The following is a 69,962-nucleotide window of genomic DNA, read 5'->3' as shown; positions in this document are numbered from 1 at the left end:
ACCATCCCTGCTGCGGGGTAGGGGACACGTGGCACTGAGAGGTGAAGGGGCTCCCCAAGATCACACACAGCAGTAAGAGGTGTGGCTGGGATTTGAACCCAGGTCTGGCTGGGGCCTGCTCCTCTCCCCCTCTCCTACTCCCTGGGAACACAAGAGGATTTCAACAGGAAACGGGAGCAGAAGAACCAGCCCAGTCCAGGTGGATGCTCACCAGGCTTTGGGTTCAACCCCCTCTGCTTACATTTGCATATATTTGCATGCCATGGCTCCAGAGGCCTCAACTATAGACAATAAAATCAATTAATTTGTGCAACCGACCAGTGGGCGCTTAGCTGCAGGATGCCCTTAGACCACTGTAACACACAGAATTTATTTTGGACAAGATCCATCTCGTTCCCTCCTGAGTCAGCAGAGCCTTATCCTGAACTAGGCCTGACTCCCAGCAGTGGCCTCTCCTAGTCAAAAGTGAGACACTCAAGGAAAAAAGACTGTTTAATTTTCTGGAATAAAGAGTCTGCTATTTTGTGTTCCTACGCCATAATACACCTCCATAAAACTAGGGCTGTAAGTAACAAGATGGATGACAGCGGCTGTTTTCTGCAAATACATCAGAGGCAGAATTTTCTCCCAGCCCAGCACTCATGGATGCTCAGGCAGAGAGAAAGGGCTCCCTGGAACAAAGGGAGGGCAGGTGGTCTGGCCCAGACCTAACGGAAACCACACAGGGGCAACAGGCTCCCCTCCAGATGGCTGCTTGTACCAACCCTCCAGGGTCCACCCACTAATGGGTGGTTCCCAATTGAGCAGGGCACAAGAGAAGACCCAGGTGGCAATTTGGACCTCCAAAGGCCATGAGACCTAAATGAAGTCACACCCTAGATCCTTATAATTCCCAACCTTAAGTTACATGGAAGTGGTCACTGCATTTCTACCAGACCCACAAGCCACAAGCTGGAGAAACGCTGGCCAGCAGCAGGGTTCAGCATGCCAGTCTGCATGAATGAATGAATTAACGTAGTAAATAGTGGAGGAACAAGTGAACTGATGCCTAAATAGATGAATGAATGCAGGAAATAAGTGAGAGCAAGAATGAATGAATGCACCAAGCAAATGACAGTATGAATTATTGGATGGAAGGAAGCAAGCCTGCCTGAGCGAGCAAGGCTAGCGATCACACGGGATGTATTTCCATTATCCTTTCCTCATAGGAGAGAAAACTGAGGCACAGAGAAGTTAGCAACTTGCCCAAGGTCACACAACTATTGTGGGGCAGAGCTGGACTCCAACTAGGTAATCCGGCCACAGGACCTACACTTCCAGTCTGCCTTGGGCTAGTACCGTGGCCGAGGCTCATTAGAAGAACTGGGCCTTCCCATTGCACCCACCCCACTTCTACTTGACATTGAAAACAGCTTAGGCCCTGGCCGGTTGGCTCAGCGGTAGAGCGTCGGCCTGGAGTGTGGGGGACCCGGGTTCGATTCCCGGCCAGGGCACACAGGAGAAGCACCCATTTGCTTCTCCACCCCCCCCCCTCCTTCCTCTCTGTCTCTCTCTTCCCCTCCCGCAGCCGAGGCTCCATTGGAGCAAAGATGGCCCGGGCGCTGGGGATGGCTCCTTGGCCTCTGCCCCAGGCGCTAGAGTGGCTCTGGTCGCAACAGAGCGACGCCCCGGAGGGGCAGAGCGTCGCCCCCTGGTGGGCAGAGCGTCGCCCCTGGTGGGCGTGCCGGGTGGATCCCGGTTGGGCGCATGCGGGAGTCTGTCTGACTGTCTCTCCCCGTTTCCGGCTTCAGAAAAATACAAAAAAATTAAAAAATAAAAAAAAATAAAAACAGCTTAATAAAATCCAGCTCCCACAGTCTGAATGGTGCTTGGTTTCACCATGAAATCATTTTCGTTGTTAGCTGGGATTTTGCTGAAAGCAGAGCTTGCCTTTTCCGTGATTGTTTCCAGTGGTTGCCCGACTTTCCGCCCATGCAGAGCTGGAGAGGTAGCGTGAAGCCCAGGCAGGCTGCAGACAGATGGCTGACTCTGCCTCGGGCAGGGCTCCCAAGGAAGGGGTGAGTGACGATGCCAGGGGTTGTCATGGCTTATGCCTTCTGCAGCCCCATTGCCCTCATGTCATTGTTTTTATCCAGGAGATAGTTTAGTTTCTGTCTTAGTCTCTATGATATTTTTCTACCCATTCAGCTCTTCAAGGTGGAAAGGGAAAGACAGGGAGTGGGGCCAGGAAGAGAAGGGGGGGGTCACACAGAGACAGTTTTAGGCTCAGCATCAGCTGCCAAATCTACTCAACAGTAATGATAGGTTGCCCTGTCAGGTGATGAGCTCACTGTCCCCAGAAGTGTTCAAGTTATTGCAGGATAGCAAAGAGAGGGCTTCCTGTATTACAGGAAGAAGTTGGACTCAAGTCATTTCTTGTGCTAGTATTCAGATATCAAGATTTTTATTTTTACTCTAAGTTTCTATGAATAAGTCTATATTGTTTCAACTCTTTTGTAGATATTCCTACATCTGAAGATTCTGTGGCCCTGTGAGTCCATCCATGTACCTGTGATCCCATAATGCTGAGATTCTGTATAAAGACAAGATACTCAGATCCTGAAATTCAAAGATTCTATAAAACACTCTTGAAGTCTCTAAAAGATGCTCTAATTGCAAGACTCTGAGCCTCTCAGATGCTGTGAATGGTGCTGGTTCATTCAAAAATGCTCCAGCTGTGTGATGGAAGTGAAGGTTGGGAGACCCTGGGCTTCCTACCTTTCAGCATCTTCAGAAGGAAGTAAGTCAGCCGTTTATCCCCAGGGACCTCTGCGCATTAAAGAGTGGAGTTCCTGGGAGCTCCCATCCCATTCTCTCTCATCCTCACCTGGCTTACCATAGCCTCTTCCTTTAAGAATCCAGAGCCAGGCCCTGGCCGGCTGGCTCAGTGGTAGAGCGTCGGCCTGGTGTGCAGGAGTCCTGGGTTTGATTCCCAGCCAGGGCACACAGGAGAGGCGCCCATCTGCTTCTCCACCCCTCCTTCTCTCCTTCCTCTCTGTCTCTCTCTTCCCCTCCCACAGCCAAGGCTCCATTGGAGCAGAGTTGGCCCGGGCGCTGAGAATGGCTCTATGGCCTCTGCCTCAGGCACTAGTATGGCTCCGGTTGCAACAGAGCAACGCCCCGGATGGGCAGAGCATCACCCTCTGGTGGGTGTGCCGGGTAGATCCCAGTCAGGCGCATACGGGAGTCTGTCTGACAGCCTCCCCGTTTCCAACTTAAGAAAAAAAAAAAAAAGAAGAATCCAGAGCCAGGAGTGTTGACCAAAACATTCCAGAAACCTCTACCGCGCCACCTTCACTGGCACCTGGTTAATCTGCCAACAGAGATGGACTTTTTCTTGTCCTTGGCAATGGTCTACATTCTGTTTTCTCTTTTGTATTCTCCCAAACACAATTCCCCTGGGGACTATCCCCCAGCTTGGAGAAACAAGGCTGGGACACCACCATCATCTTCCCCAACCCCCACCCCACTCCTACCCCCTACCCCCTACCCCCTTCTTCTCTCTTCCTGCACCTCCCAGCCCCCAGACCCTAGGGCAGGGCAATGTGGACTGCGCCCCTGCTGCCTTCACATTGGGACCTTCTTGGTGAAGGTGGCTGTCATCAGTGGGAAGGTCATCACAACTCCTGTACCACACCAATGTCTTGAGTGGGTTAAATGGGTCTTGAAGCCCTAGGTAACAAAAAACATAGAAAAAGCCCTGGGGAGATGTGGTCCCAGCTGGACACTTGGGGAATTTTTTCTTTTAGTGTTAATCACGGCAATTGTAGAAACAATAGTGAAATTTTCTGGTGTGTCTCCCTTTGATTTAAGCAGCTTGGGGACAGTAAACCAAGAACCCACTTTTATTTCAGTCCTGTTTGTTTTTCCCAACCCATTGCCCTGCTCATCACGGAGGTCATCTCCAATACCCAGTTTGTAATTCAGTGGCTCTCAGTGGACTCTGAGCAGCGGCTGTCCTTAGGGTTCAGTGTGCTTTCTCTGGAAAGGAATTGGATCCTGGGAGGGCAGAAATGGAGACCAGGCAGGGAGGGGCTAGAACTCTGGAGGAGGCCAGGTCAGCAGGTTCCTCCAGGATGGCCCAAGGAAGCCCCTCCCCACCCATCCGGACCTCAGCAGGAAGGCTGGGGTCCCCAGTGCTTGCAGCAGAAAGGCAACCTAGAGCGCAGAGCCTGGCCAACTTAGCCCTGGAGGAGAGGAATGGGGACGAAAGGGGTTCAACCCTCAGCAGCCTGGAGCGGAGGCCTGTGTGTGAGAGGAGGGGCGTCGCTAGGGCCAGGAGGCCCAGGGTACTCACAAATCTGTTTCCTGTGGCCTCAGGCCCAGCTGGCTGGACCATCTCGCAGCTGCTGCCAGGATCCCCTGGCTGGATGTGAACAGAGGGAAGTCCACACCCACCCCGGGCCCAGGCAAGATGGGCCTTTGGCTCAAGAACCAGACAGTGGCTGGCTGCCTCTGTGTGGGAAGATGCCTTGTGAAGTCAGAGCCATCAGGGCACAGATCTGAGCTGTGCGCCCCATTACCCCGCTGGCCTGATTTCCACTTGGGCCCAGGAGCTGAGGTGGCTGCTATAGTAACCGCCCAGACAGATGAGGTCACACAGGCAGCTCCAGGGCAGGACCAGGGGAGAGAAACTAAGGCCTGAGGGCCTGAGGGCGGGGCTGGCCTGGGAGAGAAGCGGGGCAGGGAGGTTGTGCTTGGAGCCCCTTCCTCACCTGCCCCTGCAATAGTGCTTCCAACCTGTTGTCTCTGCAATTCTAACAGTCCTGGGAACCCCTGTTAATGTCTCCATCTTTCAGATGAGAAAACTGAGTGTCCCGGGTAATATGCATGCCCAAGTCACCCATCAGTAATGGGTCAGAATCCCCACCCAGGCCTGTCTGGCCCTAAAGTCTGTGATTTGTCTTGTACCCCAATCAACACAGACAGGAAATAACTAACAATGAAAGGGACCGTCAGGCACCGAGCTCTGCACTCGGGGACATAGCCCTGAGTTCCAGGAGGGCCCTGGACTGAGTGGGGAAACTGAGGCTCACCCATGGCGCCCTCACTTCCCCCACGTGTGGCCTTTGGCCTCTCTCACCTTCAGGTTCCTCATCTGAGGAGGAAGTGAAGACTTACGGAGGTGCAGTGACCTGCCCAGGTCCCTCAGCCACAGGCAGAGCCAGGCTGGACCCCGGGGGGACCTCACGTGGGGCTCACGGGCCTCATTGGTGTCCCCCCAGCTCGAGCTGTTCCTCTGGTCCTTCCCTGCTTCTTGCCTTCGCCACCCTCCTCCTGCACAAGGCAGACTCAACGCCTCCCTTTAAAGAGACTTGAAATGGGCTTCCTTTTTCAATTCGCCTCACCCGGAGCAAGAATACCCATGATAGCGAGGGTTCAACGCACTAACCGCTGTGGGGTTTTCTGATACCCATTAATATACATACACGGCTAGTAAAACAGAAAATATTAACATTTGTTTGCACACCGCCCGTAGTCACCTCTCTGACCCCCCAGTGAGCACATCCCACTCCCAAGAGGCTCAGGCCTGCTGCTGGGGAGGCTGGGAGGAGGGCGAGGAGGTGGCATCTGGCTAGTGGACATGGCCTGGCCCCTCCCAGCCCAGCCCAGGACAGTGGGGTTTCTCTTTCTCCTGGGGAGACCTTACCTCATCTGCTGCCCCCAGGCTGGGCTTCAGTAAAGGAAACACTGTCACAGCTGGAGGGGGCTGGGCTTGCCCCAGACCCTGTGAGCAAAGGCCCCGTGGGGAAAGGATCAGAGGGCTGCGATGGCCCCCATGGCCCCTGAGCATGGGGTCACATTGGAGGGCCCACCACGTGCACTCCCACCAGTCCTGGCTCCTGAGCGAAACCCCAGGCTTGGGACAGAGCTCCTGGCTCCGCACCACCCGCAGGAGAGAGGCTGGGAGGCGCCTGCTATCCTCCGGCCCCAGGGTTCCTGCCAGGAATGAAGGCAGGAGACTGCGAGGGAAAATCTGATACCAAGAAGAGGGAAAAATAGTTTCCTCAGCTGTGGCCACATGCCCAAGCAGCAGCCATGCCAACCATGGGCGGGAGGCAGAAAGGGAGGCCTCCAGACGGGAATGGAGGCTGAAGGCACCAGGCAAGGGGTCTGCACCGGTCCGCACTATGTAGAGGGATGTGGCCAAGCTGGAGGGGTCTAGAGGCAGGGCCAGGACCCTAACCTGTGAACCCCAAAGGGCAACAAGGCAACAAAGGGGTTTCTTCCCAAAGGAAGGAAAGCTCAGGGGTTATTGGGGCTGATAGGCCTGGGTGCAAGTCCTAGAGCCTCCACTTGCCTCTTCAAGTTATTTCTGCTGAGCCTCACTTTGCCAGACCTCTAAAATGGGGATAGTCTTTTCTCCCAAAGTGAGTGTGAAGAATGAATGAGGTTAGTTAGCACTATTGGGACAATATTATACTCCTAGTAAGTACTGATATATATTAGCTATTCATAGATATATATTTATAAATTACTACTTACAGTTTATAATATACTATAAATATATAATATAACAATATATTTATATTTTATACTTATTATTTATATGGTTATATTATTTTTTATTTATATATTATAAGTATTACATGTAAGTAACATACTATGTATACTGTAGATACTATAAATCACTATTCATGAGTTATGTATTCATACTACCACTGAACAGCTACGGGACACAGACAGAGCAGATATGTTCTGTGTGGCCTCAATGTTTTTATTCTTTCACAGATTCATTCAATCCATATACAGGTGTGGCAAAAGTGGTTTTACGGTTGTGAGTATGTGGAACAGAGTTTAGTCTTGTATTATTACTTATTAACCATGGTATTATTTTCCATACAAACAACTGTAAACTTACCTGAGTGTATCAAGACCGTGGGAAGCGGAGCTCATTCTGAGGCAGAATTGAGCAGTCACACCCCGTCGGGGCGGCCACCTCAGGAAAGACGGCAGGAGGGGCTGTAGCTATAAGGGTGCTCGGATTTCAAGGTCAGCTCACATGGATAAAGTACCTACTGTGTGCCTGGCACAGCCTGAGGTGCTGTCAATGAAAGGAGACTCAGAGAGGTGAAAACTTGCCAAGATCACACCGGGCCTGAGTGTGCAGCCATGTCTGGGCCCTGGGCACCACTCCCTGCAGCCCCCAGACTTCTCCTCATGGTCACCGAGTAGGGAAGCTGTTTGTGCTTTATAAGAAGCCACTGGCCCTGGCCGTTTGGCTCAGTGGTAGAGCGTCGGCCTGGCGTGCAGAAGTCCCGGGTTCAATTCTCGGCCAGGGCACACAGGAGAAGCACCCATCTGCTTCTCCACCCCTCCCCCTCTCCTTCCTCTCTGTCTCTCTCTTCCCCTCCCGCAGTGAGGCTCCATTGGAGCAAAGATGGCCCGGGCGCTGGGGATGGCTCCTTGGCCTCTGCCCCAGGCGCTGGAGTGGCTCTGGTCGCAGCAGAGCGACGCCCAGGATGGGCAGAGCATCGCCCCCTGGTGGGCAGAGCTTCGCCCCTGGTGGGCGTGCTGGGTGGATCCCGGTCGGGCGCATGCGGGAGTCTGTCGGACTGTCTCTCCCCGTTTCCAGCTTCAGAAAAATACAAAAAAAAAAAAAAAAAAGAAGAAGCCACTGAAGGCCCTGCGAACATCAGGGGACAATGGGAGGGGACACGTGCTGACCTGTTCATAGGTTTCCATGAGGGAGGAAAGGGCAGTCAGTTCTCCATCTGGGGGAGCTGCTGCCTCCATCTGGAAACCCTGGGGGGTGGCCTGTGACTGAGGTGGCACCTGGCACAAACCTCGCAATGATGCTGTTCCCGCCATGAGCACCGGCGGCACTCGCCCTGCGCTGGGCACTTACACAGTCTCACTGCGGTCCCCACGCTGCTGCGAGGAGGGGATGTTCTCCCCATCTCCTAGGTGAGCAAACTGAGACCCAGAGGGGCAGTCCTGTGCCCACAGTCACACAGCACACCAGGGACAGGGCTGGGACTCACCCCAGCTCTTCGGATTGTGGAGTTTGTGTTCTCTCCAGAGTGCCTGCAGGGCCTTTCTAGGTCCCCCCCCACACACACACACACACCCTGTCATCTCTACTACAGAGTCCCCAGTACTTCTCTTCCAGCACCAGGCTGTATTTATCTTGGCTCCGAAATAATTATATTCTAATTTGGAGACAAAGGACTCAGACATTTGCCCGTAGAAACAAAAGAGGAAGGGGACCGTAAGATACTTCCTGGGGACACTCCTACTTAGCTGCCCACCCCATCCCCAACATTCAGGTCTGAGCTGCCACTCCCTGGCCCAGCAAAGCCACTGGACAGGGCCTGGGAGACTAGAGAAGCATTCAGCCAGGGCCCCTCCTAGGGCACTGCAGAGTGAGCGACAGGAAAGTGTCCTGCTGGTGAGGGGAGACAGCAACCCTCTCTGCGGAGACCCACGCCCGTGGCCTGCCCCTGGAGGGAAGTCACTGCCCCGCTTCGTGTGAAGGAGACAGTTTAAAGGGATTATGTTAGGTGCTACAAGTGACAGAAACTAGCACAGTTCAGTGACAATAGCTGAACCCCATCCCCCAGCTGGGCCCGACCACCTTATTCCTGGGCTAATGGTGCCATCCTGTGGCCATATTTCTTCATAGCAGCCCAGGCCTGTGATTTTGGCCCCACTAAGATCACTGGACTCCAAGGTACAGTGTTAAGGGATCCTTTCACAAAGTTTAGGGAAACTAGGTCACGTAGGTAGCAGCAAAGGGTGAATGGGAAGAGTAGGAAATTTTGAATTCAACAGGCTGGGCAACAGCCAGACCATACAGTTCTCACCCAGGTTGTTCAACTAAGTTTGAGTTTTACCTTAGAGACAATAGGGAGCCAGAGAAGGTTCTTGAGCAGGGGTGTGACCTGATCAGAGATTCACTGTAGGGCCATCACTCTAGTGTCAATGCGTATAATACTGTAAAGAACAAGGCAGGAAGGCCAATATCCTGCTATAGTCCCAACCTGTGGAGAAAGGACTAGAACTCCCCATCAACATAATGAGTCTGAACCTCAGAAAGGCAATGTTCTGGAAAGAGCCCTGACTTTGAAGTCAGGATTCCACGGTTCAAATCCCAGCCCTGCCATTTACTAGCTGTGTGACACTTTATAACTAGCTGCCTTGGTTTCCTTTTTTGTGAAACAAATTTATTAAATAAATCACTGAGAAGTCTGAATTAGAAATAGTATATGTCTATCCATAGGTACTCAACTCATGGACCTGGGTTTTAAAGAGCATTTTATGAATTTGACTCCAATGGCAAGAGAAGTGAAGGCAAATATTAATGAATGGGACTACATCAGACTAAGAAGTTTTTGCTCAGCAAGAGAAACTGATAACAAAATAAACAGAAAGCCAACTAAATGGGAAATGATATTTTCAAACAACAGCTCAGATAAGGGCCTAATATCCAAAATATACAAAGAACTCATAAAACTCAACAACAAACAAACAAACAATCCAATTAAAAAATGGGAAGAGGATATGAATAGACACTTCTCCCAGGAAGAAATACAAATGGCCAACAGATATATGAAAAGATGCTCATCTTCTTTAGCTATTAGAGAAATGCAAATCAAAATGGCAATGAGATACCACCTCACACCTGTTCGATTAGCTGTTATTAGCAAGACAGGTAATAGCAAATGTTGGAGAGGCTGTGGAGAAAAAGGAACCCTCATACACTGTTGGTGGGAATGTAAAGTAGTACAACCATTATGGAAGAAAGTATGGTGGTTCCTCAAAAAACTGAAAATAGAACTATCTTATGACCCAGCAATCCCTCTACTGGGTATATATCCCAAAAACTCAGAAACATTGATACGTAAAGACACATGCAGCCCCATGTTTATTGCAGCATTGTTCACAGTGGCCAGGACATGGAAACAACCAAAAAACCCATCAATAGATGACTGGATAAAGAAGATGTGGCACATATACACTATGGAATACTACTCAGCCATAAGAAATGATGACATCGGAACATTTACAGCAAAATGGTGGGATCTTGATAACATGATACGAAGCGAAATAAGTAAATCAGAAAAAACCAGGAACTGTATTATTCCATACGTAGGTGGGACATAATAGTGAAACTAAGAGACATTGATAAGAGTGTGGTGGTTGGGGGGGGGAGGGGGAATGGGAGAGGAATAGGGGGTGGGGAGGAGCACAAAGAAAACAAGATAGAAGGTGACAGAGGACAATCTGACTTTGGGTGGTGGGTATGCAACATAATTGAACGACAAGATAACCTGGACTTGTTATCTTTGAATATATGTATCCTGATTTATTGATGCCACCCCATTAAAAAAATAAAATTATTAAAAAAAAAAAAAAGAAATAGTATATGTCTATCACTTAGCGTCTGAAGGATGATCACAAAATAGTGACGCAGTGAGTGACCCAAATCTGATTCTGACCCCAAATACTCAAAGGTTGCCATGTCCCTCTCCATGAGCAGACCTGTCCTGTCCCCATGTCAACATACGCAGATGCCAACTGAGCTCTGGTGGCTCAGCCTCCCAGCCCCATAGCAGCTCTGAGAGGAGGCAGGCTTGTCCCCAGGTAGCAGGAAGCCCCTGAGCAGCTCCCTCCCGACTCCTCCAGTAGCAATTGCATTTGCATCTGAAACAGATGGCATGCTGGGACTCCCCCTCCACCCATTTTTCACAGAGCATTGGTCCAGGAGAAAATCATGTAATTAAAAGAGGAGAAATGCAGAACAATCCCCTTAGCGGACTTTGCCGTCTTCCCTCCCTTGTTAATCCATTAATGAACTGTAATTGCAAAGACAAACCCCTTATTGAAACCTGGTAACCAATTCACTTGGGGGGGGGGTGGTTAAAGACTCCCATTGTCATCCAAGACCCAGGGAAAGAAAGAAAACAAAATCCTAATTAGTTTAATCCTGTTTATCTATATAAAAAAAAAAAAAAAATGTCTGTTCCAAAGCAATGTGCTGTCTGTCAATAAACTGGATGCCCTGGGGAGATGCTGGCTTCCCTTCTTTCTGGGATTTGCTTATTACCTCCTGTTAATCAAACTGGGAATGGCATGGAGAGGGCGGATTGGGGGGGGGGGGGGGAGCTGGGGAGCTGTGGGGAGAATTGTGATGAGTTAGCAGCAGGAGCCTGGGCCTGAAAAACCCCAAATGCTGCTCCACCTTCCTCAGAGCCTGGCAACAAGACCCTGTAAGAGCTAGCTCCCCACCCCAGATACAGGGACCAGCGAGCGAGATCCACAGGATCTAGTCCAGACAGGGCTTCTAGCCCGACCCTGACCCCTGACCCCACCCTTGGGTCCTGTCCACCCAACACCCAGGGGCTGGCATCTGATAACAACTCCTCTCTCTCCTGAAAGAAGCCCTGCTGAGGCTTCTCTGTCCTGAGGGGTCTTACGTCCCTGATTCCAGCCTGGCTCCAGGGACAGCAGAGCCGGCCCAGCCCGTCCCACAGAGCCTTGTGTGGCCGGGGCCACAGTGACTGTTCACGGACAGACGGGCACAGGACCCAAGCCGGGCCAGTGCAGCTGAATTCTGTGAACTCGGAGCCGGCAGGGTGTGAGTGTGGAGTGGTGGGCCCTCCAGAGGAAAGGGCCTGCCTGGGCGAGCGGTCGTCACGGTGGAGGCCGGCGTCAAGAGGTCTGGCGACATTGCTGAGCCAGCACCTTCAGTCGTGGGGTCCCATCAGCTCACTTCTTGTGCTCGAGCTGGCTGTGTGAACTTTGCCACTTTGGCCAGGAGCCCTCCCTCGCCCCGTTCTGGCCCGCGTGCTTGTGGTCCCGTCTCCAGACGGCTGCGTGCGTGTGCTGCTTCTCCTCCCAGCTGCGTCTTGCCCTGGCCCTCCTGCCACAGGATTCCTTGTCCTGGAGCAGGAGCACCAGAATCGGAACCGGGAAACAGCACTGCCCCCACATGATGACTGAGCCCTGGGCACAGGCCCTTGAGTTTGTTGTTTTCAGGGAAAATCCTGAGGCTCAGCCCCAAAGGCTCCGGATCCCCCAACCCAGCTCAGCTCAGCCTGGCGTGGGGACTGAGCGGGCCTGTCCAGGCCGGGGGGCATAATCGCAGCCTCAGGTCCACCAGTTCTAAACTTCTGGGCTGTGGCCTCCCCCCAGCCTATGCTCCATGGGCCCCTCCCTGGCCCTGGGCTCTGGTCAGTCTCTGTCCAACAGCTTCTCCAACCCCCAGCTTGCTTGGTGGGGCCCTCACTCCCTGACCGCCCCTGCCTGCCCCTCCTTCCGGGTCCAACCCTGTCGCCCCTGCCCTCAAGCACCTGGCTTCCAGGATCAAGTCCACCCTCTGCCAGACCGTGAGCCCACTGACTGCCTGGGAGAAAGGTGGGGAGGAGAGCAGCCCGGGGACCGCTGAGCACCCACTGGGTCCCCAGGGCTTGGCACTCACGGCCACAGGCAGCAAAGCTGGGTTCATGCTGCTGTTAAAAAGGCCTTCATGATCGGTACACCTAGGAATTCAGCTTTTCCGCTTACTCAGACAGGTCCCATCATTTGTAAAATGGGTGACACTACTGCTAACTCAAAGGGTCACTGAAAGGATTCATCATGGCCCTCAGTGCCGCCATCATGCACAGTTTCTCTCAACTCTCCCTGCGAGGAAGGATTTGAACCCAGACCAAGAACTCACTGCCTCACCCCAACTGCCGGTCAGCCATCTGCACAGGACCCAGCGGGGCCAGCCTCCAAGCCACTCGGCCTCCTCAGTGTGTGATGTGGGTGTCTGGTTCCTGCTCATCCCAGCTGAGGCCTCTGCACAGCCTGTCTCATACCCCATCCCAGGGTTTGTGGGAAAACATGAGTCCTATTTATAATTGGAAACTCTGGTCACATCACTTTCTTATTTAAAACTCTTTCGTGGCTGTCTTGGCCAGTTGCTCAGTTAGTGAGAGTGTTGTCCCGAAACACCAAGGTAAGAGGGTTTGATCCCTGGTCAGGGCACATATGGGGAGAGACCAATGAGTGCACAACTAAGTGGAACAACAAATGAATGCCTCTCTCTCTCTCCCTCTCTAATTAAAAACAAACAAACAAAAACACTTCAGTGGCTTTGTGCCACCTCCCAGATCAAACCCCTGCCCGATCTGGTCTTGAGCCTCCTCCCTGTTCCTCTCCACCTGGAGCTGTATTCAGGACCTGAGAGGGCCACATGCCTTCCTGCCTCAGGGCCTCTGTGTGTACTGCTTTTTCCACTTGACATGCTCTTCCCCATCACCTCCTTCCTCTTCCTAATTCCAAAACTACCTTCAGATACACACTGTGTCCACCTCTCTCAGGATGCCTCCCACCCCACTGCGCCTTGAGTGGACCTCTGCTGTACACACCTGCAGCACGCCCTGATTCCTCCATCTTGTTATCACAGTGCATTCCCCGTGCAACTTTCTGTTTAATGCCCGTCTGCCCCACTAGACTGTGAGTGCCATGAGGCCAGAGACCCTCGGCATTTTTTATTTTATCCCTAGTACCTAGTTTATGCCTTGGCTTTTAGCAATGCCTAATAGATGTGGAGGGGGTGGGGGGAGGAAGGAAGGCTGGAGCTGCCCCTGGAGCCCCACATTCTGATGTCACTGCTCCCCCACCTCCTTCCCAGACATATATGCCCCTTTCCAGCCCCTCTGCCTCCCCACACCCCTCACTTTCCAGCTTTCCCGTGCCAGCCCAGCCCGCAGCTCCCTACAAATCCACCTCTTCTGGCTCCTCCAGGGAGCCCTGGGGGCGGGCCACCCCCACGCCAAGCCCTCCGTCTGTCTGGGTGCCCTCAGCAGGACCACTTGTGAAGAGAGTGTGTTGCCCTGTTTACCACTGAGAAGCTGAGGTCAGAGGTTAAAGGAGTTTGTCCAAGGCAAGGAGGCCATGGGTGCTCATACTTGGGCCATGTGACTTCAAAGACAGGGCCACTAACCCTCTGCTATCACCTCCCCACAGGACATTTCCTGGAACTCGGCCTGGTGCTTGATCTCTGCCGGGCCAGACTGATGTCCTGGGCACTTTCTATCTTGTTTGACTTCGTAGAGGATGCACCGGCAGCTGTCAGTCTTTAAGCACATGCCACGCGCCCCCTTGGAAATTTCTCCTCCTTACTCTTGCTTCGGATCATCTCTCCATTTAGCAGGTGAAAGACTGAGGCCCACGGGGAGACGAGATGCCGTGTCCAGGCCCACACGGCCAGGAATAAAGCAAGGCTGGTGTGTCAGCCCAGGAACACAGGGTCTTCTATCTGCTTTTGTTCTCCATTCTACCCCTTGGTGCCTAGAGGAGGGCCTGGCTTAGGATGCAACATAATGTTTTGTCACGTCACTGAGCGATGGAGCCAGCCAGCTGCCCCCGGAAGCTTGCAGGCTTATACCACGCTCCACGCCTCACCTGCCTGAGCCTTCGCACACTCAGGCTGCCTTCGCTCTAAGCGCAGGCAAGGCCATCTGATCTCTGCCTCCTGGCGGAGAGGGAGGTTGGTACCCGCTAGCACGGTGCAGGCCCCCTGCTGAGGAGCAGAAGACTTGCCGAGAGCCATGTGCATGCTCGGGGTGGTCTCCCAGCAGGTAACTGGTCCTCCATGGGCACAGACTCCGGAAGTCAGGTGGCCACCACATCCTGAGGGACACCAGTGCCAGATGGGAGCAAGGGAGACATTGAGAAACTGACAGATGTGGTATGTCCCTGAGGCCCAAACACCACCCTCTGAATGGCAGCAGTGACACCAACTCCCCCTGGGTGCAGAGTGTGGGTGACGCAGTGCTGAGCACTCCCTGTACAGCATCTCCTTTGTGCCCTCCCCCAGCCCCCCCTCCCCCCCCCCCACTGCCACAGGGCGGTGCCGTCTATCCTTATCATGAAGAGGCAAAGGCCCTGCCCTGTCGCCAGGTAGCTGCCAGGTAGCTGAGGAGTGCTTCTGGAACCCAGGGTGGTCCAGTCACTTCCCAGAATTGAAGGACAAGAACCAGGACCCCAAGGCCACCCACGTGGGCGGAAGGAAATGGAGCTGAGAGGGCAGCTAAGTTAGAGCTGTTGCACCACAGGAAACAGAAACTGACTCAGCCGTGTCTAGCTTTGCTGAGAAAGTTCCCTGGGTGTCTTATGGGTGGCCAAGGCTGTGACCAGGTCCACTGAGGGGGATCAGTGAACAGCCCCATGGGTGGATTAAAAAGGGCCACAAATTCCTTACTACTTTCCCCCACAGAGAAGTGTAGTTTATCTCCCCACCCCGGGAATTTGGGCTGGCCTTGAACTTCTTTGACCAATAAAATGCAATAACAGTAATTCAGTGCCAATTTGGGGGTCCCAGATCTGAAAAGCTTTTGGAAGCTCTGAGATGTCATGTAAGAAGTCCAGTTCCCCTGCTAGAGAGACCCCATGGAGAAGGTAAGGCCCTGTGACTACACTGAAAAAAAAAAAGACAGAGAGAGAGAGAGAGAGAGACCCAGCCTTGCAGCCATCTCCATGAAGGCCGCAGTCACGTGAGTGGGCCATGCTGAGTGTCCCAGCTTGGCTGAGACCCCAAACTATTGCAAAATATGGGTGGGCACTGAGCCCAGTCAATCCACAGAATCACAACAACAATAGAGGATTGTTGGAGCCAACAGAGGGTAAGCTTTGGGGCTGTTTGTTACACAGCAATAGATAGCTAAAACACCTTGGACTGGAAAGCCATCGGCAACCCAGCAAATGTTGCTTTTTTCTTTCCTAAGGATGATGCCCTCCAATCTCTGCCTTTTAGTACACCTAGAAGAAGATATAGACCTCCTCCACCTCCAGGACCAGTGGCCAGGTAGCCACCTAGGGTCCCCATGTCCAAATTCCCAGAAGAGAGACACCAGTTGCCCAACTTGTCTACCCATTGACCAATCAGCTGAGTCCAAGAAGCGGGCCTTGTGGGGAGGGAAGATAATCTCAGAAGGGAAGTGTGGGCTGAGCAGTCGCCACAAGGGTGTGTGACAAGGAGCCTCCTCAAACGGCAGAAAAAACCCCAGCCCAGGGCCTGGAACAAAGAAAGGACTCAGTGAAAGATGTGCGTGGTGGTGGGCAGGTCCCGGTCCCGGGGTGGTTGTGTGACTACTCCGTTGCTCTTGTGAAGTTGTCTGTTGTATGATGTGGCCCCTGGGTGTTGCTGGTGGTATTATTCTGCCTCTGAGGAAGCTCTTCCAGGATGCTCTGAGCTTCTTGTAAAAGTCTTTTACATGCTCTTAAGTGGGAATCTAGTAGTAACACTAAAATGCTCCATTAAACAAGAATGAGTTCAGAAAACCACCCCACCTCCCCCTCTGGGAGGCAAGGGACTGAAGTTCCAAAGGGGCCTGGAGAGGCTGGCAGCCCCTCGGTGGGGTCACGGGGCCTGGGAGTCAGCCGTCTTCCCCTTATGCTGTCCCTGTGGGGGGGGGGGTGCTGCAGCTGTCTGTGTTGGAGGTGGGAATGAAGGGGGGGGGGGCTGCAGCTGTCTTGTTGGAGGTGGGGGTGAAGCTACCGAAACACAGGAAACCAACAGAGAGGGCTCCAACAGGGGCACCTGGACCAGCCCAGGCTCGGGCTGGGACCCTTCCCATCCCCTCTGTCTCTCTCACACACACTCACCTCATATACAGCCTAAAACCATTCTCTCTTCCTCCAGCTACATGAGGGTGACAGGGCACCTGGCTTAACTCTAAGTCCTTTAAGAGCAAGGACTACGTCTATGTCACAGGCCACCATCTCCCCGCTGTCTGACATGGAGTACATACTCTGAGTGTTTTTGTCTGAACGAATAAATGAATGGATAAATGAGTTTGATTGGAAGCCACTGCCCTTCTTCTCTGTGCCTTTTCCTTTTGATATCTGGGAGCCCTGGATGCAATGTCTCTCCAATGGACCCAGTGCTGAGCAAGTCGTTTCATCACTCGGACGCTCAGCTTTCCCACCTGTGAAACGGGCTGACCCGAGTCTGCTCTGGGTAGAGTCGCTGGGAGGATGAAACGAGATCATGGAAATGAATGCGTGGCTGAGAAGGCAGGACCAGCGTGAGCGGGTTCTGGGTTTTGGAGTCATCACTGTCCTCACTGTCACCACCACTGTCACCCTCCTGCCATCACCCTCACCACCAGCCACCCTCATCCATCCTCTCTTCTGCTCCCCAAATAACCACACTGCCTCTGGCCCACTCAGTGCTTAAGTTAAATCACATTTAATTGTTTTTCAAAAAGGAATAGAGAAATCAGAAGAGATTCACAGCACTCGTGGTCATGAAAGGTTAACTGAAAATAGGAATATATTAAGCTTTGGGTTAAAAAATGCAAACGCAGTCCCAGTGACACTCACCTCGAGTCCTTACTCTTGCACTGCTCCCAGACACGTGCTCACCCTCAGGCACACACACACACACACACACACACGCACACGCACTGCTCCCAGACACATGCTCACCCTCAGGCACACACACACACACACACACATATGCGCGCGCGCGCACACACACACTGTCCCACACACTCACGCACTCCCAGCACACATGCTCAGACACACTCCCCCGAGCAGGGCGCGAAGGCTGGTGGACAAGGGGGAGGCCTGGTACCATCCCAGGGGCCTGCCCCCCCGAAGTCCCCCTTCACAAAATAACAAAGCTAGACTAAACTCAGGGCTCCAGGGGACACACGCAGGACTCTGTGAGCTGTGCTTGGGGTGAGGGGTAAAGAAACCACGGCGGGGACAGGCGGCCTTAGATGATCCGGTTCTCCATGATGGCCAGCCGCTTACTCACAGCTTCCAGTGGACTCGGAGTTAAGGGAAGGCGCAGGTGGAGCAGAGCAGGGCAGTGACGGTGGGGCACCCGGACTCAGGACCCCCACTTCCGGTTTCCTGCAGCGTGCCCCCCTTCCAGGCCATCTTCAGTAGGAAGCAGGAAAGGAGGAGCCCACCCTGACCCCACCACATAAGAGGGCATGGCTCCCTCTCGTCTCCCCTCAGACCCTGGTCCCTGCCCTTGCCCCGGCCCCTGCCCCATCTCCTGCCCCCTGCCCCTCCCCTTCCCTGCATCGGCCTCTGGGAAAGGATATGTTTCCGGGTCAAGGCCTGCAGCAGCCCCTCCACTTTGGTCTGGAATTTCACAATGGATTCACAGTCACACGGATCTTCCTCTGGAGCAGACAGGAAGTACAGAAAGACAAGGGATGGTGAGCGGTTGCCAGGCAGGGAGGCAAGGCAGTCAATGCCCAGGGCCAGGGCTAGGGAGACTTGGGGCAGAGCTTTGTGGAATTCTTGAGACAGAGTTCCCAGCAGTGATGGAGGGAGAGCCCTGAATGTCTTCCTGATGCCCCCAAGCCCTGATAAAGAATGCCAAACACAGCATCGTTGCACTGAGCACCTAGTATGTGCAGGATACTGCTGTCGGAGCCTTTATATCATCTTGGTGACTCCTCACCCCAATCCTTTGGGTTTGAAGTCATTAATCCTATCATACAAATGAAAAACCCACAATGTGAACCAACTTGTTCATGGTCAACAGGGAGTTAGTTCAGAGCAGAAATGGAAGCACGGGCACATTTGGTTCTGGAGTCAGTACTCCACCACTGGGGACCAGCTGGCAAAGTCACCAGGCAGGATCGGGGAGATGGCAGATTCAAATCCCCGCTCCTTCAGTTATTAACAATTGTTCTACCCCTCTGGCCTTGGTTATTCTGTCTGTAAAGTGGTGATAAAAATATTCCTACCAAATAGAACTGAATGGTCTAATATCAGGAGTGCACTGAGGATGGTGTCATTCATGTAACAAGCATTCAATAAATATATGTTTACTAGTAAGAGTTAAACTGGTCAGTCCACCTCTTATTTCTGCCACCTCCTGGTGCCACCCAGCTCCTGCTTTCCCCACGCACGTCCAGCTCCAGGTTGGCTCCATGCCCCACCCCCCAAGCCCCACCTGCTCCTCCCATCCATGCCAACTCTGGCCTCACTCACCCACGCAGATCTTCTTCTGCAACTTCATGCCAATCTGGTTGATGGTCTTGAAGTCAGCCGTGTAGAAGTAGTGTTCTGCCACGGGCTCCGAGGCAATCTCCCTCAGCTCGTCCTCCACGGCGTTGCCCACACCGACGGCAAACATCTTAAAGCCTGCCAAGAGGGACAAAAACCAGTAAGCGTGGCAGTGGGGACAGGCAGCCACCGCTGAGCTTCTTGAAGGATGCCCAGGAAATCAACACCAGATACTTCCTGGTGGCAGCTTCTGGAATTGCAGGCACATTGCCTGGGGAAAAGATGGAAAAAATAAACTTTTATTGAGATTCTACTATTATATGTCAGACCTGTGCTGACTCCCTGTCCTGGGACCTTTGTAATCTCATTCAATTCTAATAAGCATCATCTAGTGACTATTATTATTTTCATTCACTAGGCAATAAAACTAAGGCTCGGGTTTGTCCCAAAGCGGGCTGCTTTGCAACAGTTGGTATGTTCTTGGGAATATTCAAATGGAAAAGTTCCAAGCCTCTCTTATGAAAGGACTATCAAAACAAGCCATTTACTTTTCTAGGGCCTCAGTTTTGTCAATCCTTCCTCATTCAAATTGAACCTGGGTCTAGGACACTAATCAGAAGAGATATTAAGATAAATTACGGTTGGGAGGTACCATGTACCCCTGGCCATCAGTGGTGTCCGGGGCCATCAGGAGGGAGCACCTACCAAGGTCCTTGGCCTTCTTGGCGGCATCATTGATGTAGTCCTGGCTCCGGCCGTCGGTGAAGACAATGCCCACCTTCTGGGCACCAGGCCTAGCCCCACTGGACACAGTAAAGGAATTGTCGATGAGGTACTTGAGGGCAGCCCCAGTCATGGTGCCTTTCTCCATGTAGGACATGTTTCGCACAGCTGCCTTGATGTCCTTCTTGGTGTGGAAGCGCCCCAGCGGGAACTCCTGGCGCACAGAGCTTGAGTACTGCACCAGCCCCACCTGGGCCAGCTTGTCTGACACGTCCAGCGTGTCCACGATCTGGTTGATGAACTTCTTCACCAGCTCGAAATTCTCCGGCCGCACACTCTTGGATCCATCGATGAGGAAGACCAGGTCAGTGGCCGAACTCCCACCACCACCACTGCAGACTGAGGAGTGTGAGAAGGCCAGGAGATGAGCTTACAGACAGTTATCTGTCTGACCACTGGCTGGGTACCCACCACACACCAAGCTCTGTATTCAGGGTCATTCCATCTTGTCCTCAGAACTCTCTCTGTAAAGCCAAAGTTTCTGGCCTGTTTTATAGCATTGAAAACTCACAGGGCTCAGAAGTAGTGGCACCAAGATTTGAACTCAAAACTATGTGACTCTTTTCACACTAAACCCCACCACCCATTGGGTTCTAAGAAGGAAATCAGAAGAGAATTTTTGGCCGCCGTCAAACTCTAGAAGGAATCTATCCCCTTTGCAAGTTGGTCCAGAGACAAAGTGTGGGAAGATTCAGACGGGCCGGGGAGTGGCCGAGGCCCCATCCCCTCCCTAGCCCACCTTCCTCAGGGCTGCCCGAGTCCAGCTCACTGACCATTGCAGGTCTTGCCGTCGCTGTTCAAGGTGAAGCCCTCGCGGCAGGCGCAGGTGTAGGAGCCCGGGGAGCTGATGCACACCTGCTCACAGTCATGGTCTCCCGTAGCACACAGGTCTGACACCACTGTGGGGACAAGAGGAGACTCAGAATCTCAGTCACAGGGCCTTGAATATCTCAGCTAGGATGGGCCCTCACACGCTCAGGGAAACTGAGGCCCCCAACTGGGCGGGGTCTAGGCCCCACATCCCCAGCCCAGCGCAGGAGTTACTGCACCAGGGCTGACATCCCTGAAGAAGGTGATAATACTGATGATAAAAAACTAAAACTTCCCGCCAAAAAGATAAAGACCCCACACGGGCAAGATCTTCTTTTGTTCTCTTTTGTTCACTGATGTATCCCAATTGTCTGGACAACACACGCAGCGAAGAACACAGCCTGCACAGAAGCTCAGCAAATATTTGTTCACCAGGTATTGAGAGCTATAACAGGCGGTATTTCATTGAATCCTCACAATAAGGTGCATGCTCTCCTTGGACCCATTTTACAAATGGGGAGAAGTCCTTACCTTGGCCCTGGCTCCGCCCCATCCTACTCGAGACCCGCTCACTCTGCTGGTCACATCCCAAAGACCGCCCACTGGCCAGCCTCGTCTCTTCCAAGGATTCTAAACCTTGTCCTGCTGAGTGCCCAAGCCTCTCGGACCCTCCCGCATCACAGAACACTTTGGCACTTAAAACCCTCGACATCCAAACACGCACAGCTTTTTTTTTAGTCCCTCTCTTCACGGATTCCAGCCCCTCCTTGGTCCCTACCAGGACCCTGCTACATAAAAGGGTTCTTGGCATCGCCTCTCCCCAACTTCCTTCAGCCGGGGCCAGGGACTCGCTCCCCTCCCGGGTCAGCCCGCGCCCCTAGTCCTGGTCCTTCCTCGCTCTGACCCACCCGGGTTCCATTTCCAACCTTTCCCCAAACACACTTATGCCCTGTCCCAGCTCCGGCCCCGCCCCCGCCTTGGCCCCGCCCCGTCCCGCCGCGCACAGCAGAAGGCCTCCTGGAACTTCTTGGACAGCTTCTCGATGACGTTGTAGCTCTCCACGTAGTCGACATGCTCCTCCTGCGGCTCGCTGGCGATCTGGCGCAACGTGGCTTTGTCCACGCGGCCCACGCCAATGGCGAAAAGCTCGATGCCGCTGGCCCGGGCCCGTGCAGATACGTCCCGCACGCTGTCCTGGGGCCTGCCATCTGTCACCACGATGACCACCTGCGATACACGGGGACACGTGTGAGGAGCGGCCCCTACTCACCGCGCAAGGCTGGACTGGGCGCTTGACCCTCCCGTAAACCCCAGGACCTAGGTAGTTGGTTGCAGGTGGATCCGATTCCCCACCAGGGTTCTGCCCCAGGAAAGAAAACAAGGCTAGAGGAAAAGACAGGTTTGGCACAAGGCTGAGGTGTTCTCCCTTCTGACTAGGGCTTCTGAGTGTCTCGGGCATCAGGCAGGCAGAGATCAGGACGTCTTCCCCCGCCCAGACTGGAGAAGCCAGTGTGGCCAACTTCGTGCAGTTTTACATTTTGGCCAGCAGAGGGCAACAGAGGGAAGGAGTCATTCCTACCTAGATGCCCAACAAACAAAAGAAGGATGCCACCTTTTCGCCCTGAGTTCCCAGATGCTACCTGTCCTTTCCACAGAGGAAAAGACTGTCTGCTGTCTTCTCATAAGCCTTCTCCGTTCTACAACCTGGAAACGGAGACAGAAGCGGACCCTAGCGCTGAGTCTGGCCCTCATCACCCCCTTCCTCTCTGAGCCTGTCCCAAAGCTGGGTCCTCACAGCTCTGCCAGAGTCTGGGGCTGGGCATCCAGCACCCTTGGCTGCTTCTCTGTTTCTGGTCTGGATCTACTTCTGATTCTTGGGTCCCCAGCCGTGGCCGGGTGCCCAACCCTGGTTTTGGGTCCTGGAGTACAGTGGTTCAGACAGGTCTGGGTTAGAAATGCAGCCCCACAAGTTACAGCTCACCTTCCAGCCTCCGTTTCATCGTCGGAGAGTGTGGTCATTCCAGGTGAAATGACTCAGAGTAAGAATCCAGAAAGGGGGTCTAGTATCGTTGCCCTAGGTCCCCTGGGGAGTGAACTTGCACAATGTCTTCCCTCCTCACTGCCACATGCATTCCTCGAAGGCCCGCTGTCTCCTTGAGTCCTTAGTTCCGCCCTTCAACCCAGTTGTGGGACTTCCTACGCACCTTATAGGATTCCCCACAGGTGAGTTCCAGGATGAACACCTAATACCTGACTCCGGCTCCCCAGACCTCTGTCTCTGTCTCAGGTAATAGGGGAACTCTCCTCACTTGCCCACCCCAGACCACTGGCCTGAGCTGGGGTGAAACGGTTAACTCTGGAGATGTGACAACTCCAGATGTCACCATCATCCCCTTCACCTCTCTCCATTTGGATTCCCTGGGGCCACCACATCCTCCCAGTCACCTTATGTTGGAACTTGTAAGTGGCCACCACACAATAAGACCAACAGGATATCCAGTGCATCATTTCTTTGAGGGCCGTAATGGCTGGGGTTCTGTGCTATTGTCTGTGAACACTTCTACCACTTAATAGCCAGGCAAGCTGCTCCAGCTCCCAGTGCCTCAGATTTCTCACCTATAAACCGGAGACACCAGCTCTGGGCAGGACTGTATTCACTCAACACCCATGTCTCAGTCCTGTGCTGCGTGCCAGAGAGCAGGGTGGAGAGGGGGTGAGAAAGAGTGCCTCCCTGGGCTGGGGCCCTGGGCAGGTAAATGGCGAGTCCCCAGTCCAACAAGGGTGGTGATGGGGAGGTGCAGGGGCCAGCACGAGGACCAGTGAGGGAAAGGACACCTGACTGGACCCACAGGCTCTGGGCTGATTCCTCAGAAATTACAGTGAGTACAAGGTCTGTGAAAACACAGCACTCTGCCTGGAGCCCTCGCTGACTGTGAGACCTGGGGAACGTTGCCTCGTTTTTATAAGCCCCTGCTCCCTAAGGCTTATTAAATGAAAAACTAGCTAACGCTTATGTGGGGCTCATTAGGTGCCAGGTGCTGTTCTGAGCCCTTTGCTCAGGAACTCATTTATTTAGTCCTCCTCAGAGCCCCTGGAGAAGGTGTTATGTTACTCCCATTATATAGGTGGGGAAACTGAGTCACATGAGATGAAGTAACTTGCTCAGCGGCTAGTATGGTGGAGCGGGGGGGGGGGGTTGAATCCAGTCAGGCTGGTAGCAGTGTCCACACCCTGAACCAGCATGTAAGCGTCTGAATTGTCTCATTCTGTCTTTGAGGAGCACAGACCAGCTGGGAAGCCAAGGTCAACTAAACTGAAATAAATACTCAAGTGCTCACCTGGGGTCAGAAGGGTGAGGACAGATGGGTGCGGCTGTGCCACTTCTCTTAGCTGGGTCTGCTTCCCAACTGTAAATGGCCACCTCGTGGTGTGTTGGGAGAATTCAAGTGTAGGCAGGCAAAGCTCTCAGCACCCAGTGGGAGCCTGCTAACAGCAGGACCCCAGCGGGGCAGGGGAGGGGGCACATACCTTGCTGATGTCGGGGGCCCTGGCACGACCGCCCTCGGCATCACTGAAGGCCTTGGTGATGGCGAACTGGATGGCCAGACCGGTCATGGTGCCCGTGGACAGCGGCCGGATGCGGCGCACGGCCTGCAGCAGCGCGGCCTTGGAGAGGTAGGCCCGCAGCGGGAACTCCTGCTTCACCGAGCTGGCGTAGTTGACCACGCCCACCCGGGTGGCATTGGGCCCCACATTTAGCGACTCGATGACCTGGGACAGGAACACCTTCACCTTCTCAAACTCCACGGGCCGAACGCTGCGTGAGCTATCGACGACAAACACCAGGTCTGTGGGCCGGGTCCGACAGAGGTGCCCTGGGGGAAGAAGTAGGGAGACAGCAAAGATCAGCGGAGGGAGGTCAGGAGGCTGGACCGAGAGCTCCAGGCAGAGGAGCAGCGCACCAGGGGCTGCTTACATCCAGACCGGAGGCCTCAGGCCTGGACTTGAGCCTTTGCTAGCATGTGGGCACTCAACCTAGCAACTTGCTAAAGGCCTCCCAGCTCAGCTCCTGGGAAAGAGAGGTTCAAATTCTGGCCTTGGGTAACATGTCACCTCACTGAGCCTCAGTTTCCTCGTCTGTACCACGAGCTGGTGATCCCTTCCTTACAGAATCCTTTGAGGACAAGCAAAGTGCACACAGGGTGCCAGCTCAGGGCTGGGCGTGCAGTGAGTGGTATTCAGGTTCAGCAAAGGCAAGGGCGGCCTGTAAAACCCACTTTCAGGGTTGAGTCCTGAGCGGCTCCACAAACAAGGGGCCGCTGTTTCTCCGAGCTGGGCAGCAGGGCACTGAAGGCGGACGCAGCCTTGCGGCCCAGCACAGTGCCTGTCAACATGCCCTCTTTCATCCGAACATCAAAATAAATCACTAAAGTGGACCCAGATTCCCTCAGCCGGTGAGGCCTGCTGTCTGGTGCCTAAGGGCAGGAAAAAGGGGCAGAAACTTCTCCTAACCACCTTGGCAGCCTGGCCAAGTGGTCCCCCAAGACACACCCCCAAGGAAAGGTGTCTTTCCAGACACCCTGGGAGGCGGCACCATGTGCCAGGAAGTGCTTGGAGCTGGAGTGAGGTAGACGAGGTTCAAATCGCAGCTCCGCCACTTGGTGGCCCTGGGCAGGTCATCGCATTTTTAGGAGCTGCCGTTTCATCTGTTCAGTGAGGAGAAAGGCGACTGCTTGATGAAGTCACTGGCCTGCACCGGCAGCCAGCAGGGCTCAGGGCACAGGCTGCGTCTGAGCTGAGTCTGAGCTGAGCACAGCCTCTCCCAAATAAGGATGCAGGAAGGTTTAGGAATGGGAGCATGTGCTTGGCTGTCCCAGCTCCCAGCCACTGTACCCTAAACCCAGGCATCAGAGCTCTTCAAGGGACCTTAAACATGGCCTTGCAGCTGCTCCCTAATCCCCGGTAGCTAAGGGCACAAAAAATGGGTAAACTGAGGTCCATAGAGGGAGAGAAAAATGGACAGAACAAAGCAGCAGATCAAAAGCCAGGAGGCTCTGGGCTCTCTCACTGTGTGGTCTTAAGTCCTCCCCTCTCCAGCCTCAGTTTCCCCACCTGTAGAGGAAGAGTTGGGCACCCAAGGCGGAAGCTCCGAGAGTGGCGCAGCGTGTAGGGAGCCCAACCCAGGATGTACTCAAAGGGCTGTGGACAGACATGGAGTCTGCCCCTCCCCCCACCCGGCCAGAGCGACACTCATCACAGAGTGGTGAGCTCAGCGCGAGGCTTGGTGCAGCTCCAGACCTCAGCAGCTCTCTGTGTAGTGTCTGCCCTCAGTGGCCCAAGAGACAGCGGTCCCTGCAGCATGCATGGTCCCCGAAGGCAGCCTGGGCGCTGAGAAACCCCAGGAAAGATACTGGGGCTCCAGAGAGAAGCTCATACACGTCCCCTGACAGAACGGACTGAGGGTCACCCCAGCCCTGGCCCTGATAAGCGTCACCATCTCTGTCTGCCCCTGGGCTAGCCTGCTGGCCACCCTGCCTCCCTGCCGCTCTCCTCATCTTGGATCCCATGTCATCTCTGCCCGTCTCGGTGCCCAGTTCCCCAACCTGTTGGTCAGGGGCCACTCGTCCAGTGTCCCCCCACTTCATTTAGGCCCCCTCACCTCTGGGCTGGGGGGCAAGGCCAAGTGTGCGTGGGGCCAGGAGCAGCAGCAGCGCACCGCAGAGCACGAGGCTGGCACCGGAGATGACCGTCATGGTCCTAGGAGCGCGGGCAGCGGCCGGCACCGTTGTGGAGGCCAGTAGGCTCCTGGTCTTATCAACCTTGCTGCCCAGCCTCCCAGCCAGGAGGCCCTGCCCTGCCCCTTGCCTCCTTGGGGGGTGGGGCCCAGCTAAATGGAGGTGTGTGTGTGTGTGTGTGTGTGTGTGTGTGTGTGTGTGTGTGTGTGTTCCCCCCTCCAGAGAGGGAAGGGAGGGAGCTGGGAAAGGGAGTAAGCTGCCCGGCCTGGGCTGGAGAGGCCCCTCCAACCACAAGGGCTCCTTTGCCTCCAGAAGCAACCAGAGCTGCAGCTGCAATTCAGGAAATCTCAGGTGGGTGGAGGGTGTCTCCTCCAGGAGCTGGAGCCCACACTGACCTGAAGCTATGAATCTACGGCCAGGGAAACCCTACGGCCAGGGAAACCCTACGGCCAGGGAAACCCTACGGCCAGGGAAACCCTACGGCCAGGGAAACCCTACGGCCAGGGAAACCCTACGGCCAGGGAAACCTGAGTTCCACGGCTTCATGCCCCAGCCCTGCCCCGCACCCTCATCTCACACCCAGGTTCTTCTCTTCCCTGCAATTTCACACACACCCCGGATTTTCTCATTGATCACACTTCCCCTTCTCCAGCCTCGACTAGCCCTGCCTCTCCGCGTAAAGCCCTGCTCTCCAGCTACACCTGGGTTCTCAGAGTTCTCGTCCAAGTCTGTGCACGTGCAGGGCAATCTGCCCAGAATGCCAGTCCTCTCGCTCACTCTGCCAAACAGAATCTTTCAAGATCATAATGGGGGTAACATGTGCATTAGTACTTGGTATGTGCAAGGCGGTAGAGAAGACAGCTAAGAGCCCAGACCTGGAGCCAGGTTAGCTGGAGTTGCTGGGTACTGCCCGTGTGACTGTGGGCAAGGTACCTCGCCTCTCTGTGCCTCCAGCTCTTCATCCGGAAGTGGATGCTAACGGTGCCTCCCTCCTAGAGTTCATTAGAGGAGCAGAGTTATATGAACTATCTCATTTAATTCTCTTGACAACTCTGTGAGGCAGCTCCTATTATTACTATCATTTCCCAGATGAGGAACTGGAGAAAAAAGAGAGAGATAGAGAGAGAGAGATGGAGTAAGTAACTTGTCCAAAATCACACAGCTAAGAAGCGTCATTGCCCCAGGATAGAGCCCCAGGCCGATGCTCTCAGCCACCCAGCTTGCTCAGGTGCAGCCTGGCCGGGGCGCCTTCTCTGTGCCCACCTCTTCCCCACTCCCCTGGGTTAGGCCCCTCCCTGGGCTTCAGGGCATTGTGGGTCTCAGCCCTGAGTGGGTGAGAATCTGACTGATTCACCTCTGCGTCCAGGCCTAGCCCAGGGTCCGCAGGAGAAGGCATAAATAAAGACTTGTAAATAAAGAAATATAACCAGGAATGGTCCTGGCCATTGATGCTAGGTCCAATAGTTGATGGGATGAAGCAAAAGGAGCCTGGGCTTGGCCACCTGAGAGACCCAGATTCAAATCCACTTCTGCTGTTGACTGGCTGTGTGCCCCGGGGCTGGTAACTTAACCTCTCTGAGCCTTGGCTTGTTATCATGCAGTGGGGAATGGCAGTACTTAGCCTGCCCACCTCACTGGGACCATGGAAGGAGGCAATGAGAGGACAGAAGTCGGTGGGGGGGGGGGGTCAAAGAATTATCATCTTCCCAGGGAGCAGAATCATTACCGCTTAAGACCTGTGCACCGCACTCTATGCAAATTGCACCTTAATAAAAGGAAATGTACAGGCATTTTCTTTAAAATGATTGCCGAGCACAGCTGAAACAACCGACAGTCTCGCCACCTTCAGCAATCACGGCAGAGTCGCTCACTCTATCGCCACACTCCTTTGTTCTCCTGACAAGCCTGCGATGCCTGCAGATCCAAGTACATTAGCCCATTTGTCAGATGAGGAAGCCGAGGCCCAGAGAAGTTCATGACTTGCCTGAAGCAAGTCTCCATTCCCTTTGCCCCAGTTTTAGAGAATAAAGAAGTTAAAAGCATTTCCCTCCCACTCTCCTCATTTAAGTTTTATTTACTCATGTAATTCACAGCTCTCCCCAATTCCCAAAACCAGGAGGCTGCTAGTTTCTTTCCTCTCTGCAACTTCTACATAGTTCTCCAGAGGCACTGCAGACATGAGGACTGTGGTACTTATCCCTTCTGCAAATTGTGCTATACACGGGTTACCTGCCTTCCCCAAGTGTGTCAGCTCCTCCCGGCAGGGCTCTTGCCTGTCTCAGTCACTACTGAATCTCGGGGACTTAGCATGGTGCTTGGAACGGGGTATCTGGTGTGCAGATGAAGAAATGAGTTAAAAGAAGGGACTGATGTCAAAAGCTCAGACCGGAGTCAGCAATGGTGACCGACAATGACAGAGGCAGTGTGCTCGCCCAGGCCCCCCCCCCTGCTGAAGGTGGACGAGGAGAACGTGAGCCCGAGTCCCCTCACCCACCGCCCCCTCTCCCCAGTGGACAGGGCTGTGTCCAAAGCTCAGGGTACAAAGCTCTCTTGGCCAGGGCAGCAGCTGGGCCCATGAAACAGCTCTTTCAGCTCCAGCTCTGAATGGCAGTTCTATGGACTCCTCAGAGGAACACAGGCGCCTTTTCTGGGTCACTTCTCTGCTCATTAGCAGAGCCACAGAAATATGCTATAGGTCAGTTTTCAGGAACAGAGATGGATTCCCCCAAAAATGGGGCAGCTCTAATTTCACATTCCTTAGCAAGAGCAAGGGCTCGAAGGGAAGGAGACCTGGAAGTTCAGCGTATACATTAAGGAAAGAAAATAAATATTTGTGTTTTGAAAATGTGAAACATTCTCCCCAGGAATCAAAATTGGGAACAGTGTGTCTGGTATTGGCCAGAGGGAAAAAAACGCGCGAAGGGGCCTTCCTCCGGGCGGCCCCGCAGTCAGAGGGGCTCCCGCCGCTCCCGCTCCTTGTTTTCACACACCTCGGGTTTCCAGAAACTTAAAGCCTTTAGTGTTTTATCCCAGAGAGAGCATTTGTGATCGAGAGGCCCCTGCTCAGTGGCAAGCGCACAGGACACCCCCAGCCCTTCTCCTTCCCGGTCCCAAGTCTCGGTTTCCTTCCAAAAGAGCAAACCCGGTTATCCCGAGCTCCTACGACAAGAGATGCAGCCTGGTCTAGGGCAGCATGTCCCCTTTGTTCTTCATCCACCATCCTCACAGTTTGCCTGGATCGACATACACCTTTTCCTTTATTCATTTCATCTTTCTCTTTAACTCTCAATTCACTTATTTGTTGGGGGGGAAAAAAAAAAGAAGAAGAAGTCTCCTCCTCCCAAGAAATAACAGCCATGAAATCACTGATTTGATATAGTTTATATATTTATTCCAATGAGCCTTTAAATAAATTTGAAACAAATTAAATTTAACTTTTTCGTCCACGTAGGCCCCAGAACCAGCTAGTGCCCTGCAAGCGGAGTGCAGGCTAGCCTTGAAGGAATCCTAGGAAGCGAAACGAGCTCGGGATCACACAGAGCTGGGTGTGAGCCGGGCACCTGCCCCTGTGCCGACTTCAGGCGGCTGCCCTCACTTTTCTGCTGTTGGGCTTCATGTCCGTAGCTGGGATCTGGAGAGCAGGGCCGCAGTGTGGTTGAGAAGAAGGTGTGTTGAAGGCTGCACCAGCGCAGCGTTCACCAGGCCTCCTGTCTCAGTCAGGACGGACCCAGCTACGCTGCGGTCACAACAAGCCCTCCGGTCACCATGGCTTTAACACAAGGGCGCATTTCTATCCCGTGACACTGGCTGGTGCTGGGCGGGCGCCTCCCCGCGCTGGCCCTCAGGGCTGCCTCCATCTTGCTGTCCCACCATGTCCTTCGTCTCCAGCCACATGGACAGGAGAGAGGCCACAAGTGTCTCTCTTAACTGCCTCAAATGAGGAGTATGTGTCACCTGACTCTGCCTGGAAGTCGAGGGATGGACGTGGGAACTTAGTGAGCAGTGACCCTGACCAATGAAGAAGGCCTCTGTGGACACTATTTACCTCTCCATGAAAACTCAAACTTGGCTGGGCATGTGGCACTTCTCAAGCCCCCCAGGCCCCCGCCAGCCCCTCTGCCTCTCCTCCTCTGTCACCCTCTCCTCCTCTGTCACCCTCTCCTCTGTCAGAGTGAGTCACAGTGTCCTCGATTTTAGCACAGAATTGCTTTCATTGCAGCAGATTTTATTTCAGATTTTGCTGACTGGTTTCAGTGACTCTCTCTCCAGGGGACTGAGAGCCTCGAAGGCTGAGACTCTGCCTCCCGCCCAGCCACTGTCAGAGTTTGCGCTCAGTAAATGGTGGCTTGTTTTGGGGGTTTTTTTTTGGAGGGAGGGAACATAAAATCTTGAATCTCGGGCTCTGAAGGAAACTCAGACACCACCGAGTCAGTTTACCCAGCTTGCCGCCATCGAACTCACCCCGGGAGATGGTTAAAAACACAGGGTCCACCAGGCTGGCTGCCTTGTTGTGTCTGGAGGGTCGGCCCAGAGCCCTGGGGGCCACTGTCAGAGGTACCGTGGGGAAGGGCGCCCACTGTCAATCAGGCTGAGAGGGAATAAGCCTGCAGAGGGAGGGTTAGGAAGAAGAGCCAACCCAGTGGGTCCCCCTGCCCAGGCCTTTGGCCCACCTCTGGGTTCAGCCCCAGCTGCAGCAGGCAATCCCCATGAAACAGACAGGAGCAAGGCTGCCTGGGCATTTCAAGTCTGGAAGGCAGCCCTCAACCAGCAGGGGGTGGCGTTGTGAACAAATACCTCAGCTTCCCAGTGCCCCCTGCTGGACAGTCCTGAGATGCGCTCCTCACTGTCCTGGTCCCTCGGAGGGTCCCCAACAGGAATGAGCCCCAGTCACCCACAGAGGTGAACTGTGGCATTTTTTGTTGGTTTTCACCCCTCCCCTGCCTCCCCTCCTCTCTCTGTATTTCCGGGGCACTCTCCCAAGTAGATGACCTGCACCCAAGTCCATGTCTCAGGATCTGCTTTGGAGGAATTTCCACGAAGCTAAGGCAAAGCGTTCTCAAGTGTGGGAGTCCAAGGCGCGGCCATGTTTGGTTGGGGTGCCCCTAGAAGAGAGCAGCCCTGACAGGTGGGCAGATAAGAGGAAGGAAGGGAGGTGTCTGCAGGGACCCTCGGGCCAGCTGGGATCTGCAGGGCCCCAGCAGAATAAGCATCCTCATCTAGACGCACTTCCAAGTTACTCTCTGTTTTATAATTCCTTCAGTTACCTCCAACCTGGTAATAGGTTTGGTTAAGGTTTTTCAAAAGAACATGCAGGTTCTCAGGCCTCATCTCAGACCCAGCAAATCTCTATTTCTAAGCTCTCCAGATAGTTCTGCTGTAACTAAACCACCAATCTCATCCAACCTCCCAAACGAAATGTAAATTCCCTCTGTCTCTGGAACACCTCTTACAGAGGGAGCTTGCTATCCCTCAAAGTGTTCCATCCGCTCTGAAGTGAGCACATCTGCTGGTGTACCATGTTCAGTGAACTGAAGGTCATAGTCACGCCTCCACTGAGCTGATACCTCCCCCCTGAAAACATCCTTATTTCTTACAAACACTCTTTTTTTTTTTTTTTTTTTTTTAAAGAAACAGAGAGAGTCAGAGAGAGGGATAGATAGGGACAGACAGACAGGAACAGAGAGAGATGAGAAGCATCAATCATTAGTTTTTCGTTGCGACACCTTAGTTGTTCATTGATTGCTTTCTCATATGTGCCTTGACTGTGGGCCGTCAGCAGACCAAGTAACCCCTTGCTCAAGCCAGCGACCTTGGGTCCAAGCTGGTGAGCTTTGCTCAAACCAGATGAGCCCACACTCAAGCTGGCAACCTCGGGGTCTCGAACCTGGGTCTCCACATCCCAGTCTGTCACTCTATCCACTGTGCCACTGCCTGGTCAGGCACAAACATCTTTTTTAACACGTAGATTTCAGCCCCTTAGCATCCTAGTGCCAGCTCCCAGTGGCAGTTCAACTTGTCTCTTTCCCACTTGCAGAGAGTTGTGCTCTGGATTTAATATAACCCTCCAGCTAGCAGAACAGAATACAGTTCCTCTCACATTTTTCAACGTACCTAACCTCTATCTGTGCTGCCTGAAATCCCTGCCGTTTCCCCTCAGCCTCAATACAGCCTCTGGAGACCCGAAAAGAGCACATGAAGATACGTGAACAGTGTTCAGCTCGCCTGTTTCATTCTTCAAGTCCAAAACTCTGGGTCTACATGGGCCAAGATTTCAAACACTCAGTTTTATTGCTATTGCTGCCACTTAGACGGTTAAGGGGGGAAATAAATAAAATTTCCCCCAAATCAGGAAGAGGTGGTGCTTCCATTTTATTTTGCTAAGTAACAAATGACCACAAACTTAGAAGCTTAAAACAGCACAAATGCGTTGCGTCACAGTTCCTGTGGGTCAGAAGTCTGGGCGCGACTGAGCTGGGCTCTCTGCTCAGTGCCCACAGGCTGAAATCATGACATCAGCTGGGCTGCACTTTTCCTGGAACTCAGGGTCCTCTTCCAAGCTCACACAGTGGTTGGCAGAATTGAGTTCTTTGCAGATGTCAGATTAACCCCCCCAGACACACACCCATCCTCTTGCTGGCTGTTAACTGGGGGCCACTCTCAGTTCCTGGAGGCCACCCACAGTTCCTTGCCATGTGGTCTCCTCCAAGCCCTCCTCATGCTTCAGATCTCCCCTATGCCGAGTCCCCCTCTTCAGGAGGAGCCCAGACCCTTCTCAGGGACCACTGATTAGGTCAGGCTCACCCAAGATAATCTCCCCATTCTTAATTAACTGTGCCATGTAATATAACCTAATCCCAAGAGTGACTATCAGATTCACAGGCTCCAACTCACATTCAAGAAGAAAGAGCTAGGCCCTGGCTGGTTGGCTCACCGGTAGAGCGTCGGCCTGGAGTGTGGGGGACCCGGGTTCGATTCCCGGCCAGGGCACATAGGAGAAGCGCCCATTTGCTTCTCCACCCTCCTCTCCTTCCTCTCTGTCTCTCTCTTCCCCTCCCACAGCCAAGGCTCCATTGGAGCAAAGATGGCCCGGGCGCTGGGGATGGCTCCTTGGCCTCTGCCCCAGGCGCTAGAGTGGCTCTGGTGGCGGCAGAGCGACGCCCCGGAGGGGCAGAGCATCGCCCCCTGGTGGGCGTGCCAGGTGGATTCCGGTCGGGCGCATGCGGGAGTCTGTCTGACTGTCTCTCCCCGTTTCCAGCTTAAGAAAAATACCAAAAAAAAAAAAAAAAAGAAGAAGAAGAAGAAAGAGCTATATAAGGTCGTAGGTCATTGGAAGGCATCTTAGAATTCTGTCTACCTCAAGCGGTATGTTTGGGCATAGAACAAAGGAGGGAGGGAGGAAGGCAGGGCAGGACAAGGAAATACAGCACTTTTCAGTTTGGGGTTTGCTTCAAGGTCAGTCCAGGAAGGACTAGGTGCTAACTAACATACCGAACTACTGCCTGCTGGTTACTCTTGTCTCCTTTCCCTCTGGGGAGCCTCCAGCGATGAAGGCTGGTGGGAAAGCGCCCGGTGGAGTCCGTTGACCTGAAAACAAGGCCTGGCCCTATGATGCACGCACGGAGTGACTACAGGCAACCAAGAAATGTTAGAGGATCACGGGCGCTTCACCGAAAGTCTTCATGGGGCTGTCCAACCCCAGGAACACAAAACTCTTTCCTTCCCACACTCCTGGCAGCTTCTTCGTTCCTTCATTGTCCCACCTGAAGTGCTTTAGAATAAGCACCTTCCTTTCTCCCCAAGCCCTCTACGAGGATCCAGCTCTCCGAAGCGGGGTTCCCAGCCTGGAGCCACCCTGTGTCACGTGGCTGTGTCTCCAGGCCCTTGCCCAGGCTGTCTCTCTGCCTGGATTGTGCCCCCAGCAGGTAGAGCAGAAGAAGCTGTAAGGACAGTGTCCTGCTTGACGCCTGGGCCCCTGAGATGGCAGCAAAACTGTTTACCAGATGGACTATTTGTTTAGGGCTGTGGCTCTCTCGCGCTGGCTGCTCCCTGCCAAGCCCACTGCCCGTCGGACGCTCTTGGTAGCTAATTAGGCAGGCTTCCTCAGGAGTCCCAGGAGAGGGACTAGCATCTGAGCACTGGCTCCCAGAAAACCCATCTGGGCAGGTGGTGGGCGGGGTCCTGTGGCCACAGAGACCCACAATAGCTGCTTCTTAAATGCCAACCAGAAACCCTAGGTGAGCCCAAGGGTGGGTCCTCCCCAACTTCCTTTAACCTGACACTTAACACTATTTCATTGCACACTGGAGACATTGAATCTCTAGTCTCCCCAACAGTCAGCAGAGAGCCCGTGAAAGTGGAGAACTTGCCCATAAGCACAGGGCAAGGTTTCCTCATCTGTGAAGTGGGTACACACCCCACTGCCCAGGCTGTTGCTGTGTCCTGGGCTGCCCATCCAGTACCGGGCCCCTTCGGCCACAGCCCCCATGTATGAGGTCCCTCGTGTGGTTCATCGCACCTCACACGTGCTGTCTTGGTCTCAGACTCTGCAAGTGGTCAGGCAGGCTGGAAGCCAGAGGCTGGACAGGGCAAGAACTCATGAACTTTCATCTGAGGGCATGTCAGCATGGAGTTCAGCTGATGTGTTAATATTTCCATGAGCCTTGGTGACATCACTCCCATGTGACCACAAATGACACATCCCTTCTCCCTCCTTCCTCATTCTCGTGAACCTATTGACATGGCTGCCCCCAAGCATTCCTATTATGTGTCCCCCAAAGTGGCTCAAATGTAAACAAAACTCGACGTATCTTCTCTTGTTGCCCAGCCTGTGTCCCTAGCTCAGTGGTGGCCTGCATCACCCCAAATGCTTTCCAAACCTGGCCACCAGCCTTGACCCTCCTCTTCTTCACTTCTATGTCCGGGTCCTACAGGCCCTGCTTCCCAAATGCCTCTTAAACTTACCTAGCCCCACAGCCACTGCCTGGTTCATGTCCCCAGCATTCCTCCCCTGGGCCACCTCCCCATCAGCCTCCTGTCTGGGCCCTGCACCCACCCACAACAGACCCCCGTCTTCCATCACAAGCCCTTGAGCCAGGCCTGTCCTCCGCGCCAGGCAGACAGCAATGAGGATGCCTCTGCCCCGTCTTCAAGGGACGTTCCAAGGTTCTAAAGTCAGAACATCACTCTGCTCGCCTTTGAGGTGGATGGCGCGGGGCAGGAAGGAGGGACCAGAGGGACGAGCTCAGGCTCTAGTCAGGCCTATTGGAGTCAAACCCCGGCTCTGCCCCTCAACCGACGGTGGCTTGGGGCAAGTGGCCTGCCCACTGAGCCTGAGGAATGATCATCGCCCAACACCAGCCGTTGTGGGGCCCGTGGGAGAGTGACAGAGATGGACACACTGACGGGTCCCCAGTCACGGGACCATTCCTGCCACCATCACAGCCCCAAGCACAGAGCTGCCACTGCGTGGCAGCCCGGTTTGGATTGTGCAGGCTCTCCTCCTCCCCAAGAGACAGCTGTCCGGGTGGCCCTCACCTGCCCAGCCTCACAGTCCCCTCTTTCCCGGGGCCAGCCCCTTTCAGGGCTTCTAGCTCAAACAAGCCCTCTCAGTGGGTCCAAACCCGGCCTCGTCAAAGGACCCCTGTGTGAGCCTCAAACAGGGCATTGACTGGGCCGTGGCGAGAGCTGCCCAGCGGATCGCGGGCTGGCTTGGCTTGGCTGGTCCACGCGACTTCCCCAAACCCAACTATTTCCTGTTCCTTGGGCCGGCCCCCTCCCAGCCGCCTGGCCGCAGGGCACAATCCCACTATACATCGCAGCCTATTTCTTGGCTTCAGGCCAGGGATGGGGGTGGGGGCATCACTTCGGCTGTTCCTCTGGACACAAAGCCATGTCCCCTTAGTGTCCTCTTGATGAGGGTGCGGGGCTGGAGACGAGGGCAGTCTCCTCCTCTGATAACCTCTGTCCCTAGTCCCCATTTATGGGGGCCTGGGGGGGTTCTCCATACGGACCTGCACAGGAAGCAAGAGCTCACTCGGGCCTGGACCCCAGACCCTCTTAACAGCCTCCACTTGGAGTAGGAAAAAAGCCCTTGGTCTAATCCCTGACCGCTGTGTGGCCTCAGAAAAGTCATTTGACGTCTCTGAGTCTTGATGCCCTCATGTGTAGATGGGAACTTGCTGTCCATCTCTGTCACAGCCTCGCTCGCTTTATCAGATCCTTGGGGGTCTGATAAAGAACAGATGAAACCCGTGAAGAAATCTGCTACCCCCAAGAAAAGCTGCCAAGCCAGAAGGGTAACAGCACCTCTCCACCCCACCCCCTCCCTCTTCCCTGCAGGATGACTTCGCCAGCCTGCCCAAGGGGCTTGCCTTTGGTCTCTTCCTTCCGGAAACCCAGACCCAAACTAACCCTGGAACTCCTGGACCAAAACCTTTCAAAGACTCTCCCTGTCCCAAGATAAGGCTACACTCCTGGTGTGGCATTCAAGGGTCCGTTAGGTCTCCCTGGGTTCCAGTGAGGGAGCCCAACTCAGACTGCCTCGGGCTCTCGCTGACTTCACCCTCAGGGTGAAGTCCCGCAGCTGCTCCCCGCAGGAGGAACAGGGTGAGAGGTGAAGAGAAAGACTATTGAAGAATCTGATTCCTAGATCCAGCCATACCTGAAGCCACAGTCCCTGCACTTTACACTTATGTGAACCAAGAAGCATCATGACCACCTTTTTTATCTTTTTTTTTTTTTAAAGTAAACTTGATTCTTTACAGTTCCTGTTACTTGCAACCATCTCCTTCCTGTAAATGCCCTTTTTGGTTGAAGCTAGCCAAAGCAGGCCTGCAGCCAAAGAACCCTCAAGTATGCAAAGGTTCTTCCTGACCCAGGACCCAAGACCTCACCAGCTTCCTCTCCAACCCCTCCCCACTTTCAGCCAAACTGACCTGCTCCCCTCCCCCACACCCACCAAGCCCTTCCATATCCAGCTACTTTCTCCTAAAACATCCTTCCCCGCTTTGCTTACTGCTGCCCACTCGTCCTTCAGACTCACTTGGTGAAACTTCTTCCAAGAAGCCTTCTCTGGCTGCCTGAGGTCCCTCAGACTTTCCCCATCGTGGTGTTGGCTGTTCCTTGAACTCTAATAATTAGTGATGAGTCTGTCTTCACCTACCCTAGACTGGGGGTTACTGGAGGCAAGTCTGACCAATCACAATCACCCCCTGTGCCCAGCAGAGCACCTGGACCCAGGTGGGTGCTCTCCAGGTGCAAGGAGTTCACCCCTTACCTGGAAGACACCACGCGCTTACGTGGTCCGTGACTTGTAATAACAGTGCCAGGTCACGACACTCCCCAGCTAGACACGACCCCCTGTGAGTCTTTGAACTGAACAAACAGGCGTGCGTGTGTATTGGGGTGACAGAGGCCCCCATTCCATATCTGAGGAGCCACACCAACCCGAGAGAAGCATGTTGCCGCTTTATTGAAACGTCTTCCCCGTCACAGAAAGCAGTGACGGGAGCAGGTTTGGCAGGGAGCCTCGTGCGCCGCCCTCTCCGTCTGGACCCGCCAACAGACCCGGGGGCCTGCCTCCGTGGCCCTGCCTCCTTGCACCTCTGGGTCCGCTCCCTCAGGAACCCCAGCCCTCAGGGAAGCAAGCAAAAGAGGGGCTGTTGGGGCAAAAACCTTCCTTACAGCACCACCACCGTGAGCCCTCACAGCATGGTCTGCACCCACAAAGGGTTTGCCTGATTTGACTGAACTCATTTGTGGATTTAGTCCAACAAAAAAGGATTTGCCTGATTTCAGGACTGAATTTCTGCTTGACCACAAGCATCAGGCAGAACCGGGTCACTTACAACCAAACTGGTGACGCATGGAGTAGGTAGAATGGACTGACGACTCGTTACTAGAAATGACCATGGTTGAGGTGACCCATTTCACGGAGCCCACTGCTATGTGACTGCTCTGACCACATGTGACTGATTGTTGACAGTGACAACTCTTAAGCAAAACCATGTGTGCTCAAAGGGACTGTTGATTACTGAAAAGTACTGTTATTTCCTGAAACTAGCTGTTGAATGATGGTTTGGCAATGGTCTGACTGACTCTTCATTTGAATTAACAATTATTTAGCTATTCAGAAGTACTGAATTGACCAGAGTGGGCAGCCAGTTATTGGATTGGATTGGATGGTTTGGGGGGTAATCTGATATTTTTAGTATTAAATGTAATCCCTATTCTAAATTAACTGGGTCGGCTGACTTGGTAATTATTTAAGGAAGCTATTTGAAGAAATTGAGCATATGGATTTTGTGGGGAGGAATAACTGATGATTACTTCACTGAATTGTTGTGTGAATTGACAATTATTTACAAACCAGTATAACAGACTATTGTAATTTGACCAAATTATTTCACTGAACTGACAAATTGTGTTTTTTTGTTAATTTGTCAGCCACTTGGTTAGACTGGTCCAGCTGAATGTTATTTAACCAAACTCAATGAATTTAGAATAACCAATTGTTTAAACAAATGTCAGAGCTGATCAAAACAAGCCAAGTGTCATCGGACTGAATCGTTGAGAGATCCGAGGAGTTATTTAGCCTAAAGAGTTGACCCAACTGTGAGCATCTCTCAGGCCCCGCAGAAAAAGCAGGCCAGCGAGGGGTACACAAGCAGATTGTCCTGAAGTCAGCCGGGTGGTTCATCCAGGCCACAGGGGCCCCCAAAGGGAAGAAGCTGCTTGTGAGGCGGCAGCTCCACCCCTCCCAGCACCAGGGCTGGGGCCTGGCGCTGTCACACCTCAGAGTATGGGGGAGGCGCCGGGTCCCCCTCCGGAGTCTTGGGTGGCAGAGACATAGCTTCCTCGTAGGACGGCAGGACCACCTGGGAGGGACAAAGATGAGGGTTGAGGACTGGCCAGAAGGAAGCACACCTCGGACAAGAGCATGATGATGACTAGCACGCCTGTGCACCTACTGTGTGCTAGGCATGGCATGCACCAGACAGATACAATTTCTGTTCCTGCCGTGAACAGACTTGCCTCTAGCCTGTTCAGCATCAGGCCCCTTGTTTGGATAACACACCAATTGCCCTGGGAAAACATTCTCGGTCCATGTACTTTCAGAGAAATTGACCCCATCCTGGGGTGGACATGTGACCTAGGTGGCACCACTCAAACTAGAATTTCATCCCCCTGGCTATCTATGGTCACTGGTTTGGGGATAGGCTTGTGACCCAAGCTGGTCCAATCAGACATGTTTCTCAGACTTCCTTTCTGCTGGGGGTTGCTGAGAAGGTGGGATGTCAGCCTAGGGGTTTTGGCAACAATTTTGCCACCATGAGGAAAGAAGGAAAGGGCTGCTTGAAAATGGAGCCAACAGTGAGAAAAGTAGAGTCAAGAAATGGAAAAGGGGAGATCACTAGATGTCAGGACTCAGCCAGGCCCAAACCTGTTCAATGAACTAATAAATTCTCTTTTTCAACTTAAGTCAAATTGAGTTGGGTTTCTGCCACTTGCAACCAAAAAGGTCTTGAGACTAATACAATCCCCATTTTACAGATGAGAGAAGTGAGGTACAAATAATTTAAACCAACTGCCCTTTTCCTATCACTTCTCCAATCAGCTCTTTCTAAGTGCACCTCATCCCTCTGCTTGAAGGCTTCTTCCCTTTTTCTAGCTAACTTGTATCATCTGACAGTCTAGGACTTGGTCAAATGTCACCTCCTCCAGGAAGCCTTCCCTGACACCCCAGATGAAACCAGCTCCCATTGTCCTCGTGCATCTCTCACTGAGTTGTGATTAGGTTTCGGTGTCTGGACTCACTCTGGACTAGACACCCCTCTAGAATGCGGTAGAATCTTAGTCTTCTCTCTACCCCCAGGGCTGGATATGAGGCCAACAAAGAGTAAAAGGCAAAAAATCTTGCATGCGTGTGTGAATGAAAGATCCCTAGACTATCAAAGCTGAATGATATCTTCACATTTCTTCTAGTCGAACCCTCATCTTACACGTGGAGAAACCAAGGCACAGCAAGGGAGAGAGACTCGCCCCCAATGACGCAATAGGTGGAAGAGCTAACACTCATCTCCCCTACCAGGCTCACCTTCGGCAGCATCTTGGAGCTGCTCTTCTCCTCCGCTGAGTTCGTGTACTTGATGAGCCTGTAGCATCTCCACACGCACTTGAACATGTAGACCTGGAAAAGGCCCAGGTCAGGCTGCGCATTGCCGGCCGTCCTCCTCGCTGCCCCAGCAGGCCTGAGACAGTGCCAGGCGTTTCCTGGGGAGTCCCGGCTCACCCCAGAAGGCAGCGGTCAGCGACTGCTGCTCAGACCTTTATTTGGGTTGAGCAGTGCCTGACCTTCCAGTGCCAGGTCCTCCAGGTATCTCCCTTTTTACTGCCCCACAGACTCAGTGCACGAAGGGCTTTTCTGGAGGCTTCTGAGCTCCCTTCCAACCCCCCTGCCAATAGTCCTACAGATCCTGCTTGTCCGCCCCTGGGGACTGGAAAAGGTTTGCTTGAAAATTGTTTATGATAAGTTATCTTGTAAAGCAGAACACAAAACAGTGTAGACAATAATACCCAATGTTTATAAATGCAAAAAAATTATATGTACAGATAGATTATATATATATATATATATATATATATATATATATGTTAAAGGCTGTAAACAACTGCTTTCTCTTAGCAGTTGATGTAAGAATTGCAGAGACAGCTCCGCATGGAGGACAAAGTCCCAGGGGCATGCTCAGGGAACAAGAGTCAACAGTTCCCTCTCTGCCCCACAGGAAGAAGCACGGGTCCTGTCTTCTAGAAGGTCTCTTGTTTTATGGAGTCTCATGATGGGGACTTAATGGGGCAAAAATAAATAAAATGAATTACAAAAGAATGAAGTATGAAGGGCCAGGGAAAATCAAGTAGGTGGAGGGTGGCCAGTGAGGCAGAGTGAGGGGCCCAGAGAGAACCCCAACCTACCCAAGGAGGAGAGGGGGGAGGCGGGGTTGTGTGGTGGGGTTTGGGAAGTTCTTCTCCAGTTGAGTGTGTGATGTAAACCCTCACACTGGTTGCCCCCAAGCCTTCAGGAAAGTTTTCATTGTATATACATCACTAACGCACTTGTACTTTGAGGCAAGGTTAAAAGGAGTAGAGTTGTTTGCAGGTTGGCATTAGGTGAGTCCAGAGACTGCTCAGGGCCTCCAATGAAAGGAGGCAGTGCTGTCTGCGTACACCCACCCACAAAAAGACCAGGAGGAGTGCACCCAGGTCTCAGGGAGTGCTGGTCTCTCTGAGTGGTGGTGGATTGAGGGGTGGGGGGCGGTGATTGTCTTCTTTCTGATCATCTGTAGTCTCTAAATTTCTACAATGAATGTACATTACTTTCATAGTCGGATAAGAACACTTTTTTAAAGCCCTGTCTTCTATTGCATCAAATTGGCCTCCTGGTGGCTTCAGGACACAGGTCCCCGTTGCAGCCTCTAGGATTCCCATGAGAGTCCTTTGATTATTTGGAAACAGCAATCACATCCCACCAAGTCATCTCTCTTCCAGGCTGAGCTGCCCTGGTTTCCTAACTCCCTCAGCTGACAGAGTTCCTCTTCAGCCTCCTGTATGTGCTGCCCTTAATACAGCCCAGTCTGTCACTATGTCTCTGAGAACTGGGACCTGAAACTGGACTTTATCTCCTGGGTCTGACCACCCCAGAGAATAGTAAAAACCATTCCCCTCCCTCATTCTCATCACTAAACCTCTAGTAACATGACCTCAGGACCCATCTACATTTTGGTGCCTGAATCACATAAAACTGTGACATGGGCAAAGCATAACTCATTAGGGCCCCTTTCACAGAGGAAACTTGAAGCCCAGAGAGAAGTGACTTGAAAAATGACCACATAGCTAGTGAGGGGAGAGGTGGGACTCAAACTCAGGTCCTTCAGAATCTAATTCCAGACAGAACAGTCCCTCCTTCCCTAGATCAGGGCCTCTCGGGGTTAAACATCAAGTCCCTGATACCTGAATGCAGGTGGTCTTTGCAGATCCACTTCCTCTAAATGGGTTGTCCCTGAGAATCCCGGCTCAGAGGAGCTGGTGTAGGGAGGGCTGGGTAAGGAACCGAGAGCAGGGAGGATGGCGGCGGGAGACACACACCTCCCTGCCTTCGAATGGTCCAGCATGGGTGAGCTGGGGCCCCACAGCCTCACCGCCCCTCTCAGGGCCATGGGGAGGGGACACTCACCTTCAGGATGAGGACAGTGACAAAGGCAACGGAGAAGATGAGCATCATCTTGATGAACTGGTTATAAGCCATTCCCTCCTGGCTGGGGAGGTAATTCTGCAACAGATTAGGGGGCTACATCAGTGCCTCTGGCCACATGTGGAGGAATGACAAGCCTGCTCTCCACACACACAGGAGCATGGTGTGGCACAGCCATTATTTTCGCTGATCCTGTGAGGGCCCTGTGAGGCAGGCGCTGCTTACCATCAGCCCCGTGGGCCAGGTGAGCAAACCAAGGGAAGCAGAGGCAGCTGCTGCCTGCCCCGATGGCCCTTACCTGGCGGTGCCCCAGCCCTAATCCTGAAGTACCTGGGAAATCGCCTCGTCGCCTAAGGGCAGCTCACACACAGATGCCAAGTAACTGCTCACCATGGCGTCGCCTCTGTGGCATTTTCAACTATGTGCACACATTCTTTGACACTACTCCCTTCAAAATGTAGGGCTCATTTCCCCTCCTTCGAGTGGGGGCCAAACCTAGACACTCACTTCTCACAGATCATAGAAGGTGGAAGAGGTGAGTGCGACCTCCGAGACATAGCAGTTTTCTCCCCGCTCTGTCTCGCAGATACTCACTGGGGGGGGGGGGGGGGGCGATGACCCAGCAGCCATGACAGCAGGATGCTCAAGCAGCCTTATTAAAGGTGCACAGGGTGCAGAATTGAAGTAGAGTGGACAGCCTCCCGCTCCCAAATTCCTGATCCCTCAAAGCTGTGTGAGATAATGATTGCTTATTGTTTTTTTCTTTTTTTTTTTTTTTTTTGTATTTTTCTGAAGCTGGAAATGGGGAGAGACAATCAGACAGACTCCCGCATGCGCCCGACCGGGATCCACCTGGCACGCCCACCAGGGGCGACGCTCTGCCCACCAGGGGGCAATGCTCTGCCCCTCCAGGGCGTCACTCTGCTGCAACCAGAGCCACTCTAGCGCCTGGGGCAGAGGCCAAGGAGCCATCCCCAGTGCCCAGGCCATCCTTGCTCCAATGGAGCCTCGGCTGCAGGAGGGGAAAAGAGAGGCAGAGAGGAAGGAGGGGTGGGGGTGGAGAAGCAAATGAGCGCTTCTCCTATGTGCCCTGGCCGGGAATCGAACCCGGATCCCCCGCACGCCAGGCCGACGCTCCACCGCTGAGCCAACTGGCCAGGGCCGATTGCTTATTGTTTTAAGTTACTGTGCTTGGGTAGAATTGGTTTGACAATAATAAAAAAAGTATTATTTTTGCAATGCAAATCCCATGCCAGGGTTCCCTCTGGGATCGGGCAGGGCTACTCTGAAAGCCACATGTCTGCCCGGCTTCTTCCCTGTGTCTAACCTGTCTCCCTTCACTGTTTTTAAGGTTCTTCCTGATCACTCTTCCTCAGTAATTCTCTCATGCAAGAATCCTCTTCTCATGCTCACTTCTAAGTAACTCAGCCCAGCCTATGCACTGAGGCACAGAGAGGGGAAGCAACTTGCTCAAGGCCACACAGCCAGTGACAGGAGTAGACCCTTGGCCCAGACTTACCATGTGGTTCATGGACTTGAAGTTGAGATAGGTGGGCACTTCCATGTAAGAGCTGCAGAGGGTCAAGATGCTCAGGCAGAAGTCCAGCAGCTGCAGGGTCATCAGTGGGACCTTGGAGGGGCGCTTAGGAGAACAAAGACAAGGAAGACAGACTAGCAGTTAAGCCCCAACCAGAGGCCCTGGTACTGTGGGGCACATGGGAGAGGGAGGGCTCCGCTTGAGAGACTGCCTTGGCTAGAAGGTACCAAACCCTCTGATCCACCATTTCCAGAAAGAAATGGATGTCCACTGCTCAGACATTCACACCAAGGGCCAATAGCAGACCCCAGACCTAGAACCAGGGACCTGACTCCCCACCCAGAGCCCTTCCACAGTGGAGCTGCCCAGCCTTTTCAAGGACAACAGTCAGGGGAAGTGCGGAGAGCAGCCTTGGGCAGCCAGCCAGGTCAGAGGGGCGCCGTCAGCGGCATCCCACTGCAGATGCTCAGAATGGCTTTAATCTGCGTCTTCCTTACAGGCGTCCCCAAACTACGGCCTGCAGGCCACATGCAGCCCCCTGAGGCCATTTATCCGGCCCCCGCCGCACTTCCGGAAGGGGCACCTCTTTCACTGGTGGTCAGTGAGAGGAGCACTGTATGTGGCGGCCCTCCAACGGTCTGAGGGACAGTGAACTGGCCCTCTGTGTAAAAAGTTTGGGGACCCCTGCTAGAACCTGGTTACAGAGGAGGGACAAAGCAGGGCTGGGGGCTGAGACGGGGCCTGTGCCCTTTCCTCTGCTGCGGGCTCACCGTGGCCGGCATCTGTTGAGTGCTCACCATGTGTGAGCACCCTCTACACACCCCTCATTTAACGCTGCTCGGGCACGTTGAGCAGGTGGGATCACAGGCCCATTTGACAGAGGCAGGAACTCGGGACGATTTGGAGGAACTCAGGGACTTGCTGCAGGTCACCAACGAGGAAGGGGTCTTGGGGGCTTCCTGTCACCGCCTGGGCTCCTCCCACATCCCAGCTGGGTGGGTGGAGGGCAGGGCTGGGTACTCACAGTCCTAGTCCGGGAGGCAAACTTGAGGTAGGCAGGCAGCTCCACATAGGAGCCCAGCAAGGTGAACAGGCACAGCAGGTAGTCCATGATTTGCAGGGACATGAAGGGCAGCAGGTACTTCTCCCGGTTCTAAAAGGCAGGCCCAGCACTGTCAGGGCGTCCCCTGTCCCCTGCACACTTCCCCGTGCAGCCTGATGTCCCCCTGAGCCCGTTCACCAGCAGCTCCCTTCCCTCCTAGATCCTCCTCCACGGGGATCCACACGCTCTCCTGACTAAGGCTCTGGGCTCAGGGAGAAGGCAAGACCCAGGCCCTGAGGGCAAGGAGATTCAGTGTCCCGGGAGACACAAGCAAGTCCCCATCTACAGCAGACGGTGCTCCAGGGACTCTTGGAGCAGGCTTGACTCAATTTCCTTTTCAAGAACTCAACCAGGATGAGCCATTTTACAGATGAGAAGGGATCAGAGAGGACTTCCTGGAGGTGGGGAAACCAAAGTAGATCTGGGAAGAAGCCAGAGGGAAAGGGGCAGGTGCTGGAGACAGAGGAGCCAGCAGGAGCGAAGGCCCTGCGTGGGAAACAGCCTGCGCTGCTGGAACGGTCAGACCCTCCCGCAGGCAGGAGCTCCGGGACAGCCTGGCTCGGTTATGGTAAGGGGCCCTGAACGGCTGAGGCTGAAGTCTCTCTGCTTCAATTGAAAGCAAGTGACCATTGTGACAAGGATCACTGCCTAGAAACCCACAGTTGGAGACAAAATCACAGAAAGGGTGGTTTTGTGGTTTCTCAGGTGGTTGTCTAAAATCACTCAGGAGGTGGCCGAAACAACCCAGACTGAGTCTCAGAGCTTCCAGGGATGGGCTGACCCATTTTTCTAGGTGGACCGTTTGCGTTTCTGTTTAAGCACCCAGGAGCCATCCACATAAGGTGGAATCCATCCCGGGGGTGCAGGGCTAGGAGAACGGCCTCAGCCAGAGGTGAGGGTAACATTTCAGGCAAGGTAGAAACCTTCCAAACTAGCACCAAACCTTTGACTCCTCTTCCTGGCCTGAGAGTTCCAGCCTCTGTCTGGCCAGGAAGGCCCTGTTTCCGGTCTTGGCTTCCTGCCGCCCTGGGGCCAAGGGACTGGTGGTTCCTCTTCACAGGCGGCCGAGCCACAGCCTGTCTCGCTCTCGGCCACTCGCCGGATGGAAGTGAGCTGGATGTGTCTACGCTCTCCCCTCTGCTTTGACTCCGCTCGCGTATGACAAAACCCACTGCATTCTCCCCTCTCCTCACTCCTCAAAGTGGCTCTTCCTCCTTTCTCTAGTCTAGCCAAATCCCCTGCCTCCACTTGTGTCATAAAAGGAGTCACCTGTGATGATCTCTAGGCTGCAGGTGAAGTCTCCCAAAATACCCACCTCCCACCGTCTCAGCAGCCAAGTCTGCCCACCCAGGAGGTGTGATTAGGAGGGGGCCCGAGGGCAGCTGGGGCTCCTCAAGCCCTGGCTCCCCCTCCGCTCCCCCAACGGGGCCCTCACCTTGACCACACCGACCAGCAGGCTCACGCTGATGACAAAGAGCATGGCGATGAGCAGGAAGCTGGAGATCAGGTCAGCTAAAAGGCAAGGGAGAGCAGTGAGGGATCAGAGGTGCCCCCGGGAACCCCAAGGGCTCCGAGGACCACACTTTGGGAACCACTGGTCTGGGTCTATGACAGTAAACAAGAAAGCCCAGGCCTCGCCCTCTCCTCGTTCTCAGTCTTAAAAGGCTACAGAGACGCAAAGGGAACATTTTGGATAACACAAAGGAATAGAACAAAGGGTCCTGGCTGGGGTAGGGGGAGGAGCAGCCTGTGTGGTCATCTGCTTTAACCAGGGTGAGGGCCGGAAAGGCCTCTGAAGCGGTAACTATGAGCTGCAGGCAGGGACCTAAGACAAGGTGTGGTCAGTGCAGGAACCTGGAGGAAGCCTGGAGGTCCAAGTGACCACTGCAGACAGCGCCGTTGACAGGGGCCGGATGTCACGATGTTGTTCTAGTGCGAGGGGTAGCCATGGACGGGTGTAAGCAGGACAGTCCTGCAGTCATCTTTCTAAGTTGGTTAGGTTTTGCAAAGGGCCATCCGACCTGCTCCCACACCTGGGGTCAGGACCGGTGGAACAGCCCATTTGCAGATGAAAGATCTGAGGCTCAAAGAGGGGAAGGGGCAGGGCCTCAAACCCTAGCTGGTCCACCCAGGGCCCCACTTTCCTCCTCCCCGGCTTCCACTTCCCGTTCCCTGGACCTACCAATCCTGAGGTAGCTCGTCTGGGAGAATTTGCAAGAGGCTTTGCCGTGAGCCACCTCCACCGAGTGCTCGATGAACAGCAAGACACTCATGATCTGGGGGCAGAACAGAGAATCGGTCAGCGGGGCCTGCACCACCCCTCGCCAGCCCCTCCCTCCCCAAGGTGTGCAGTCCAGTCAGGGGCCTGTGAGCAGGGTCCTAGAGGAGATGGCATAGCAGGTCCGTAGAGCATTCTGTACAAGCTCAAGATTGTGGTTCTTTTCTCTTCCAGCTCTGTGAGCTTGGGCAAACTACTTGACCTCTCTGTGCCCCAGTTTCTCCCTCTGTAAAATGAAGATAATCTAATAACTACCTTAGGAGACTATTACAAGGCGTAAATGAGAAAACCCCAGGAGAGCCCTGAGAAACTTGTTCTCATTAAAGCGGTAACTGGGACCACTGAAAGCCAGTCTTGAAGAGGAGGTAGAGGGCTGAGACTGGGCCCTCCACTACACCCTCTTTTATAACAACGGGCATTGTGCCTCCTGGGACCTTAGTCACAGCATCTGAGCAGCAGAGGGCTTCAGTTTCATGGAGTCATCCACACAGGCCTGGGAGCATCCAACCCGGGAATCCTCCAGGGTGCCCTTCAAAACACACCCCTCACAGCCCCTCAATTTCCCCATCTGCAAAATGAGGATAATAACAACACCTGCTTCATTGGGCTGTCGTGGGACCAAATGGGATATAATTCACTTACAGTGCCTGGCGGATCATAAGCACTCAGTCTGTGCTTTCTGTTAGTATTACTATTATCCCCACTGGACCATCGTAGGTTGCTGTGTCTCTCTTGTTCACTGCTCTGGATGTTTCATTTGATGAATGGATAGAAGGATGGACAGATGGACTAATAAGCCCCGTCCCCATAGGGAACCCCTGCTGAGGAGAATGGAAAAAGCAGCAAAGCTGCTGGGTATGTGTGTTGGAGTGGCCTTAGCAACTGCTGAAGTCCAGCCACAAAACTGGAGGACTTTAGAGGTCACCTTGCCTATGCCTTCCACCTCCAAATGCAGTAATCCTGGCTGTGCAGGCTCTATTTAAATGCTTCCAGCCACAGAAAACTCACAATCTTCTGTGTGTCTGTGTCCTTGCAGCAGGCCTCTGCCCTTCTCCCACCACACACATACACATATACACACATGATTATCTGGGCATCCACCCACACTGAGAACAAGACTATCTCCTCCCTCATCGTAGGTGCCCTACCTTTATTAATCTGGCCTACACTGGTAACTCATGCTCAGCTGATGGCAACCCAACACCCATCACCTGTTCATCCTTGCTGACTATATCTTAGCTCCTTGCTGGGATGTCTTAACTCAGACACAGGTCTCAATCAGTCTTCCTGCCATGTTACATCCTGTTTAGTGGAGCAGAAAGGGCTGGCACAGAAGAGTAAAGAAGAGCTGGGCTCCAGAGTCAGACAGAGATGGGTTTGAATCCAAGTCATCATGTGACCTTGGGCAAGTCACTTTACTTCCCAGTTTTCTCATCTGGAAAATGGCAATCTCTGGATTTAGTAAGGAATACATTGCATTGTATTTGCAAAGAACTGAGCATGGGACCTGGCAACAGATGCTCAGCAAACATACTCTGTTTTTGGCGGGTGTGAGCTTGCAAGGGGTGGTCAGGCTGTACCAGGAGCAGGGTACCCGGGGGCTGACAGCGAGTTTGCTCTAGCTGCCCCCTCCACTGGGGTAACCAAATGGGCTTTGTTTTACCAGGAAGGTTGAGAGCAGCCCAGAGCACAAGGCAAATGTGGTGAGGCCTGTGGTTGGCACCCACAAGAAACAGCCGTAAGAGAGAACAGCTGTTTCCTCAGCCCCTCCAGACAACAACTCAGTCCAGGACAGAACAGAGCTCCCTGCAAGATGGTGAGCTCCTCACCCCTGGGAGTGTGCAAGCAGAACACAGAAGAGTCACAGCAGGGCTTAGAAAGGCCCCTAACTTTCCACAGAAGACCAAGTCCCCAGTCTAGGTGTGGCACAAAAAGACTTTTGAAATCCCAAGAAACCCGGATTGTCTGAGACTTGGAATGAAGCTCAGAATCAGACAATCCCAACCTCCAGTTGTTCAAAAGAGCTTTTGTCCATTTATTTTATAAGCGCTCTCTGCTTGTTTTATGAACTGAGAGAGGCTAGGGGACTTGCCCAGTGATACACAGCAAGTTGGGGACAGAGTGAAACTTAAATCTCCTAGTGCTGTCCTGGTGCCTTCCCATGCACCCTGTCCCCCAAAACACCTCAAAAACCCCCCGCTAGCCCTGACCCCAGACGGCTCGGATATTTTGATCACACACCTATGTCGGTGAACCTTTTCAATACATTCCTCTATATTTCTTCATTTCTAAATTACATGTACGTGCTACTATCCTGGTTTATCATAAACATCATGAAACATACGTACAAAAAAATTTCAGAGATTAACAAAGAATATGACTGAATATTTTATAAATTCTAATATTGTCATCCTGAGACCCTAGTGGACACCTTGAGCATCATCCCATTTTAAAGACCACTGCTCACTCTCAAACCTTCTCACCTCCCCCCAGTTCCTCACTTCTTACCCTAAACATCTCTCAAGACCCCGCCACCATGCCTGCAGTCCTGCCATGAGCATGCTGACCACCCCTCCTGACTGTCCTGTGACCCCAGCAAGGGACATTCGCACAGCCTGACTCCTCGTGGGCCAGGTGAACCGCCCACTCCCTTCCAAGGATCCTCCCACAACCCAGAGAAGGGACTAGTCTTAATTCTCTGACCTCCTTTTCAAAGATAAGGAAAGTAAGGCTCAAAGAGGTCCAAGGTTTCCCAGCTCGGAGTCTTCAGGAGCAGGACTCAAACCCAGGCTGAAGGGCCCTTGATCTCACTCTCATCCCCGCTCCTCTGTCCTCCCAGCATCTCCCGGGCTCCTGGCTCTGCCTGGGGCTGCCCCCTTCCCCACTCCCATGTAAATTCCCAAACTCTGTGAGAAAGGCAATATTTTCCTTGTGTTACAGATGAAGAAATAGAGGCTCAGAGAGAACCCATGTGCTCTGTGTCATGTGGCCTGGCTGGGATTTGAACCCTGGTGCCTGTGCTCCCAGGGTCCAGGGCTCCACTCAGGGCTGAGTAGCTGCTCAGGGACCCAGCCCTGGTGCCACCAACCCTTTGCCCATCTTCCCCCAGCCCTGGATGCTCAGAGCTCAGGACATAGAACTAGAGTATGATGGGCGGCCTCCCCCACTGCCTCCCTGCTGTCCTGCACAGCCAGGTCCTGGCTCCTCCCTGACCTCAGTTTCCCCCTCCCGTCAGTGAGCAGAATCACCCCATTTGCACCCAGGGCCACAGGAGAGGCAGAGGAGTGGAACTTTTGCGCACTGTGGCACATCACAGCCAGGCTCCCAGCCCGGAGCTGCGCTCTGCTCCGCCCAAGTCTGGAACCAAGAGTCATTTGCAGTTCTGGAAAAGTACCTGGCTTACCTACAGCATACACTAGGAGAAGCCTGGAAACCCCAGGAGTCCAGACTTCCCAGGCCCTCCTTTTCCCCTCGCCTCCCTCCACCCTCTTACCCCCACCAGGCTTCCACCTAGATACAGTGCTGTCCTCCCCGAGCCCAGAGGGCCTGGCTGGGCGGTGACCCTCACTTTCCTGGAACATGGCTTCGCTCCTCCTACAAAGCCCAAGCATACAGCATCGCTCACCCACTTGTTCCTCCATTATAGCATCTTCTCACTCACTATTCCTTAATTCTACATGGTGAGATCATGGTGTTGAGAGCAGGGGTGCTGGATTTTGATGGTCTCAGACCTAAGATATATGCCCTTGAGCAAGCCACAAACCCTCTGGGCCTCAGTTTCCTCGTCTGAGAAATGGGGGTAATAACTGGACCTGCCTTGTAAGGTTGCTATCAAGTCAAATGGCATCTGGTACAGAGCCCGGCATATAGTAAGCACTCCATAAACTAGCACTGTTGGGCAGTGTTCATTAATCTGTGTGGATTCATTCTTTCCCTTATTTGTTCACTTAGTAAATACTCTCTGAGCACATACCACCTCCAGGCGCTATCTAGATAAGCCACTAACCCCAGCCTGCAGGTGTCACAGTCCCTGGGGGGAACCTGATGGGTGACCAGTATGTTCAGAGTCATGACAGGGGACACTCAGGGGGTTTAGGGTCCCTGATGGAGTGATCATCACTGTCTGGAAGACTCAGGGAGTGTTTCAAACACGGGAGAAGCTTGAGCATGGCTCTAAAGAAGAAAGAGGAGTTTTCACCAGAGAAGAGAGAAAAGCATTCCAGGAAGAAGGAACATCATGTGCAAAGGTCCGGAGCCTGGCCTTGCAGATCCAGGGGCCTGGGGTGACAATGCCTCTGCCCCAAGAGAGGGGATGTTACCAGTGGGGAAATGAGGCTCAGAGAGAATACAGAAGCAGCTCAAGGTCACCCAGCAAGACTGTCGCAGGGCCGGAGTCGGCCTCCCTTCTCCCAAGGCCAAGTCCGGGCTCAGGCTGTGTGACCGTGCCAGTCCCAGCCGTGCCCAGCCACCCTCACTGCCACCGCCACTCTCCATTCCCCTTTTTATCTCTCCTTTCTGCTTCTCCCTGGTTTCTGTTCCCACTCCCACCCCCACCCTGTTCCTTCTTTCTCAATAACAAGCACAACTTCCTTAAGTTGAGAAGCGGGGCAAGTGGCCAGGATGCCGGGAGATCCTCTATTTGTTTTCATGGTGGCTCTGAAGAACAACCACAGCTCGAGCTGAAGCAAAGGGGGCAGGGGTTCCTAGGAGGAGAGGAAAACCGGGGCAGTGGGGGACGTGGGGGCACTACCGACCGCGGCCACGGCCGTGATGGCGGCAACGCCATGGCTGAATGTAATGAAAGTTCTGAGCAGGTGAGGGTCACAGTGGTGACCGTGCTTGAGGTGGAGACTGGCTTGCATGTCATTGGGTCTGCAGCGTGGTGACAGCTATAAGCGTGTGAGTGGTGACAGAAGAGGCGGCAGTGGATGTGGCCGCGGTGGCAGTGACAGGTAACACCGTTAGGTATGCCGGGAAGTGGCGATTTACCGGCCGTGATCACACAGTCTCGATCCTGCTGCTGATGTTGATGGTGCTGCTGACACCATGATATCATGGCGGTGATGAAAACCACGGGGACAAAGATCCTCTCAGTTCTAAGGTTCAAATACCCATTCCCTCTCCAGAATGTGGGCCCTCTCTCGTGACCCACGGGTGGGGGGAGGGCTCAGGACCCAGCCTCAAGAGATTTCAGGGGGTTAAACGGACAGAACACAGCCCTCAGTAAGCACCTACTGTGTGCCAGCCAGTGCGAGAGCACGTTCTCCTCCGTGAACTTCACGGCCTTCTCCTAACAAGTCTGAGAGGTCAGGGTGCCCTCCCCCCATTCCTACGAGGAAAGCGGGGCTGTGTGTGACTTCGCAGAGGTTGCACAAGTAATCAGGCCCGGGCTTGTCCTCAACTCTTACCCTACTGATACGGCGGGTTGCAAAATGCGTCCCAAGTGCACACTCTTTCCTGCCCCCTCTCCCTTTTCATCCTGGCCTTCCGCTTTGAGGGTCTAGGGACTGAAAGGCTCCTCCATCATTATTACTATCAACCTCCCAGGCCCACCCTGTTTTCCCCGCCCCCTCCCCCTTGTCTGGGAGAAAAGAAACAGATGTGTCAGCAGCAAGAGGAAGCTCCCCTCCCCCACCCTACCCCATACTTCCTGTCACAGCCTATCGGGGGCAACCGGGCGGGGGCCATTCTCCAGCAGCACTGTCTCCCCAGCACACCCCCAGCAGCCCAGATAGCATCGCCAGGCGCCCCCTCGCAGAGCCCCGCTTCTCCGTGTCCCCTCCGCCAGACCGCTTTACTTCTCTGTGCCTCAGCTGCCTCACCTGCAGAACCAGAGAGAAGGATCCATCCTCTAGTAGGACAGTGGTATAGAGTAGGTGAGGTGGGATATGTCTGCTCCCAGAGATGAAGATTCTGAGAGATGGACTGGCCGGCCGAAGCGCTTGTGTGTGGAAACCAAACGGCAGGTCCCCGTGGTAGCGGCGGCTCTATTCTAACTGCTCCCAGCTGGAAACCTAATATTACCACAACCACCCCCCCAGGAGAGCCGGCCAATACATTGTCATATATTCATGAAACAGAGTACTTTACTGGTGAGGGGCAGGGGACTGAGCTGGCTGCACACAGCCACATGGGGGGAAGCCCACAGACATAACATTGGCAGAAAGGAGCCGGCACAAACGCGCTGTGATCTCATTCCCGTGTGGTCCTAGAACCGCACGTGTTGGAAGAAGTCAGTGAGGAGAGGTCACTAGGGGCCTCCGGGTGCTGGTCCTGTCCTATTTCTTAATCTGGGCGTAGGCGACACGGGTGTGTTCACTCTGTCAGAGTTCATCCAGATGTGTCCTTACGATATGCCAGTTACACATCAATAAAAGGTTTACAAAAGTAAAACGAATTAGAGACTTGCTGGCCCTTTCTCTGTGTCAGACCCTGGAGATAACAAAAATGAAACAGGCCAGCCAAACCCTGGCTGAGCTTCCAGACCATGATCACAGAGCCGCCGCGGGGGTGGGGGTGAGGGATGGGGAGCTGCCCGGGGGGGGGGCTGCGCTGGGCGGGGGGTTGGCCCTGGGAGCTCGGGGCCAGGAGTGGGGGGCTTCCGTTCCTGAGAGGTGGCAAGTCTTAAAGATGTCTCCAAAAGGACAATGGAAAGGGTGTTTCAGGCAGAGGGAGTGTCAGGGACAGCAGCAAAAATGGGTGAGATGCGTTCAGGAAACTGAAAGAAGTTTCTCTCGGGGAAACCATGACGTGGGGTGATTCACGTGCCAGGCACACAGTAGGCCCCCAGGAAATGGTGGATGGCGTGTGGCTGGGCTAGTAGAAGGATGTAGGAGACGCTGGTTTTACAAAGGTGGTGACTCTAGGGCTGGCAGGGACAGAAGGAAAACACTCGGGCCAGAAAGCACAGCTCGTGCAAAGCCAGGGGATCACAGAGCACACAGTTTAGATGGCGCTCACCACTGTTTGCTACCCTGCCACAGAGAAAGTGCCAGGGCAGGAGCACTGGACAGGGAGCAGCTAGCTCTGGCCCAGGACCATCTGGGAAAGCCAGCGTGTTGCCCTCAGAGCCCCTCCCCTCCCCTGCCTGTGCTCAGCCAATGGCAGCCCAGCAAGGCATGACCCCTGCCCTCTGGCCTTCCGGACCTGCCCCTGTGGAAGAAGACAGGATGGTAAGGAACGAGGTGGGGGGTGCCCGCGCTAAGGGTAAAGTTCCAGGGGCCTCTGCCACTCTTGGGGGTGGAGAGTAAGTCATCAAACCTCCTTTTATGGGCAGCCATTTGGGGACACAGATTCAGGCTCAGCCTTCAGGCTTGGCCTACCCATCCAACCTCCTCCACTTTCTGAATATGCAGGGAAGCAGCCTGCACCCCGCAAACTAGCCCCACAAGCCATTACTTCCCTGTTTACATTCAGAACAAACCCAGCCCCACCCCATGACAATAAGCATTATTATTATTTATACTACCGAGCATTCAAAAGAGGCCAGGTCCTCCTCTGAGCACCGACACACCCCTCACCCTCACCTCAGCCTTCTGAGGCAGGTTCTGTTACCTGCCCCATTGTTCCCCGTTTTGCAGGTGACATTGAGACTGCATCTTTCCATGAGGGCTCCATGTTAATGAGAACAAGGTTCCCAGAATAAAAAGTACAAACTTCTAGTTGTAAAATTATTTACGTGGGGATGTAGTGTAGAGTAGTGGTCCCCAACCCCCGGGCCGCGGACCAGTACCGGTCCATGGGCCATTTGGTACCGGTCCACAGAGAAAGAATAAATAATTTACATTATTTTCATTTTATTTATATTTAAGTCTGAACGATGGTTTATTTTTTTTTTAAATGACCAGATTCCCTCTGTTACATCCGTCTAAGACTCACTCTTGACGCTTGTCTCAGTCATGTGATACATTTATCCGTCCCACCCTAAAGGCCGGTCCGTGAAAATACTTTCTGACATTAAACAGGTCCGTGACCCAAAAAAGGTTGGGGACCACTGGTGTAGAGCACAGGAAATTTAGTCAGTAATATCGTAATAACTCTGCACTGTGACAGACAGATGGTTACTATGCATATTGTGGTGATCACATCATCAGGTATATTAATGTAAATCACTATGTTCAACGCCTGAAGCCAGCATAATATGCATGTCAGCTACAATGTGTCCGTAAAGTCATGGTGTACTTTTGACCGGTCACAAGAAAGCAACAAAAGACAATAGAAATGTGAAATCTGCACCAAATAAAAGGAAAACTCTCCCAGTTTCATACCTATTCAGTGCAGTTCGATGTGGGCTCACGCACAGATTTTTTAGGGCTCCTTAAGTAGCTATCCCGTATAGCCTCTACAGACTCGTCACTGACTGATGGCCTACCAGAACGGGGGTTCTCCACCAAACTGCCGGTTTCCTTCAACTGCTTATCCCACCGAGTAATGTTATTCCTATGTGGTGGCGCTTTGTTATAAACACGCCGATATTCACGTTGCACTTTGGTCACGGATTCGAATTTAGCGAGCCACAGAACACACTGAACTTTCCTCTGTACCATCCACATCTCGACTGGCATGGCCGTGGGCTGCTCCGCTGTATACACGGTGTACGTCATCATCTGCGCATGCGCACATGCTGCCACATCATCCTACAGAAACTGGGAGGGTTTTCCTTTTATTTGGTGCAGATTTCACATTTTCTGTCGTCTTTTGTTGCTTTCCTGTGACCGGTCAAAAGTGCACCATGACTTTACGGACACACTGTATATTTAAATGAAAATATTTTAAAAGAAAGAAATTAATAGGACAAGGCTCCCAGCTACTACAGCGGACATCCCTTCAACCCCAAATCCCTCCCCCACCACATTCTGGAGCCTCACTGAGCCTCAGTTTCCTCTTCTGTCAAGTGAAGGCACTGGTGGCAGCTGCCACTTGTGGGGTGCTCAGGAAGTGCCAGGTATGTCTCATACCTGGTTTCTTTTAAGTCTCCGAATGACCCTGCAGGTCACGGTGATTGTGCCCCATTTGACAGGGGAGAAGACTGAGGCTGGAAGGGGGCACTGGCAACACAGCGGGGCTGAGGCCTGGGCGGGCAGGAGTCAGCTCCCTCACTCTGCACAGCTCCTTGGTAAGCATCAGGCCTCATCAGGCGTTCTTGCTCCCACCCCCCACTTTGCCCCGGCAGGATGGTCCCCTGGGAGACCAACACGGGCGTCATTGTGCCCTCAGAGCAAAGTCCTAGTTCCAGACCACTGCCCTGGGCTGAAAATAAAAGCCTCACTTCCTGAGGAGCTTTGGCCTGCCCAGGCCCTGCCCTCTAGCCACCAGCTAATCTGGTGAGGGTCCCAGTCCCTGCACCAAGGAGGAACCTTTCCCAGACTGGTGCCTACCCTAGCTCTGGCCTTCTGACAGCAGTGAGTCCCTCCAACCAAGGTGACCCCTGATGACCAGAACCGCCACCTGCCTCTCATTCCCCCATTGGGCCTGAGAAGCAGGCAGTGGCGGAGAGGATGGGCCCAGCCTTGAGTCTAGTCCTTCCCGGCTCACCTCTCACAGGTGACGGACCATTGTCACCGGTCCACCAAACCTGGTGCAGCATGAAGAGTGCTTTGCTCACAGAAGGTCCTGCCTGCCTTTCCTCACTAGCCTCATGAGTCCAGTGACCTAGAAGGCCTCCAACGTTTCACAAGCTAGAGGGTGGGATGCCCACCCCAGAGATGAGGAGCACAACGCGGTTCCTTCAGCCACGGTGCTGGAGAGAGGCAGAGGCTCCCACGCTATCCCTCCAGCCTCCCCAACCCTCCCAGCAAGGGCACAAACCCTCAGCAGCAGCACAGAGCCAGGCCTCTCTGCCCCACACGTGGGCATCGGGCGTGAAGGTGTCTTTGCCCCACACGGGAGCACTGAGCATGAAGGTGACGAATGTAGCAGATTCTTATCCGGGGCTTTCCCCATTTGACAGTTGGAGCCTATTTTAAGGTCCCAAACAGCTGATATTTGAAAAGAAGCATGTCCTCTGTGGTCTGCTCTCAGGGCCTACTCTGGGCACTGCCTGCCAGCTCCCCCCCCCTCCAGTGGAGCCACATCAGCTCAATACTTTGAAACAGTTACTCTTGAGACAGGTACCACTAGCCCCTTTAATGAATGAGGAAACTGAGATCAGATCGCAAGGTCCCTTCCCTGCTCAAGGCTATATCAAGAGTACATGATGGAGGACAAGTCTCTGATCTTTTCTGTCCCAAAGTGGAGCAGAGAGAGGAACCCCTGAAATTCTAAGGAAGACAAATTTGGGGTGGGGGGCTTCCTGGAGGAGGAAGCTTCTTGTGAGCTGGACCATAAAGAAGACATGAAGGGCCTCATGGAACTCGGACTACCCCTGACCCGTGGGCTGGGTAAAGAATTCATTTGTTCACTCACCGGCTTATGCCACACACCTGTGTGACAGTGGAGCCTGTGTGCCAGGAGGGAGTAAGCCCCTGTTCACCCCCTCTGTGTGACCTGGAGCAAGCCAGGGACTCTCTGAGACCTCTGTTTCCTCATCCGTTAAAAGCGAGAATTGGGCCAAGCAGAGGTGCGTCACGGTAGCTATGAAGCCTGAAAGAAGCAAGGGACTTGGTCCAGCCCCACCCCTGCTGACCTCTCCAGCTTCCCCCGCCACACCTCACAGCCATCCCTTCCTCCAGCCCAGCTCCACAGGGCTTCCCAAAGAGCACGTGGTCTCCCCACCTCCAAGCCTTCGCGCATGCTGTTCCCTCCGCCGGGCATGCCCTTTCTTTCCCGGTATACTAAGCGAAGTCCTGCTCACCTTTAACACTCAGGCCTCCTCTGAGAAGGCTGGCCTGAATCTCCCACCTCCGCTGGGGCTGGGCTAAGACCCCTTCATCCGTGCCCCCATAACAACCAGCACTGTCATCCATCACAGACAGAATCACAGTTTTTCCTGGACGGATTAGAACCCCCATTAGAACCCCCGGAGGATGCAGGCCATGAATGACTCGGGCCTGGAGCCCGGCCTGGGGCTCAGCACATAAAAAAACGAAGAAGTGTTTGAGAACATATCTGCACTCACTAGAGACTCCTTTAAATAACAGAGGTTGCTTTATTTTCCTTTTTTTCCAATTTAAAAATTAGTACACTTGAGCAACCAAATAAATAAAGTAGCACTGGATTATAACTCAAAGTATAAAATAAATATCCACGAGTCCCTGCTGACAAAAACATAAATCATTTATTTATATATAATAAATGAGGGGAACAGACAAATCTCTCCCGTGAGGAATTTGGAATAATTTATATAGCCACTCTGCCCTGAAGGAGGAGAGCACACCTTCTCCCTCCTGAACTGTGGGTTGTGCATAGTGACTTCCTTCCCAAGAGGACAGTACAGGGGGCATCGGGGGACAGTAACTTTACAGTGGAGAAGCCTGACAGACACAACCTCAGCCAGGTGATCAAGGTCAACATCAACGGTGATGTGCTGTGCTGAGAATGGCGCTTGACCTCTGCAGTCCTCCTCCCCAAAACACCTTCCTCAAGTCTAGCCATGAGAAAACTATCAGACAGGTCCCTTTGAAGAATATTTAACAAACGCAACACCAGTTCCCCGCAAAACTGTCAAGGTCATCAAAAACAAGGAAAATCTGAGCCTGACCTGTGGTGGTGCAGTGGATAAAGCGTAGACCTGGAAATGCTGAGGTCGCCAGTTCGAAACCCTGGGCTTGCCTGGTCAAGGCACATATGGGAGTTGATGCTTCCAGCCCCTCCCCCCTTCTCTCTCTCTGTCTCTCCTCTCTCTCTCTCTCTCTGTCTCTCCTCTCTAAAATGAACAAATAAAAAAAAATTTTTTAATAAAAAAATTAAAAAAAAAACAAGGAAAATCCGAGAAACTGTCTCGGCACCAGAGGAACCCGAGGACGAAATGGAACCTGGGAGCCTGCGTGGGATCCTGAAGTGGAAGACAGGCATTAGGAGGGAGCTCAGGAAATCTGCGAAAGGTCTGGACTCCAGTAAATCATAGTGTACGCTGTCGACACATCAGCTGTGACCAGTGTGCCTTATTCATGTAAGGTGTGAGCCGTGAGGAAAACCCGGCGTGGGGTACACAGGAACTCCGTACTGTGTTCACAATTTTTCCACCAATCCAAAACCATTCCAAAATGAAAAGTTCATTCCAAAAAGCAGTAATGCTCATTGTACCAGGTACGGAGAAGAGAGAACAATGGAAAACGATGGGAGCTCCCTATCCTCTACCCCAGAGACAGCCAGGGCAATGCCAACCCTCCTCACCATATCCTGTAGCTCACTGGTTGAAATCACAGCAGGGGGTTTCGGGCAATGCATCCCTAATGGAATTCAAGGTGCCTTGGAGAAAAGAGGCTCGGGAGGGAGAAATTCCTGGGCAGAAGGGTCTTCTATATGGTCCCCATCTCCTGCCATTGACTTAGGACATGCTTTGGGTTCTCAGACAAGCCAAGACCAAGGTTACCACTTTAAGAAAGTTCTCTAACTCAGTGGCCTCCTTAGCGCAGTAGGCAGCGCCTCAGTCTCATAAGAAAGTTCTCTAACTCTCCTATGTAAGTTTGGGTTAGAATCATTTGTGACTCAGGAAATCCTCTACCCAAATCCAGAAAAATTCTGAGAAGGGCCGTTCCAGCCATTGGACACTGGACCGTCCTCCAGTAATAACGCTCCTGACGACTCCATGTGTGAGGCTGTCTCAAGACACCAAGGGCCCGATTTAACCCTCCCCAGAGGGGCCCAAGTCCACGAATAGCTCTCAATATGCAGGGTTGTCACCCTTGACTGGCTCCAGATGGCAACCAGCCCAATACTATTGACACATCTGGAGAGTGGCTTCTCCTTTTTCATCCAGATGTCCAAGGCCCTGACATCACACCTGGCATCTGACTGCTGGGCCACAGGAAAGCCCCCAGCCCCCGCCCTTTCTGGGAAGACGCAGACACCTGTCACAGAGGGGACAGGAGGATGATCCCCCACTGGAGTCGCCTAAGGACCCGGCCCAGACGTGACTGCTTGAGCCAGTCGTACAGCTTCTCCTCTCTTCTCATGCCTCCTGTTCTAGAGCACCCATGGCTCCCTCCGACTCACTGCATGGACTGTTTCTCAGCCGAGAGTGATTTTGCCTCAGGGAACATCTGGCAAGGGCTGGAAGGATTTTGGTTTATCTCAACTGGAGGGTGCTACTGGCATCTTGTGGGTAGTAGCCATGGGTGCCGCCAAACATCTTACCATGCCCAGTTCAGTCCCTACAACCAAGAATTCTCCAGCCCAAAATATCAACAGTGAAGTTCCATATTTTTTCCGCTTGTCACTCCAAGCCCCTCCCACCTCCTGCTATCCAACCTGAAGCCGCCGGTTGGTCTGTGTAGTTTCACCTGCACAAGCCGCTGTCCTTCAGTTTCTACACCTCTGCACAACCATTGCTCCCCCATCCATACTCTCCACCACCCAACTCTATGTCTCCGCCAATAGTGCCACCTCCAAGAAGCCTTCCCTGGTCACTTGCCCACAGATTCTCCAGCTCTGTGGACAGGCACTGATATCACTGCATGTCATGTATGTCATGTCACTGATGTCATGTGCAGGTGAGGACCTCAGAGGGCGTGATCAAAGAGAAACCCTGAGAGTCACAGAGTCTGGAGTTGATAGGGCAGTCTCTTGGCCCGGGCAGCCTGCAGCTGGGTCCCGCTTGGCCTTCACAGTGATTTTTTTTTTTTTTACCTTGAATCAGTCGCCAACATAGAAACATCAGAAAATATGATATCAAAGCCTGTGTTCCCTGCTTCTCTAAACATCAGAAGTCTCTGCCAGGGCCCACATTCCTTCATGGCAACAATCAGTGGAAACCAAGCAGCCACTAGTGGACCCAGAATGGGTTCCCCGGGTCACCGTGGGTCCAGCTGCCCTGCTATTCTCACTCGCGTGACCTGTCTGGCCTCTGGGGGCACTGAAGTTTGAAGACCTCTGAACTAGTCCACACCCTCTCCACACCCTTCATCTTAGAAAGGGAAACTGAGGCCTGAGAGAGAAGCCTGTCTGAGGTCACACAGCCAGGTAGCGGTCAAGTGTGGGTGAGGATCCAGGTAGCAGTAGAGCGTGGGTGAGGGTCCAGGGGCCGCTTCCCATGGGGCCCTCTCTGAGTACCACACTGACCATGAGAGAATAGCTTGAAGGGGCCCTAAGGACTTGGTGTGGGGACAGCCCAGGGGCCATTGCTTCTCTGAGAATCACCCTTGCGTTGACAGAAGGTAGGCAGGGCAACCTCCGAGCTCCTCCCAAAACCAGCGTTCCTGGGTCTGACAGCTTGACTCCAGGTGTGCCGGCAGGAGGCTCCGTGTCTGATGGTGTCTGATGCGCAGGACTGATGAGAAGGTGCTCACGCTGTGGCAGGCACTGCCTGTAGCGGTTAGCACCCTTGATCCTCACAAGCAGCCTCTCAGAGGTTGCTGTATGCACATTGATTAGAGGAGGAAACTGAGGGTCAAGGAGGTTAAGCAAGTAGCCCAAGGCTGCACAGCTAGGAAGGGGTGAGGCCAGGATTTGCACACCGGCGCTGCCCTCTGAAGGCCAGGCTCCTGCCCCAGCCCTGCCTGCCCAGCCTGCAATGGGAAGCAGAGGCAGCTGGGTTGCAGCGTCTACAGCAGCCCACCCCTGCCTGCGGACTTCGGTTAATTTTGAGGAAGTCCTTCCAGGCTCATGAGAGCACTATTAACCACAGGCCATGAGTCACCCTGGAAGAAGGCACCCCGGCCTGGGGGAACTGGGTATGGCGTGGAGTTGTGCAGTGGGGGCGGGGGTTTAAATAGGACAGAGCAGAGACCCTGACCTTCAGCCATGGAGATGGGGGGACCTCTGGCCCTGGGGAGAGGGTTGTGACTGACCCAGAGTCAAGGCTCCACATCCAGGAGGTGCACATTAGCCTCCAAAGCAGAACCTCTTGGCCCCGTCCCCCTCGGGTTGCCCCATAATAGACTGGGCCAGGCAAACCCCCTGTCCGTTAGCACAAGGCCTCAAGTTTTCCTGATGGGGGGAAGGCAGTGGTTCGTCTGAACTGTAAACTAACGGTTCTAACCTCCCGTGAGAAGCACAAAGGCAGATTCCCACTTGTCAGCCCAGGCCCCGCCGCGGGGAAGAGCCGGGCTGAGCCCGGGGCCTGGCCCCATATCCTGGCAGCAGTCCCAGCCCCCGTGTCTCCCGAGGCTCCTGCCTCCCAACGCACATTCCCGTCTGGGGTTCCGTTCGTACCCGGATGACCCTGTGGCTGCAATGTTGTCCCATTTTACAGAGGCAGAAACCAAGCTTCAGAGAGAATGTGAGTTGGGTTTTCCTGCAATAAGCACCTCTCCTTCTCCCACTGCTCTGCCCAGGTGGCTGCGACAGTCCCCTCCCCCGCAGTGACAGAGCGGGACACTGAGACTCAAGCAGGATCCCACAGAAAGGTGGTGAGCAGTGGCCGTCCAGTAGGAGGGGGCTCAGGAGACGGGACCCTCTCTCTCACACACAAACACACACGCACGCACGGTCTCCCTGGGCCGGCCCCGCACTCACCACATGGTAGATCGCCAGGGCGGTGGTGGCCATGCGCACGTTGAAGCAGCAGCAAGTCTGGCGGATGGCCGTGCTGGAAGCCATGGTGCTGCTGTCCCCTCCTCCGAGGCACTGAGGGGGAAGAAGCCCGGTCCTGGAGCAGGACAGAAAAGGGGAAGCTGCCGGCTGCCCTCTTCACTTCCTTCCTGCCCCGCAGACAGGCAGGAGCAAGGTCTTCACAGTGGGGCGGGGCAGCTGGGAAGGGCTGCCTGCCTCCGAGCACCACAGCGGGCCCCCTGCCACTGCCAGAAGGGGCTTCCCGGGAGGGCAGACCCTCACACCGTCAGCACCTACCCACCGTGTGCCAGGGCTGGGGTTAAGCAATGTCACAGTCCTGCCTACTGGACGCTCACCACCACCCTTGGAAGCAGGAATTGTTACCAAACCATGTCCAGATAGAGCAGGGGTCCCCAAACTTTTTACACAGGGGGCCAGTTCACTGTCCCTCAGACCGTTGGAGGGCCGGACTATAAAAAAAAACTATGAACAAATCCCTATGCATACTGCACATATCTTATTTTAAAGAAAAAAAACAAAACAGGAACAAATACAATATTTAAAATAAAGAACAAGTAAATTTAAATCAACAAACTGACCAGTATTTCAATGGGAACTATGGGCCTGCTTTTGGCTAATGAGATGGTCAATGTGCTCCTCTCACTGACCACCAATGAAAGAGGTGCCCCTTCCGGAAGTGCAGCAGGGGCCGGATAAATGGCCTCAGGGGGCCACATGCGGCCCGCGGGCCGTAGTTTGGGGACCCCTGAGATAGAGAAACAGAGGTCCAGAGAGATCAAGACGTCCACCCAAAACCTCACAGTAGTTAGTGCTAGTCGCAGGATTCAAACCAGGTCTGGCAGGCTGCAAAAATAACTATTGTCGACTAATTCCTACCTCTTCTAAACGTGTTCCTGGATTAAATCCTTTAATCCTCACCTCAACCCTTTGAGGGAGGTACTATTATTGTCCCCATTTTACAGGGGAAGAACCTGGGTGCCATGGTATGTTGTTGTGGACCATAAATGGCAAAAAGCCATTATAGATTCGAGGTTTAGCAAAAGGCTAAGTTCTCCCCCCTCCACCTCCATATTGGCTATGATGCTAAGTATTTGCACCCACTTCACTTGCTTGCTTAAATTGCTGGAAGCAATTTATATGCTCTTCCTCTTACTCTTTGTTTGTTCAGATGTTGGTTGATTTCACTTATGCGTGGTGGGGGGGATTCCTGTTTTAGCCTTGGATATGTAACTTTGTATCAAGGACTTTCTTGATTTGCATATGGCTATACAATAAAGCAAACTGGAGCTATGGGGCACTCTGATATTGCCATCAGTATTGGAAGAGTCCTCCCGGTCCCATTTTTTCCTAATAATTGTGTTTCTTTAATTCTGCACCGTTATTAGGAGCTGCACTGGTCCGCAGCAGGAAGTGATTTGTCCGAAGCCACACAGCTAGCTTGTGGAGAAACAGAGGTTTAGACCAGGGCTGATTGGTTCTAGAGGCTGCCCCTTTGAAGTCGTATCCTCTTCACTCTCCCTCTGCCCCCAATCCTCAGAGAGAAGCATGTTCTTTCCAAGTTCTGTCCAAACCAGCACAGAAGAGTCATTGCTAAGCACATCCATCAACTGTGTGTCAGGCCGTGAGAGAGGCTCTTCCTACGGCTTGGTCATTAGTGCCGCACAGCCATTTGGGAAACCCCTTTCGCGGGCCTCAAGGCCTCCCATGCTCACAGGCAATCAAGGATTTTTTTTTATTTTTGCCTCACTCTTGGGAAAGGTTGGAATTTATAAACCGTGACTATTAGGCAAGCAACACGGGGATCTTTACTCCCTCTCAGATGATAAATTATCCATATTGCAGTAAGGGAAGGAAATATATAACGCACTTGCAAAATGCCTACAGGAAGTCTGCTCTGTCCAGACAATGAGCTCACTTGCAAAATAAAGCTTCCAGTGGAGAACCCTGCAGAGCCTGCCATGAAGTCCTGCCCACACAGGCGATCCTGGAGTTGGGATTGGCTACTATGGCTGTCCATAACTTCAGCCCCAAGAGAGGTAATAAAAGGTCTCTAAGCTACTCTCCCTTGACAGGAGTTACTCTATTGGACCCACAAAACTTGTCTGGTGGATTTAATCAAAACTTTCTCTGTTTTCCAATGAGATGAAGGGAGCTGTGCCAGTATGAGGCTCTTGGGTAACCCAGCCAATCCCTTCCCTGCTTCATTTTCAAGCCTGTTTCTTTTTCATCATAGGTTTTGCTGAGAGTACACATGGTAGAGTGTAGTAGTTAAGTGCTTGGGCTCCAAGGCTCACAGCTTAGGTTCAAATCCCGGCACCTTCTGGCCGGGTAGCTAACTCAGCAAGCAAGGTTCTGCTTTGCCCAAGAACACCAGGACCAGAGTGACTGGAGATGAGGAAATGGGGACCAATAGGTCCCTGAGGTCATGCTGAAGAGTCTGGATTTAATTGTGCTAGGAGACCATTTGGAACTGTAATACCATAATAAATGATAGCCATTGATAATGCTATGATTTGGTGAAATCAGAGCAGGTGTGGGGACAATTCCCAAAGCGAAGGCCAAAACCCACTGCTGGAATGTGAGATCATTTTACATGCTATACAGATGAACCCTTCATTTTTATGGTGACAGATTCATTTCTATGTGTGTTATAAAAATATACATAACTAGCTCATGAATTCTGTGATTTTTCTATTTATGGGAGTAATATAGGTCTCATTTTAAAGCAGATACATTTAGGTCTGACCTGTGGTGGCACAGTGGGATAAAGCGTCGATCTGGAATGCTGAGGTCATCGGTTCGAAACCCTGGGCTTGTCTGGTCAAGGTACATATTGGAGTTGATACTTCCTGCTCATCCCTTCTCTCTCTCTCTCTCTCTCTCTCTCTCTCTCTCTAAAATGAATAAATAAAGTCTTTAAAATTAAAAAAAAAAAGAAATAAAGTCTATTTAAAGCAGATACATGTAAGTAAAAAAATAAATAAAAATTAAAAAGCAGTAAGCTGATTAAAAAAAAAAAAATACCAAGGCAGCGACAGGCCAAGAGGCAGGCAGATGTGGCAGCCACAGAGGTGGAGTGGGCACCACCAGCATAGGAATCCTGGTGGGTGAGAAATCCCACAGTAGCTGTGTGACCTCAGACAAGATGCTTGGTCTCTCTGAGCCTTGTTTCCGCATCTGCAAAACAAAGGCGGAAGCTCCACCTTGGTGACATGAAATGAGGTTATGTTTGTTTGTTTCCTCCCTTCCTAGCTCTCCCTGCTCCCCTCCCTGCCCCCAACCATCCTCAGGCTGCTGGGAGGGGACAGAGTGGGATTTAAACCCTGATCTGTCTGATGTTGAGTCCCGGGCCACACTTGCAGGAAGAGCCAGGAACCACGCGGGCAGCCTCTTCCTGAGCCAGTGGCATCTCCCAGGTACCGTCTCCCTCCCAGAAGCACAGTTCTGATGGGTCACTTGTTTCTCACTGGGTCACCAGCCTCTAGAACAGCTGGTGGTCCCTTGATGGTGGCCTCAGTCACTTCCTATGGATGGAAGCCCAATCCTGTTTATTTTCATCTCCTCCAAACCTCCTGAGAAACGGATGGCTGTTATCCCAAAGGCCATGCCCCTTGGCCAAGCCCACTATGGTAGGCAAAATAGAGACCCCCCCAAAAAAATACCCACATCCTAATTCCTGGAACCTATAAATATATTTCACCTTACCTGGCAAAAGGACTTTGCAGGTTGATTAAGTAAAGGATCTTAAAATAGGGAGATTATCTTGGAATATCAATGTGGACCCAACATAGTCAAAAGGGTCCCCATGTGTGTAAGAGGGAGGTGGAAATATCAGAGTCAGATCTCAGAAGAGACTAACCTGCTGGCTCTGAAGATGGAGAGAGAGAGGGGCCAAACCAAGGGAGACCTGCAGCTTCTAGAAGCTGGAAAAGGCAAAGGAACAGATTTTCCTGTCCAAAAGGACTGTGGCTCCGCTGACCCCTGGATCCCGTTTTGGGTTTCTGACCTCCAGAACTATAAGATAATACATTTCTGTTGGTTTCAGCCACTGGCTTTGTGGCTAATTTGTTACAGCAGCAACCGTAAACGCATACAGCTCCTCAGCAGAGTGCACAGTAGGGCCGGGCCTCTAACCCCGGAGCCTGAGCACACCCCACGGAAGCCACAGCACCCCCACCCCCACCCACCCCCGCCCTCACAGGCGCTGCCCTTGACCTCCTCACTGTGTGAGCTCAGGCAAGTTGTTGACTTCTCTGAGCCTCCATTTCCTCCTGTGTAGGGCGAGAATCAAACCCGCTCACAGTTTACGAGGATTCAATAAGAAAATGCCATGGGTGGTGGGGGGAGGGGCAAAACCGCACATGTCCCTTACTTCTATTCCGCCCTTTCCTGTTACAAATGACAAGTCTCCAGCTCTTCCAGACTCCTTCTAAAACGCTCTTTCTCAACTAACTGGTGGACCCCTAAAAACTTCAGACGAGGAGGACATGTTCCATGTTTCCATGGTCAGAGCCAGACAGAGCTGAAATTGCTTGTGAAACTGTCCTCCTAAATGTTACTTCTGACAAAGGAGTCTTTGAAGACCCACTCACTGACTTCAGGGTGATTTGCATATCCCAGAAAGTCATCTTTCATCCAAAATGGTCTGTGATGCTGAAGTTCTGGCTGGTTGTCTCGTTTAATCATTTGCCGTCAGGGTAACATTAATATGGCAGCAGATAATCTAAGTGTTTCAAAGGAAGTGACTTAACGAGTTTTCTTTGTTAAGCCAGAACTTCCCTCTTCACCCACGTGCCTGAAGGTTAAACTAAAACCCACGGCTCTGCCAAGTTTCACATTTAAACAAAGAGTCGGAGAGTCTTGTGTCCTTTCAATTACCAGAGGGTCTGGCTCAGAGCCTGGACTCGGCAGGAGGGGCGGTTTTGAAGATGGCCGCTGCTGTGAGCCTTTCTGTCCTTAGCTCAGCCCTTTCCCAGCTCCTAGCTCAGCCGAGCCTCCCCTGTCCCCGCCCAAAGAGGAAGGCAGCAAAGAGGTGTTGATCAGCGTCTGGCAGGCCCAAAGGGCAGTGTGGCCTGCCACCGGGCGGGCACAGCTGGGCAGCAGCAGAACGAGAACACGAGTCTGCTCGGGGACGGCTGCTTGGGAGGCGTGTGAGTGGTGCAGCCACAGATAGTGCCAGGGCTCTCCTCCCCCGGGAGCTCCTGGGTGCCCTCTGTACCTTGCCAAGAGAAGGGCAAGCTTCCTGCCAGACCACTGGCCTGTAATTCCCTCCCGGCTGCCCTGACCGCCTAGCTCACTCCCACCTGCGACACCTGAGGTTGCGGCCTGGAAAATCCAAGCAATCACACAGCCCTCCCTCCCTTTATTCTGCCCCCCAGCCTCGCACGCTCACTGGGGGCTGGGACCCGAGCATGCAGCCTCGGGCTCCCTCTCCTACTCCCTGTCCCTCAGAGGGTCCGCCTGCAGGGACAGACCACAGGTCTGGCCTTGGGGACAGCAGTCCCCCCCCCCCCAGTAACCAGCCAGTCAGTCCCACAGCCAGCAGGGGCCCCTGAGGCTGTCTGTCCCACACCCCATCACAGATGCTGCCTCTCAGCCAGGCGTTCAGAGGTCACTGCTTGTGCCCAGGGCCACATCAAACCATATACTGGTCTGTCCATGCTGTCATGGCTCCGAAGGCAGAAGACCCCTGGGCAGGAGGCTATGGAATGCTGTCACCACAGCCAGAAAGGGCGCAGTCTGTGGGGAACAGAGCCCTACCCTGGGGCTGGGCACCCCCCTTTCTCCAGGCTCGAGCCTCTCCCCAGCCTCTGCTCGCTCTGGAGCTCTGGAGTGGGAATTGTCACCTTGTGTCCAGGGCGGCTGTGCGGACCAGAAGGTCGGCGCTTTGCTCCTGCCAGCTGCCAGCCCCACCCTCGGAAAGAACCTCGGAGATCCAGGTCCCTGGGAAGCTGGTGGCCGTGGGAGCACACCTGCCATGAACACCATCATCAGAATGACTTCCTTCGGGCATTCCCCCCAGAGAGGGGATTTTTCCTTATTCAAATAAAAACAACAACAATCACACACAACAAAAGTGATAGGCGCTACTAAGGGGCATATCCCTCTCAGAGGTTTAAAAAAAAAAAAAGAAAAGGCAAAGCACTACTCTTTATGGTTCCGGCCACTGTACTATTCAGGGACTTCTAGGAAATTTCCGGTTACCCTGATTAAAAACGGGCAGACTCAGTAAGTACATGCCTTCTACCCTTCGTCCCCACTCCCCTGTTCCTGCCACGAACGCAGGCACAACGTCCAGGGAAGCAGCGGCCACTCAGGAAGTGTGAGGACAAAAGTCACAGCCAAAGGATACTGAAGGGGAGAGGGAGAGAGAATGTGGGGGCCCTGACGGCATCATGAAGCCCCTGTTCCAGCTTGGACCCCCTTTCTCTAGATACCGTGCAATGGGAGGAACAGAAACGCACCCAGGGTCTTCTGACTTTGTCCACCCGTTCAACAAAAGGCTTGTGTTAGGTGCTTGAGACGCAAATGTGGAGAAGATAGACAAGGACCTTGTTCTCATGGGTGAATGTTCTAGAAGGGGAGATAGTAAACAGGGACCCGTATGAACAAGGGTATTTCAGCAAGTGAACGTTCTCAGTCACTGTGTTCGGATGCGGATGCTTCCACCGGCCTGGCCTCTGGTCTAGGCCGGAGAACAGACTCCCTGTGGGACTTGGGAACAATCATTCCCCCACTTGAATCTCCATTTCCCTGTCTGTCCTATCAGGGAGGGGTCCAAAGCCATCCTCTTGGAAGCCTGGCCCCCCTCGGCCGGGCCCCAGGGCCAGCAGGTTACCTATTCCGAGCAG

General features: G+C 53.3%; 2 protein-coding genes across 2 annotated transcripts; both read right to left on the bottom strand.

Annotated features, from left to right (window-relative positions):
- Positions 1–17,755: 17,755 nt before the first annotated feature.
- On the bottom strand, positions 17,756–26,383 carry MATN1 (matrilin 1). The gene is made up of 8 exons (XM_066266567.1): positions 26,261–26,383; positions 24,130–24,476; positions 21,606–21,828; positions 20,565–20,690; positions 19,714–20,130; positions 18,994–19,146; positions 18,071–18,173; positions 17,756–17,810 (listed from the first exon to the last, which is right to left on the bottom strand). The coding sequence occupies exons 1-8, from the start codon at positions 26,352–26,354 to the stop codon at positions 17,756–17,758; spliced, it is 1,518 nt and encodes a 505-aa protein (XP_066122664.1). The 5' UTR covers positions 26,355–26,383.
- An 11,398-nt stretch (positions 26,384–37,781) lies between these two features.
- Positions 37,782–63,242, bottom strand: LAPTM5 (lysosomal protein transmembrane 5). The gene is made up of 8 exons (XM_066269852.1): positions 63,055–63,242; positions 47,404–47,497; positions 46,657–46,733; positions 45,144–45,272; positions 44,102–44,224; positions 42,565–42,660; positions 40,432–40,524; positions 37,782–39,211 (listed from the first exon to the last, which is right to left on the bottom strand). Exons 1-8 carry the CDS (start codon positions 63,136–63,138, stop codon positions 39,122–39,124), a joined length of 786 nt encoding a protein of 261 aa, XP_066125949.1. The 5' UTR covers positions 63,139–63,242; the 3' UTR covers positions 37,782–39,121.
- Positions 63,243–69,962: the final 6,720 nt, after the last annotated feature.

This window comes from Saccopteryx bilineata, chromosome 3 (genome assembly GCF_036850765.1).
Source record: "Saccopteryx bilineata isolate mSacBil1 chromosome 3, mSacBil1_pri_phased_curated, whole genome shotgun sequence".
Classification (NCBI taxonomy): domain Eukaryota; kingdom Metazoa; phylum Chordata; class Mammalia; order Chiroptera; family Emballonuridae; genus Saccopteryx; species Saccopteryx bilineata.
This window is presented reverse-complemented; position numbering and strand designations above follow the sequence as displayed.

Coding starts and splice junctions, on each gene's coding strand:
- MATN1 (XM_066266567.1), bottom strand. CDS start 26,354: ATGACGGTCATCTCCGGTGCCAGCCTCGTGCTCTGCGGTGCGCTGCTG. Junction 24,477..26,260: donor CCTTGCCCCCCAGCCCAGAG/GTGAGGGGGCCT, acceptor TTCTTCCCCCAG/GGCACCTCTGTCGGACCCGG. Junction 20,691..21,605: donor GTTCCAGGAGGCCTTCTGCT/GTGCGCGGCGGG, acceptor TTGTCCCCACAG/TGGTGTCAGACCTGTGTGCT.
- LAPTM5 (XM_066269852.1), bottom strand. CDS start 63,138: ATGGCTTCCAGCACGGCCATCCGCCAGACTTGCTGCTGCTTCAACGTG. Junction 44,225..45,143: donor TTGCCTCCCGGACTAGGACT/GTGAGTACCCAG, acceptor TGTTCTCCTAAG/CGCCCCTCCAAGGTCCCACT. Junction 39,212..40,431: donor GCTCCAAGATGCTGCCGAAG/GTGAGCCTGGTA, acceptor TGTCCCTCCCAG/GTGGTCCTGCCGTCCTACGA.